The sequence below is a fragment of the Coregonus clupeaformis genome, chromosome 7 (genome assembly GCF_020615455.1).
Source record: "Coregonus clupeaformis isolate EN_2021a chromosome 7, ASM2061545v1, whole genome shotgun sequence".
NCBI lineage: Eukaryota > Metazoa > Chordata > Actinopteri > Salmoniformes > Salmonidae > Coregonus > Coregonus clupeaformis.
The window spans coordinates 39,177,185-39,249,273 of record NC_059198.1 but is presented as its reverse complement, the minus strand read 5'-3'; the positions used below and the strand labels follow the sequence as shown (position 1 = coordinate 39,249,273).

The 72,089-nt window shown below is 42.6% G+C and overlaps 2 protein-coding genes across 2 annotated transcripts; one reads left to right on the top strand and one right to left on the bottom strand.

The window, feature by feature from the left end:
- The first annotated feature begins 13,907 nt into the window (after positions 1 to 13,907).
- On the top strand, positions 13,908 to 29,290 carry LOC121569163 (thioredoxin domain-containing protein 5). The gene is made up of 10 exons (XM_041879846.2): positions 13,908 to 14,218; positions 15,388 to 15,540; positions 16,575 to 16,680; positions 16,982 to 17,078; positions 18,997 to 19,112; positions 19,430 to 19,516; positions 19,662 to 19,805; positions 25,501 to 25,583; positions 25,994 to 26,123; positions 27,356 to 29,290. Exons 1-10 carry the CDS (start codon positions 14,031 to 14,033, stop codon positions 27,476 to 27,478), a joined length of 1,227 nt encoding a protein of 408 aa, XP_041735780.1. The 5' UTR covers positions 13,908 to 14,030; the 3' UTR covers positions 27,479 to 29,290.
- Positions 29,291 to 30,145: 855 nt separating this feature from the next.
- LOC121569162 (bone morphogenetic protein 7-like) lies at positions 30,146 to 70,317 on the bottom strand. Its single transcript, XM_041879845.1, has 7 exons — positions 69,424 to 70,317; positions 44,682 to 44,874; positions 41,061 to 41,209; positions 40,434 to 40,628; positions 32,020 to 32,096; positions 30,959 to 31,069; positions 30,146 to 30,803 (listed from the first exon to the last, which is right to left on the bottom strand). Exons 1-7 carry the CDS (start codon positions 69,827 to 69,829, stop codon positions 30,654 to 30,656), a joined length of 1,281 nt encoding a protein of 426 aa, XP_041735779.1. The 5' UTR covers positions 69,830 to 70,317; the 3' UTR covers positions 30,146 to 30,653.
- Between the last annotated feature and the right edge of the window lie 1,772 nt (positions 70,318 to 72,089).

Below are 72,089 nucleotides of genomic sequence, written 5' to 3'. Positions count from 1 at the left end.
AGACCACGATACCCGTAGTCGTACAAAGATAACCCTGTCAATAAACGCAAGTGTGGCCTGAAAAGGAACAACCATTTTTAACAAGGGGCAAAAAAGTATCTAACTCCTGCTTAAACCTCCCCAGAGCAGGTAGTATCTGCGTGAACAACAATTCAGTACACCAATACATTCAATTGGGGCATGTAGGGATAAGCTGAATCTCTTTACCTTACTTTACCTCTAAACTCAGTGCCAGCTTGTTGTACGCTGAATTTACATCCTCCCTTGACAATGTTTCCCGTTTTGACGTTGTGAAATAAAGGAAATGATTTAATGAAATCTATCGGTAAACGATCATGGCAAAACCATTCCCCAACCCTTTTATCAGTTATTTATCACTCGTTGTTGGCATATTGATGATTTCAGGAAATAATTCAGCAAACAGAGATGTAATAGCTGGACACAATATAAAAGATGATTCAGGAGCCACGGTCCAGTCAGCCTTTCTCGTGGTGAGTGAAGTAGCAGGGACGGCAGGAAATCTCCATGATAACCTTCCCTCTCTCAGTTCCTCTCTGTGGTCAAATTCGATCACACGGATCATCGGTAGATGACAGAGTGCTGTATTGCTCTCATCTCCTCAACATGAACCTCTCCAAACGTAGGAGGGCTCTCTCTATTTCCCAGGCACACACTATACATTATACTGGGAATGGTTCCCAGTCAGCCTTTTCTTTTTAATCTTCTAAATCTCTTTTATGTATATATTTTCCTTTTAACATCAGGCCTTTTCATTTTGGTTATGAATTATAAGATAATATTCTGGTCAAGCTCAGGCCCTTGAATGGATTTTTTTCTACCCTTATATTGGAACAACCCCGTCCAGGTGCGCCATCGTTGAGCAGCCCTTTCCTTTCAACCGAAGGCTCTGGAATGAGATCGCTAAAGCACATCTAATATCCAATTTGAAACAAGCCCTGAAACCCAATAAATCAATCAATTGCGTTTTATAAGATTCAGGAAATTGAGTATTCCTGCTGCTACTTAGCCACCGTGTATCATGTTGAGTAAGAGACTGACAGCACAATGAGTGTGTGTGTGCGCTGTGTGTGTGTTTACAATGAGAGTGTGTGTGTGCATGTCTGTGTGTGGCACAGCTCCAGACAACAGAACCCTGTGTCTGAGTCAGTCTCCCATCCTCACTACTCTGGGGAGGCCCAGGCCAGGGCCAGTGTCTTGGCAGAGGAATGTAAGGGAGTGGGCTTTTCCAATAAAGGCAACTCTCTTTCAGGGCCCTGTGACGGCCTGCGTTTTAGTTTTGATCCTCTCCCTCTCTGAACCCAAGTGGGCCGCTTCATCTCAGGCTGATCCTCAGCCCCTAATGACTTTACCTTGAGGTACAGAGGCCTGGAGCTAAAAGCAGCATTACTCATGTCCTGCCTGGCCATGTTAAGTGCGCGACACGCTGCTATCATGTCATTCGGCCCTGCAGTCGTGGGACTTAACAGAGCGCTCTGGCTTCTGTCTCTGACCACCCGGCATCATAATGTCAGAACATTGTTGTTGTTGTTGTGGATTGGAGTCACTTTGGAATAGTTCGTCTTGACATTAACACAATTTAAGCAGGGGAAGAAGAACTTTCAGAACATTCAGCTTTTTGTATTTGTCATCCATTCTAACTATGTGTTAGCCTGCACTTTGTATGCCATAGCATTTTAAAAACACACAAAAAAGAATTACATCACTATATGTCATTTTAACCTGTCGAATTTCAGACCCTGGCAGCACTTGCCTTGTTTTCCAGGGTCGATTTGGTCTATAAATCTAAACTTACACTCAATATGATATACCCTGTTGTATTGTTTAGGTCTAACAAGCCTGTCAGCAGCAGTTGTGTGGGGCTTCAGCCTGCAGCAGGGCTGAGTCCTCTAGCAGGAGCAGAGAGAGGGAGGGGGAGAGACAGCTGACCCTGGACCACATCAAAGGAGCCAGTGAGTAGTAGCCATGAGCAGAGCCTCCCTCCCAGCACCTGTTCCTGCCCGGCCGGCCAAGTCAAACACATTATTCCACCAGCCACGCTGCTTAATGGCTTCTGTGGTGACCCCGCGAGTGGAGGGCCATCCAGGGCTGCCTGAACGCATGGTACACAGGTAAAGGACATACACAGTACACACATTCTTATAACACGTACACACAGAGACAAACTCACATACAGTACACAACACACTTACACTCTCACATATACTAACATGCATGGACACACGGTCACACGCATACACGCACCTGGTCTCAGCCTAAGAGGAAAGCCCTCGCTTTCCTATTCTGTTACGCAGTGCTCTAGGGAGGAGAGTGTGGTTATGCTTGGACTGGGATCAATATTGAGCAGAGAACAAATCATCCTAAGAAAAACGGTAAACATCTGTTTTGAGACTTGGCCACCTCTCGTTGGAAATGTCAGGCTTACTTCAACAAGGCTGGGCCCTTTTCTCCATGAGCGAGCAAATGACAACATCTGCAATTTCTTTTTAAAAGGAAAATAAAAACAAACCTTGACGCAATGTAGGGCTCGCTTAAATGTCTTGCAATATGTCTAAACAGAATCAAAGGGGGGCGATTTGGTCGTTTCCCTGGCTGGCAGGTGAACGTCAGTGGTCATCATGACATTTACAGCACTCTACCTATGAAATATTGGCTGTTGAAAGATTACCTGAAACAGGACCATGTAGGTAGAAGACATTGTGTCAGCAGCATGATTTGTACTCTGACAATGATATTTTGATAACCAGACCACATGCATTCAAATAAAAGTAGCTTCTTTTAAATAAAGTTGAAGACCTCCATGCCTCATGTATCTTACTAGTTGTATGGCCTCTGTCTAAAAGTGGACCTTATGACACAGGTGGACACTTACCCTGTTACCATGGGGTTACTGGTTGAAGCCCTGTCTTGACTTCTGTCTCAATGGCCACAATAACGTTGAATGTTTATCTCACCAAACAGCATATGCCCCCCCCAACAGGCCCATAGCCTAAGGCTGCGCTGTCCCCCCTGTTAGTGATGATCTGGATGAGTTGTCATGATGGCTGGCTCCCTGCTGCGGCACCTATGGGCAGCAGTGTGGTGATAAACTTTGCAGCTTGGCCCCTCTGCTCTCTCAATTTTAGCATCCAGCCACAGGGGAGCCTGAGACTGGCAACCACCAGAGTTCCTACAGGTCTGTGCTGTCCCTGATGCTCCTGATGGCTTTTCCAGGAGGAAGACGGAGCTTAACGTTTTGGGGGGGGACGACAGCGTCTGTGAAAGGCAGCCCCGGCAGAGGGTCCTGTCACCAGGGCTCAGATAGCGCCTCGTATGACTTGTTCAACAAGGAGCGGGGTCCATATTTCATAGGTAGACATGGCAAGGCAGCAAGTGAAAGCACATGGAATTAGCCAGGACAGCTTGTTCTGTGCTGTTCTGTTGCTTCCCCTCCACAGCTAACAGAGGTGGCCAAACCCTGTTACCACAGTTATAGCTGCAGAATGTTCCCACTTGGCACACACTGGTTGAATCAACGTTGTTTCCACGTCATTTCAATTAACTTACGTTGAACCAATGCGGGATAGACGTTGAATTGACGTCTGTGCCCAGTGGGTTGTGATCACGCCAGGTCATCAAGTTGTAGTTTTCACTATAAAAACTACAATTGCGTGATCATATAAGATGTAAAAGCAACAGTGGCTGTCCTGAGTTGTCTGTATGTAGATTATTCTATACTGTGATCCCTAACAACTGTCCTGTACACAACCTGCAGAGGGCCATGTCCACCGGGGGAGTCACTGACCCGGGAACCCGACCCAACTCCGAGGTTGGAAAACTGTGATAATTTCAACAGATACCTCAGGAGACCTGGGTTTGGATTAGCCATTGAGCAGTGGTAGAACATAAAAACACTGTGATACAATGGCCATCGCCATGGAGACCGACCTCAGCCGTGTGTGTCCATCCATCCCAGATTCCCAGATGAAAGGCTCGGCTGCATGAGATTTTTCCGTAACCGTTCTGTTGGTGTGGGAGGCCTTTTCCCATGGAAGGTGGCTGGTGTAACAGCTAGCCTGCGAATGACATCCGTTCCTCTCGATTGATTGCTTCCTGTATCCCCAAACGCCATGTGAAATAGGCGGATACGATCATTTCTTCATATTCCCAGAAAACATATGTAGGCCTACTATTGTATAACTTCCTCAGTGATTTGCTTTATGTTCAAGTAATCCTCAAGAAGCTGTGCTGCGGGTTAAAATATATAAAACCACTGCGGCGCTTAAGTATTGTACCTTACTAACCAATTCGTTCAATGTAGGCCTGGTGTGGATAGAAAATCGGAATTATTGCAATATAATCAGGAAACAACTGTAACCGTTGAAGATGATCCTGCCTTATTTCAGTGTTGTGTAAGGCTTAGCCCAGGAAAATAAATAATATGCTAGAAAAATGTTATTTCTTCCCAAAACCCAGTTACTGATTTTGATTTAATATGTCCTGCTGTCCTCGTTGTGCATGTTGAATCTGAAACTTTCTAAATATAGACTGGAACTTGAGAGTGAAACTCTAAAATGCAATCCACAGCTGTGAAGTAAGATGATCTATTGGGTTACATAATGGGATTTTAAGCACTTACAAATTCGTAACATATCATACGAATTGCAAAATTGCAGGACGTACTGTAACGTATCATGTGAAATGGATGACGTACACAATTGTGCACAATCTTCGTAGGGCCGTTTTTGCTCGTGAGCGCTACTTTCAAAACTACTGCCTGAAATTATACAAAACGCTGCTGCATCACTTTAACCTGGTTGTTTTAATCAAGATATAATTTCTAAAGTATGGTTTAGCAATTGTGGATGGTGGGAACATATCACAAAACAGCTAAAACATTTTAGTAGACGCTCTTATTCAGAGCGACTTACATGAGCAATTAGGGTTAAGTGCCTTGCTCAAGGGCACATCGACAGATTTTTCACCTAGTCGGCTCTGGGATTAGAACCAGCGACCTTTCAGTTACTGGCACAACGCTTAACCACTAAGCTACCTGCCATCCTAAAAGAGATGCAGATTATTCTACTTTCTTTCAACTACACTTAACAAAAATATAAAAAGTCAAGGGGTCTGAATGCTTTCCAAATGCACTGTATACTGAACAAAAATACAAACACAACATGTAAAGTGTTGGTCCCATGTTTCATGAGCTGAAATAAAAGATCCCAGAAATGTTCCATATGCACAAAAAGCATAAGCACATTTCAAAAAATTTTGGGGCACAAATTTGTTTAAATTCCTGTTAGTGAGTATTTCTCCTTTGCCAAGATAATCCATCCACCTGACAGGTGTGGTATATCAAGAAGCTGACTAAACAGCATGATCATTACACAGGTGCACCTTGTGCTGGGGACAATAAAATGCCACTTTAAAATGTGCAATTTTGTCACACAACACAGCCACAGATGTCTCAAGTTTTGAGGGAGCTTGCAATTGGCATGCTGACTGCAGGAATGTCCACCAGAGCTGTTGCCAGAGAATTTAATCTTAATTTCTTTACCATAAGCTGCCTCCAACGTCGTGTATGGCGTTGTGTGGGCGAGCGGTGTGTTGATGTCAAAGTTGTGAACAGAGTGCCCCATGGTGGCGGTGGGGTTACAGTGAGGTAAAAAAGTATTTGATCCCCTGCTGATTTTGTATGTTTGCCCACTGACAAAAAATGATCAGTCTATAATTTTAATGGTAGGTTTATTTGAACAGAGAAAGACAGAATAACAACAAAAAAATCCAGAAAAACGCATGTCAAAAATGTTATAAATTGATTTGCATTTTAATGAGGGAAATAAGTATTTGACCCCCTCTCAATCAGAAAGATTTCTGGCTCCCAGGTGTCTTTTATACAGGTAACGAGCTGAGATTAGGAGCACACTCTTAAAGGGAGTGCTCCTAATCTCAGCTTGTTACCTGTATAAAAGACACCTGTCTACAGAAGCAATCAATCAATCAATCGATTCCAAACTTTCCACTATGGCCAAGACCAAAGAGCTCTCCAAGGATGTCAGGGACAAGATTGTAGACCTACACAAGGCTGGAATGGGCTACAAGACCATCGCCAAGCAGCTTGGTGAGAAGGTGACAACGGTTGGTGCGATTATTCGCAAATGGAAGAAACACAAAATAACTGTCAATCTCCCTCGGCCTCGGGCTCCATGCAAGATCTCACCTCGTGGAGTTGCAATGATCATAAAAACGGTGAGGAATCAGCCCAGAACTACACGGGAGGATCTTGTCAATGATCTCAAGGCAGCTGGGACCATAGTCACCAAGAAAACAATTGGTAACACACTACGCCGTGAAGGACTGAAATCCTGCAGCGCCGCAAGGTCCCCCTGCTCAAGAAAGCACATATACTGTACATGCCCGTCTGAAGTTTGCCAATGAACATCTGAATGATTCAGAGGAGAACTGAGTGAAAGTGTTGTGGTCAGATGAGATCAAAATTGAGCTCTTTGGCATCAACTCAACTCGCCGTGTTTGGAGGAGGAGGAATGCTGCCTATTACCCCAAGAACAACATCCCCACCTTCAAACATGGAGGTGGAAACATTATGCTTTGGGGGTGTTTTTCTGCTAAGGGGACAGGACAATTTCACCGCATTACATTTACATTTTAGTAATTTAGCAGACGCTCTTATCCAGAGCGACTTACAGTTAGTGAGTGCATACATTATTTTTTAATATATATATTTTTCATACTGGCCCCCTGTGGGAATCGAACCCACAACCCTGGCGTTGCAAATGCCATGCTCTACCAACTGAGATACATCCCTGCCGGCCATTCCCTCCCCTACCCTGGACGACGCTGGGCCAATTGTGCGCCGCCCCATGGGTCTCCCGGTCGTGGCCGGCTACGACAGAGCCTAGATTCGAACCAGGTTCTCTAGTGGCACAGCTAGCACTGCAACTTCACCGCATCAAAGGGACGATGGACATGGCCATGTACCATCAAATCTTGGGTGAGAACCTCCTTCCCTCAGCCAGGGCATTGAAAATGGGTTGTGGGTGGGTATTCCAGCATGACAATGACCCAAAACACACGGCCAAGGCAACTAAGGAGTGGCTCAAGAAGAAGCACATTAAGGTCCTGGAGTGGCCTAGCCCGTCTCCAGACCTTAATCCCATAGAAAATCTGTGGAGGGAGCTGAAGGTTCGAGTTGCCAAACGTCAGCCTCGAAACCTTAATGACTTGGAGAAGATCTGCAAAGAGGAGTGGGACAAAATCCCTCCTGAGATGTGTGCAAACCTGGTGGCCAACTACAAGAAACATCTGACCTCTGTGATTGCCAACAAGGGTTTTGCCACCAAGTACTAAGTCATGTTTTGCAGAGGGGTCAAATACTTATTTCCCTCATTAAAATGCAAATCAATTTATAACATTTTTGACATGCGTTTTTTTGGATTGTTTTGTTGTTATTCTGTCTCTCACTGTTCAAATAAACCTACCATTAAAATTATAGACTGATCATTTCTTTGTCTGTGGGCAAACGTACAAAATCAGCAGGGGATCAAATACTTTTTTCCCTCACTGTTTGGTATGGGCAGACATAAACTATGGACAACAAACACAAATGCATTTTATCGATGTGTCGTGCTGCATGAGGCATATGGTGGTCACACCAGATACTGACTGGTTGTCTGATCCAGGCCCCTACCTTTTTTAAAATGTGTCTATCTGTGACCGACAGATGCATATCTGTATTCCCAGTCATATGAAATCCATAGATTAGGGCCTAATGTTAGTGAGCATTTCTCCTTTGCCAAGATAATCCATCCACCTGACAGGTGTGGCATATCAAGAAGCTGATTAAACAGCATGATCATTACACAGGTGCACCTTGTGCTGGGGACGATAAAAGGCCATAAAAGGCCAGAATTTTATGTTAATGTCTCTACCATAAGCCGCCTCCAACGTCGTTTTAGAGAATTTTGCAGTACGTCCAACCGGCCTCACAACCGCAGACCACGTGTAACCACGCCAGCCCAGGACCTCCACATCCGGCTTCTTCACCTGCAGGATCGTCTGAAACCAGCCACCCGGACAGCTGATGAAACTGAGGAGTATTTCTGTCTGTAATAAAGCCCTTTTGTGGGGAAAAACTCATTCTGATTGGCTGGGGCTGGTTCCCCAGTTGGTGGGCCTGGTTCTCAAGTGGGTCGGCCTATGTCCTCCCAGGACCACCCATGGCTGCGCCCCTGCCCAGTCATGTGAAATCCATAGATTAGGGTCTAATTTATTTATTTTAATTGACTGATTTCCTTAAATGAACTGTAACTCAGTAAAATATTTGAAATTGTTGCATTTATATTTTTGTTCAGTATAGAATAAGCATTTCATACTCTATAGAGACAGACAGTTGAGTAGGCCTTTTTTGTTTGACTTATATTCTTCAACCTTGGTAGACAGAAATCTGACTGTGCCATTAATTTGGTCCTCAATCTCCTCCTCTCTTTCAGTCTCCCATTCTCTCGCCCTACAACCTGCCGACTCCTGCACTCTCGAGCACTAACTTCAGGCAATTAAGAAAATAAACAGTACTTCCTAGGGTCCCTGTGGACCATTAATCTACTTTTCCAGATTACAGCACATATAGTTGGCCTGGCAAGCTGCCGACTGTCAACAATGGGTAACCAGTAGACACTGGAACTATGTGGCCTCCGTTGTGAGAGGCATGCTTAAATGTGTCAGCTACAATTTAGTCACATTTACTATCAGTATGGCATGTTGAGATTAAGCTGTTGGGATTAGTTGTGAAATGTGGATACTGGCGACCATGGTAACAACAGAACACCCATGGTAGATTTGGCGCTAGATGTTATTTATCGTGTGGAAGTCAAAGAAAATATCTCATATATATTATTTTTCGCCTCCTGTTAGCTGTAAAGGCAGAGGTTTCAGTGAGCAGGGAGGGATTGGAGTTTGATAGGATGTTGAGAGCTCTGAGCTGGTATGAACACCAGACCTCTTCTGATAACAAAAACTCAAATAAACACTTCTGTGTGTAACATTTCAAAGAATACTGAAACCTGCCAAATAATGATATGTAAGCACAATGGACAAGATTAGGGGTAGAATTCAATCAAACATGTCATGACTTGAGACTTGATGGTGTGTGTGTGTGGGTGTCACTCAGCCCTGTCATTTTGTTAGATCTTGCTGAGATTCGTCATGGTATTTGCAGGTTTAAAGTATGGTTATTAAACTGGCAGTTAATTTTCACCAAACACTGTGATGATAAGTGTTACATTTTCTTCTTACATTTACATTCTCTGCACCTCAACAAATTTGATCACCACCAAGCATTTAATGAAGCTGTTCTCTCTGAACGAAGGGGGGGGGGGGTGCTTGGGTTTGAGGGCAGAGGTTGAAGTTCAACTCTAGTCAACCTTGAGGCCAAAGTGGCATTATTTATCTCTGTGGGGAGAGTCTGTTACATTGCTACCCCATAAACGGACCCAGTCCCAGTGGAATGGTGGAATGTTAATGGTCGCCCTGAGAATGGCAGGTCACAGTCAATCCCTTGACACAGGTCACCTCCAACCAGTGACCCCCAGTTTAACCAAACCCAGAACACTTTCTAAACACCTCATCCAGTAACATGTCTGAAAGCAGACCCTGGCACTGTTAGAAATATGTTTTCACACTTTAGACCAGTGGTTCCTAAACATTTTTGGAGCTGTGATCCATCTAAAGCTTAAGGACTTTTCTTGTGACCCTCCTCCAAGAAAACAAGACCAATGTTTCTGACCAGGAACGAGTCGGAATCCACTACCAAAAAGTTATTAGCCATGGTGAACCACCAGTGGATATACAGCACACCAGCGCCTTAATAAAGAGGCAAATATAAAACATGACAAAATACAGTATCTGTAACCCGGTTACAGTAGCCAACTCTTATCATTGTCATGCTATACGACATGGCTAAAGCACAAACAGCACTGGACTGCTAGGCTAGAGTATGTGCATCTGTTGTCTAGGTAAGAAACCAACCCAGGAGCCTGCACTGCTGCACTGTGAGTTGATGAAGTCTTTCTGTGACAGGGTGGAAATAGTTTGTCCAGCCAAAGACTTGTCAGTCCTGGGAGGCAGCGTACTAAATACCTTGGGAATGGAGCTCAGATTTATAGCTCTGTAACCATTGCAGAGCACTACAGCCCCCAAGGGAGGGACCATATAGCTTAAGCAATAAATTGGATTAATTAATAGGTCTAAATGTTCTCACTCTGAGGCATCCTTTCCAGTGGTGATGAAGAGGTAGGCAACCTTTACTCATATCTGACCATCGGTTTGGGAGACCAACGGACTATTACTCATCATAACCGAGTATGATCCAACACCTCAGTCTTAGATGTTTTATTTTGTGGAAAGCGAGCCGTAATGGTATATTCTCTCTGCCACAAGTCCCTTTCCACAACATTAAGAATATTGTTCTTTTTTCACTGATTTCTTCAAGGATTTATGAAACTTGTGCACCAAGGGGCCAAGCTTGTTCCAGGAGCAGGACAGAGCTAGGTATGAGGGAAAGTTGTGGTGGCTGCCAAGGAGTTGCAGTTGACCGGAACATGCCAAAGACAATTTGAAAGTGACTAATTTGGTTTTTCTAAGGACCTGTTGGAGGTGACATATGTGTCCTCTAAACTAGGCTACTGACAGCTGTCATACTGAGGTTTCTACAAATTTAATGGTACCACTTTGGATATTGTTTGCAGGGTTATTTGAAAACTATTGCACTGTATTTCATGAGCAAAAACAATCGTTCCCACAAACAGAGTCAACTTCAAAGAGCTCTCACAATGGAAAACTATACAAAACAATCAATCTTATGGACATCCCTTTGTCTGAAAGACCTCATCTGTAATTTTGCAGGATCAAATGTAATTCCTAACATTCTGAAGTTGGGTGAAAGAGAGAACTTTGCAAGAACAACCGCTGTTTGTTACAAGTGACCTTGTTTAACAAACCAATGCATCTCTAGTTTGTCACAAATAAATGACCAATGTGACTAGGGAAGCAAATGTGGTCCATTTCCTCAAAATGGTATTCCATTGTTCTATATATTGAAATGGCTCAGGAGAGGAAGGTTTCTCATATCATTTCCTGTTCTCATGTATAAATAATCCTCCTCAGAATGATTTTCGCTTGCTTCCCATGACCGTATGAATAAATATAGCATGGCACAGACAGTGTAAAACAGTACCTGGGACAATTCTGTGAAATATTGGAATACTTTGGAGTTCGGATTCAATGCTTTGACAAATTACATCTTATCATTTACACTAAGTGTACAAAACATTAGGAACACCTGCTCTTTCCATGACAGACTGACCAGGTGAATCCAGGTGAAAGCTATAGTCCCTTATTGATGTCACCTGTTAAATCCACTTCAATCAGTGTAGATGAAGGAGAGAAAACAGTTTAAAGAAGGATTGTTAAGCCTTGAGACATGGATTGTGTATGTGTGCCATTCAGATGGTGAATGGGCAAGACAAAATATTTAAGTGCCTTTGAACGGGGTATTGTAGTAGTTGCCAGGTGCACCGGTTTGTGTCAAGAACTGCAACGCTGCTGGGTTTTTCACGCCCAACAGTTTCCCGTGTGTATCAAGAATGGTCCACCACCCAAAGGACATCCAACCAACTTGACAACTATGGGAAGCATTGGAGACAACATGGGCCAGCATCCCTGTGGAATGCTTTCGGCACCTTGTAGAATCCATGCCCCGACGAAGTGAGGGTGTTCCTAGGTCAAAAGGGGGTGCAACTCAATATTAGGAAGGTGTTCCTAATGTTTTGTGCACTGTGTATAGTCTTATAGGCAACTTGTACTAAATACGTATTGATTTACATGTCTTCACTACAGTATAATTTTTTTTATTTTTAGATCATCTTATTAAAGCCCATCTGGACTGATGGTTGAAATACAGTGCCTTCAGAAAGTATTCACACCCTTGACTTTTTCCACATTTTGTTGTGTTACAGCCTGAGATTTTGTGTCACTGGCCTACAGACAATAACCCATAATGTCAAAGTGGAATAATGTTTTTATACATTTTTACAAATTAATTAAAAATGAAAAGCTAAAATGTATTGAGTCAATAAGTATTCAACCCCTTTGTTAAAACAAGCCTAAATAAGTTCAGGAGTAAAAATGTGCTTAACAAGTCACATAATAAGTTTCATGGACTCACTCTGTTTGCAATAATAGTGTTTAACATGATTTGTTAATTACTAACTAATCTCTGTACCCCACACATACAATTATCTGTAAGGTCCCTCAGTCGAGCAACGAATTTCAAACACAAAGACCAGGGAGGTTTTCCAATGCCTTGCAAAGAAGGGCACCTACTGGTAGTTGGGTAAAAATAAAAGTAACAGCCATTGAATATCCCTTTGAGAATGGGGAAGTTATTAATTACACTTTGGATGGTGTATCAATACACCCAGTCATTACAAAGATACAGGCGTCCTTCTTAATCTTAGTTGTCGGAGAGGATTGAAACCTTGAGGCCAATGGTGACTTTAAAACAGTTAACTAATTTAACGGCTGTGATAGAGAAAATTGAGGATGGATCAACATAATTGTAATTACTCCACAATACTAACCTAAATGACAGAGTGAAAAGAAAGAAGCCTGTACAGAATAAAACATATTCCAAAACATGCATCCTGTTTGCAATAAGGCACTAAAGTAAAACTGCAAAAAATGTATGTCCTGAATACAAAGCGTTAAGTTTGGGGCAAATCCAACACAACACATCACTGAGTACCCCTCTTCATATTTTCAAGCATGGTGGTGGCTGCATCATGTTATGGTTATGCTTGTCATTGGAAAGGACTAGGGAGTTTTTTAGGATAAAAATCAACAGAATAGAGCTAAGCACAGGCAAAATCCTAGAGGAAAACCTGGTTCAGTCTGCTTTCCAACAGACACTGGGAGACAAATTCACCTTTCAGCAGGACAATAACCTAAAACACAAGGCCAAATGTACACTGGACTTGCTTACCAAGATGAGATTGAATGTTCCTGAGTGGCCTAGTTACCGTTTTGACTTAAATCAGCATAAAAATCTATGGCAAGACTTGAAAATGGCTGTCTAGCAATGATCAACAAACAACTTGACAGAGCTTGAATAATTGTTTTTATAATAATGTGAAAATATTGTACAATGCAGGTATGCAAAGCTCTTAAAAACGTACCCAGAAAGACTCAGCTATAATCGCTGCTAAATGAGTATCTAACATGTATTGACTCAGGGGTGTGACTACTTATGTAAATGAGATATTTCTGTATTTCATTTTCAATACATTTGCAAAAATTTCTAAAAACATATTTTAACTTTGTCATTATGGGGTATTGTGTGTAGATGGGTGAGAGAAAAAAACAATATTTAATATATTTTGAATTCAGGTTGTAACAACAAAATGTGGAATAAATCAATACTTTCTGAAGGCACTGTAGCTCACGGTAAAGCATGATGATGCAATGCACAGACTCTTGATTATTCAATATGACAATATCTGTGCTTACTCAAATAAACCATTTAAAATAATGTGTATACCTAGGCCTATCTAGAACATTACAATATATGGATACTAAATACACATCATGCATTGCCTCCTAGTAACTAGGCTGGCTGACAGAAAGACCTGAATGAATGAATGACGCAAATGAATGTAATGTAACCAACACTGAAAAGTTTTGCAAACTTTGATATTTTACACTAGCCGCCCTACTTGTGAAACCATCTGGATTGAAACTTGTTAGAGCTTGTACAGGAGTGTTTGAAGTGCACCATTTTCGTGATGCCACAGATCTCTATCTAATCTGCATTGCATCTCCACCTGTAAAACGGCAGCAACCATTGTTCAGAGCGTCTCCCTATGCATTGGCCCTATCCAGATTCTACATTCCTGAAAAATCAGCACTAGGGCTAGGGGCTGTCCTAGTATTCACAGACGCCGGTGGCAGACGGGATCATGGCCTCCTCAGCACTGAATTGCACACCTTTTATGTTGTGTTTTATTTATTGTGCGTTACTTTTTGGTAATATATTTTGCGATGCTGATTCAGAAGAAGATGAACATGCCAAGCATACGTATACGGTGGATATGTTCAACGATGCTGTCCCCACCGCTCCCCACTTTGTCATGTTCTTCGCCCCTTGGTAAGCAAACGTTTATTCACGTTTTAACCTGAATGAATGGATTAGCTAGTTAGTAGCTAGCAATTTGTAAAGTTATTGACAACGTTACCATATTTCCTTACCAAAATTAGCTAGCTGTTTCATTTTCAAGTTGTCATGACATGATGGGCAAGCTGCTAACTTTAATTACTGCTAACTTTGATTACTGCTACTAGCAAACGTTACCTAGTTAACTGCAGCTAACTAGCGTAGCTTTTTGACGGCTAACGTTAGCTGACTACTGATCTAACTAATAAGCTGTCTAGTCAGCCAACTTGTCTTTTTAGTTACACGTGATATGATATGGCTGTTGTATATAAAATGTTAATTCATCCTTGCATTTGATGCAAAGTCCATTTAATCTGGCTAACGCGTTGTCTATTACTCCAATACTCGAGCGTTAGGTAGCATGTTATGGCTGCTACATTTTGGGATACCGTTATTTAAACTAGCGAACTTTTTGAAGTCACGTTTCAACTTGAACTGTCCCGTACTTTAACATGTTAGTTGACAAAGTCGCTACATGCACACCGCAGTGTTTTTTCAAGGTGTTAATTTTGCTGCTTAAATGTTTCTACTGTACAGCAGCTTGCTTGCTAACATTACAATACAGTACAGTGGAGGAATAGATCATTTCAGGATTCGCTCCTGCTGTGACCGTTTACGTGGCACTGATTAACGTAACCTCGTAGACATGCACGCACAAAAGCTGTGCCTAAAAATGTCCAATGTTTTTTTTGCCCAGTGAATAATCTACTTGATGTAGTTAGGCCTAAATGGGATTTAACATATGTTGGTGTCTTTGCTGACATTTAGGCTTATAGAAAAACATGTAGCGCTTCATCATGGAAGTAAAATATCAGTCTTTTCTCCTCAGAGATATTTCCTCAAAAGGATTTCTGGTCGCCTCCCTATGTTTTCTTGATACTCATGTGAAGTGTCACACCTCCCCATATACAGTTACAAGCATAGCCGCGGAAAGTAGGGGTGCTGAGGGGGCTGCAGCAACCCTAAAAAATCTAAATAAAACCAATAATAATAATCAAAAAAATATTAATAAAAGTAGTGCACTCAGCCTTTACTAGTCCGATATATAGCCGTCTGTAGCGCTGGCAAAAAAACAACAATTCTCTGCTGCATTGTCTTTTCAGGTGTGGTCACTGCCAGAGGCTACAAGGGACATGGAACGAGATGGCGGACAAATACAACAGCATGGAGTCGCCGCCGGCCTACGTTGTAAAGGTTGACTGCACTCAGGACGTCAAGTTCTGCTCCAACGTCCACGGCATCAGTGGCTACCCTACGTAAGTACAGTGGCGTATTCATTAGAGCTGAACAACAATTTTGCAGTTTTAAAGCTAATTTCCTGCAATTCTATGCATTTTGCCAATGCTATTGCTGTGTTCCTCTGCTCAAACATTATAACAAAATCAATGTTCACGTGCCCTCAATTCCATTTTTTTTCTTTTTTTTCTCAATACTCCCTGACTGTCTAGTTTTTATTTTATTGTTAGTTTTCAAAGATGATATTATTTAAACAAATATTAATATAGTTCAATATCTTTTCTGCATGCTTTCTATCTGGTATTGGTCGTTTAAGTTGACACAAACTGTTTTTCCATCGTGAAAATTACCACTTAGCTGGCCTGCCTAATCATTTTCTATACAGAAAATACCCTGTAATTAGCTTGATTTTGGCAATGAAGCCATTTATCTACTTCTCCAGAGTTGGATGAACAGTTTGCATGCTAACTGTTCCTGTAGACTTCCAGTCATTATGCTAACACTAGTTAGCATTGGCTTGTGAAACTACCTCTAACTTCCCCCATACTGGACGCGGAGACATACAAATGGTATCTACAATGGACCCCCTGCAGTACCTCGGACCCCAATTTGAAAAACTCTGCATTGTGCAATAGAACAGTTTCTTCTTGGTTTTCTTATTGGATAAGTTGAGAGTACCTCACCGTTTCGAGGCACATTTTGCTACAGGGATAAACCATGAAGAGCAGTGAGCTTCAATGTAGATTGATTACTTATTGACAGATAGCAGTGAACATTGACATGCATTTTGTTGAATTTTTAACCACTGGTTTTGCAGTGTATGCTCTTTAAAGGAGGAACCTGGACCCTAGCATGCTTATAAACTACTTGGTCGAAAAAAAACGACTGTCACAAAGAAAGTATTAACATTTTATTAGCCATGAACATGATGTAAATGTGTTGCAAAGGAGTTGACCAATTTGGTGTATTTTGAGTGTGTCGGTACTGCAGAGGAGTATGGCCAAGCCCTAGTCATTGAGTCGTATGATCTCATTGATCCCTGTGTTGTCTGTAGGCTAAAGCTGTTCAAGCCCGAGCAGGAGGCGATGAAGTACCAAGGCCCCAGGGACCTGCAGTCTATGGAGACCTGGATGCTCAACACTTTGCAGGAGGAGCCTGTGGTAAGGAGAAAGGGGAGGGGAGGGGGGTTCATGCATCCCATCATCTCATCTGAAATGGCTTCTCATTTCCTTCATCTGCGCTGATGTAAAGGCCTTGGATAGGTGAAAGCAAATGAACAGGGCCACCCATATGTAAAATGTATGCATGCATGACTAGGACGCTTTGGATAAAAACGTCTGCTAAATGGCATATTTTTTAAATATTATTATTATATATATTGAATTGGAAACCTTTTGAGACTAATGTTATGTGATGGTAGTCTTTATTTGACCTGTGTCATGATGTTCTGTGGTTCTGTAGGAGCCAGAGACTGAGCTGGAGCCTCCCAAAGCCCCAGAGCCCAAACAGGGCCTGTATGACCTCACCGCCAGCAACTTCAAGGCCCACGTCTCTAAAGGTAACGTGGGGAGGACTGGGATCAATCAGTACCACACGTGGCAACGGTCTCTTTATAGCCTGGTCCCAGAACTGTCTCTGCTCTCTTGTCAACTTGCAGTTGTCATGCACGATAGGAGTTGGCAAGAGGGCACACACAGACCTGGGACCAGGCTTGTCTCTTTATACCAGAATACAACCCAATGTTTTATGCAAGTTGCATACGTAACGTTTCTACAACGTTGAACATAATTTAGGCGCCGTTATTCCCTTGAAACCATGATGCAATCCACTCTACATTTATCTAATGCAAACCGCATGTTTCCGATCGCTGGACAAGCAGAACAAAAATAAATGGTCACTATAATTGCCCTGATGAAATTGCAGCTCTTAAAGGGATACTTTTGGGATTTTGGCAATGAGGCCCTTTATCTATACTGAACCAAAATATAAACGCAACAATTTCAAAGATTTTATTGAGTTACAGTTCATATAAAGAAATCAGTCAATTACAATAAATAAATTAGACACCAATTTATGGATTTCACATGACTGGGCAGGGGCGCAGCCATGGGTGGTCCTGGGAGGACATAGGCCCACCCACTTGAGAACCAGGCCCAGCCAATCAGAATGAGTTTTTCCCCACAAAAGGGCTTTATTACAGACAGAAATACTCCTCAGTTTCATCAGCTGTCCAGGTGGCTGGTTTCAGACAATCCTGCAGGTGAAGAAGCCGGATGTGGAGGTCCTGGGCTGGCGTGGTTACACGTGGTCCTCTGTTGTGAGGCTGGTTGTACGTACTGCCAAATTCTCTAAAACGACGTTGGCGGCGACTTATGGTAGAGAAATGAACCTTACATTCTCAGGCAACAGCTCTGGTGGACATTAATGCAGTCAGCATGCCAATTGCATGCTCCCTCAAAACTTGAAACATCTGTGGCACAACGCCTTTTATCTCATTTTATCGTCCCCAGCACAAGGTGCACCTGTGTAATGATCATGCTGTTTAATCAGCTTCTTGATATGCCACACCTGTCAGGTGGATGGATTATCTTGGCAAAGGAGAAATGCTCACTAACAGGGTTGTAAACTAATTTGTGCACAACATTTGAGAGAAATAAGCTTTTTGTGCATATGGAACATTTCTTATTTCAGCTAATGAAACATGGGACCAACACTTTACATGTTGCGTTTATTTTTGTTCAGTATACTTCCCCAGAGTCAGATGAACTCAAGGATACCATTTTTATGTATCAGTATGAAGAAAGGTAGAGGTAGTTTCCCGAGCCAATGTTACTAGCGTTAGCACAATGACTGGAAGTCTATGGGTATCTGCTTGCATGCTAGCAGATACCCATAGACTTCCAGTCATTGCACTAACGCTAGTTAGAAATTACTCCAGCGCTAATGAACAACTTCCTTCAAACCGAACGCAGAGACATAAAAATGGTATCCACGAGTTCATCTGACTCTGGGGCCTCATTGTCACAATCCCCAAAGTATCCCTTTAAGCCTGGTTTTAGTGTTTTGGTTGAGAAGAAAAATAAATGATTTCTGTTTTGGATAAAAAATACAGGATATGACAAGGTCATTTGTAAGAGGAATGTTTATGGGTCTCACCTTTTAAATCTTGGCAAGATGAACTGTGACGAAATTGCGTAATCGGTAGCATTTAACCTCTGTGAGCTCAGTTTATTTTAGTCTCCAGGCCAGCAATTTTATAGTTGATGTAATTTCTCATGTTATTCCATCAACTCATAACCCATCCTTAAGCTAAGACGCTCTTACCCTCTAACTTAAGGTAATACATACCTCTGTAAAATGCTTTATAATTACGGTTCTTTCAGATTGCAGCTATTATTACTGTACATTTATGTATATATGATGTTTTCCAGAATGAAGTACAATCTCCTTTTCTCCTTTCTGTCTCCTCTCTACAGGGTCCCACTTTGTCAAGTTCTTTGCCCCCTGGTGCGGTCACTGCAAGGCCATGGTCCCCACCTGGGAGCAGCTGGCCACCAGTTTCGAGCACTCGGACAACATCAAGATCGGCAAGGTTGGTGACAAGTTCCAACTCTGCCTGAGCAACAGCAGGGGACCGGAGTCACTGTTATCTATGTAACAAGACCAGGACACGGATCTTCTGACGAGTCATTTTGTTTGTACAATGAGATAATACAACCCACTGAACAAATGTTATTTATGGCTGTGGCCTGATGTTTGTATTGAATTGCATGTTGATATTTCCAAGTTCAAAGCACAACTAGCTATCTTTACCAACTACAGGAGTTAAATGTGAAGTATGACAAACTAGGTATGAGCTGGATATGCTGAATGAATTCTGATTTAAACTGGTGTTGTGTGATTGGCCAGGTGGACTGTACCCAGCACTACGAGGTGTGCTCTGAGAATGCTGTGCGTGGCTACCCCACCCTACTCTTCTTCAAGGACGGAGAGAAGGTACATAGTGTGGTTGGATAGCACACTGAAGAAGACCTTGTGTCATTGTGTTCAGTAACGCATTTAAGCATTTAAGGAGCTATGGCTTCGCCATTAAAACAGTCAGTTTGTTAACCCTTTCCATTGCTGCTGTTTGTCTGTCCAGGCGGACCAGTACAGAGGCAAGCGGGACCTGGACTCTCTGAAGGACTTTGTGGACAACCAGGTCCAGGCTGCTACTAAGGAGGATGACGAGCACCCGCATGCTAACGAGATCCCAGTACCCAGCGCCGAACCCGCCAAAGAGGAGGTGTGTGTGTGTGACTTTCTTTCAGGCACCGTGGGGCCAAGAGCATGGGTCTTCCAGACTTTAAATACACCACATGCTATTTTAAAACTCTGAGCTTTGGTCAATGTTTTCTAACGAAAAAAAGAAGTTGAGCTCTGTTGTGGTAAGATGCTAACGGCGATATCTCATTTTGGGGGCGGGGCACCCTGTTGCATGTGTGGGCAACAAGTTTTTACAACATACAGTACCAGTCAAAAGTTTGGACACACCTACTCATTCCAGGGTTTTTCTTTATTTTTACTATTTTCTATATTGTAGAATAATAGTGAAGACATCAAAACTATGAAATAACACACATGGAATCATGTAGTCACCAAAAAAGTGTTAAACAAATCAAAATATATTTTATATTTGAGATTCTTCAAAGTAGCCACCCTTTGCCTTGATGACAGCTTTGCACACTCTTGGCATTCTCTCAACCAGCTTCATGAGGTAGTCACCTCGAATGCATTTCAATTAACAGGTGTACCTTGTTAAAAGTTAATATGTGGAATTTCTTTCCTTCTTAATGCGTTTGAGCCAATCAGTTGTGTTGTGACAAGGTAGGGGGGGGGGTATACAGAAGATAGCCCTATTTGGTAAAAGACCAAGTCCATATTATGTCAAGAACAGCTCAAAGAGAAACGACAGTCCATCATTACTTTAAGACATGAAGGTCAGTCAAGCCGGAAAGTTTATTCAAGTGCAGTCGCAAAAACCTTCAAGCGCTATGATGAAACTGGCTCTCGTGAGGACCGCCACAGGAAAGGAAGACCCAGAGTTACCTCTGCTGCAGAGGATACGTTCATTAGAGTTACCAGCCTCAGAAATTGCAGCCCAAATAAATGCTTCAGAGTTCAAGTAACCGACACATCTCAACATCAACTGTTCAGAGGAGACTGTGTGAATCAGGCTTTCATGGTCGAATTGCTGCAAAGAAACCACTACTAAAGGACACCAATAAGATATTTATTTTTATTTTTTAGGGGGTAGGTCAGCTTTAACATTGCAGATAGATTGTAACTTCCATCACTGTAATTGTCTGCATCACTTCCAATCCCCCATATTTTCTTCCGCAAAAAATTATATATATATATATATCCTTTTTTTAAAATGTATTTTCCTTTATTACTTTCCAACCCCACCACCCCTCCCCTAATTGGAGTGAACAACAAAGCTTAGGTGTCTACTTCAAGCTTATACATACTATATACATTTTATGGACACAGTCAATAATAATTATATTTTGTTTGTTTTTACTCCTGAACTTCCTCTACCCTCAACCTCTCTGATCATTTTCATGACGTCCATCCGGTTTGCCTCTACATGCCATATCCCCAAACTGAGCTCTTTTTCACAAAAGTTCTCAACCTACATACTTACTATGGACACAGTATGTTTTACATGAGTTATTTTGTTGTTATTAGTCCCAACCTTCAGCTCCATTCAACCCCTCCCATCTATCTCTTAACACCATCCATATTGGATTTCTACTTGCCATATATTTCTCAACTGTACTGTGATGTTGCACAAAAGTTCTGAACCCTTCTATTCTCATTGTTTCTACAGATTGTAAATTGAAAATAAACATTTTTGCTAAAAGTATTATATTATTGATCGATTGACAGACTTTTCAGATCACCCAGTAGTGCTATCTGCAGGGTTAGCTCCAGGTAAATATTGCAATCCTTCAGCCATTCGTGGACCTGTGACCAAAAACAAGCTACATTTACATTTACATCATTTAGCAGACGCTCTTATCCAGAGTGACTTACAAATGGACAGTACCAAAACAAATTATCTAATGATTCTGTCTCTTCGCAGCAAAATCTGCAGAGCTGGGAAGATTGTATCCCCCATATAAATAAAATTATATTGGTTGCAATAATTTTTTATAATAATTTAAATTGAAAAATTCTTACGTTTTGAATCCGGCGTCGTTTTGCGTGTCAGTTCATAAACCATTTGCCATGGAATCGGTACGTCAAAAATCTCTTCCCAACTATTTTGCCATCTATATGGGACAGCTGTCAATCCTTTGGTATACTTTTTTATTTATCACAATTTTCTTTAACCAATTATGGTCTTTAATGCAGAGCCGACAGACAAGTTCCTTACTTTTCCCTCCTTCCACTTTCCTCTTCCATTTTTGCGGTAATGCTACAATTATTTGGTTGTAATTTTGGGTAGAGCAGACATTTTTGTTAGCTGCATATGCGACATAACTCCACCAGTTCTACCTATGATATAATTTACGAAGATCATACTTTTTTTTTTTTTCTCCAAAAAATGTTTTTTTTATCAATTAGTATATTTGAGTTTAACCACAATATTTTTGCATTATTTGTTCTGTCATTTCTGGAGGATTAAATTGAAATTGCAACCAACTTTCTATGGCTTGTTTTAGAAATAGTGATGTTTGGGAGATGATTTCCTTTTCAAATAACTGAAAGTGAGAAGTTGTAATCTGAATAAAGGGGAAAAGGCCATTCTTGAACATGGGGTGAGACAATCTTACTAATTTGCTAGAGAACCAGTTCAGATTTAAGTATAACTTTTGTATGACCGAAGCTTTTAATGATAGGTCTAATGCTTTCATATTTAATAATTTCTGTCCTCCGAATTATATAAATAGGCCCGTTTAATTTTGTCTGGCTTGCCGTTCCAAATAAAATGGAATATTGTTTTCTCATATACAACAAATAGTAAACTGGGATAATACTAAAGAGTTAATCAGGGTGATTTGTCCGCAAATAGACAGGTATTTACCTTTCCATGGTAGCAAGATCTTATCTATTTTTGCTAACCTTCTGTTAAAATTGATTGGAGTGAGAATGTATTTCTTTTGGGATATATATTCTGAGTATAGAGACTTGCTTGGGTCAAGAAACACGAGCAATGGATATTAGACCGGTGGAAATCTGTCCTTTGGTCTGAAGAGTCCAAATTTGAGATATTTGGTTCCAACCGCCGTGTCTTTGTGAGATGCAGAGTAGGTTAACGGATGATCTCTGCATGTGTGGTTCCCACCGTGAAGCATGGAGGAGGAGGTGTTTTGGTGTGGGGGTGCTTTGCTGGTGACACTGTCTGATTTATTTAGAATTCAAGGCACACTTAACCAGCATGGCTACCACAGCATTCTGCAGCGATACGCCATCCCATCTAGTTTGCGCTTAGTGGGACTATAATTTGTTTTTCAACAGGACAATGACCCAACACATCTCCAGGCTGTGTAAGGGCTATTTGACCAATAAGGAGAGTGATGGAGTGCTGTATCAGATGACCTGGCCTCCACAATCACCCGACCTCAACCCAATTGAGATGGTTCGGGATGAGTTGGACCACAGAGTGAAGGAAAAGCAGCCAACAAGTGCTCAGCATATGTGGGAACTCCTTCAAGACTGTTGGAAAAGCATTCCAGGTGAAGCTGGTTGAGAGAATGCCAAGAGTGTGCAAAGCCTGTCATCAAGGCAAAGGGTGGCTACTTTGAAAAATCTAAAATAAAATATATTTTGATTTGTTTAACACTTTTTTGGTTACTACATGATTCCATATGTGTTATTTCATAGTTTTGATGTCTTCACTATTATTCTACAATGTAGAAAATAGGAAAAAATTAAGAAAAACCCTTGAATGAGTAGGTGTGTCAACTTTTGACTGGTACTGTACCTCTCCAGATACTTAATGAGTGAATAAGCTCTTGGGCAGATGGTTTAGCAGTGAGATTACCATCTAGCCTGCTCAGGGCTACGCTGTGGAATACAGTCTACTGCAGTGTACAGCAGGCATAGGCCTCTGCTGCACAACGGTCAACTAGACCTAGCAATTATGGGCAGGCTAGCTATTTCCTCCCGCCCATGCCAAGGCATCTCGGATAGAGTGTTCAGTGTGAACAGTGACATCACTTGAGGCTTAACCTTGAACAAAGACATGGGACAAGTCTTTTAAGGAGCGATCCAAAGCTAATTCTAATCCGTCTCGGATGTTCGGTGTAGGAACTTAGGCTACTGGTCTTGTGGACATGCAGTGCCTTCAGAAAGTGTTCATACCCCTTGACTTATTCCACATTTAGTTGTGTTACAGCCTGAATTCAAAATGGATTAAATATATGTATTTCTCTAACCCATCTACACACAATACCCCATAATACCAAAGTGAAAACATGTTTTTAGATATTTTTGCAAATTTAGTGAAAATAACAAATACATCTCATTTACATAAGTACTCACACCCCTGAGTTAATACATGTTAGAATTATCTTTGGCAGCGATTACAGCTGAGTGTCTTTCTGGGTAAGTCTCTAAGAGCTTTGCACACCTGGATTGTACAATATTTGCACATTATTTTTACAATTCTTCAGGTTCTGTCAAGTTGATTATAGCTAGACAGCCATTTTCAAGTCTTTCCATAGATTTTTAATCCGATTTAAGTCTAAACTGGAACTAGGCCACTCAGAAACATTCAATGTCGTCTTGGTAAGCAAGTCCAGTGTATATTTGGCCTTGTGTTTTAGGTTCTTGTCCTGCTGAAAGGTGAATTTGTCTCCCAGTGTCTGTTGGAAAGCAGACTAAATCAGGTTTTCCTCTAGGATTTTGCCTGTGCTTAGCCCTATTCCATTTCTTCTTACCCTAAAAAACTCCCTAGTCCTTTCTGATGACAAGCATACCCATAACATGATGCAGCCACCACCATGCTTGAAAATATGAAGAGGGGTACTCAGTGATGTGTTGGATTTGCCCCCAAACATAACACACTGTATTAATTTCTTTGCCACATTTGTAGCAGTTTTACTGTAGTGCCTTATTGCAAACAGGATGCATGTTTTGTAATATTTTTGTTCTGTACAGGCTTCCTTCTTTTCACTGTGTCATTTAGGTTAGTATTGTGGAGTAACTACAATTTAGTTTTCTCCTATCACAGCCATTAAACTCTGTAACTGTTTAAACTCTGTAACTGGTAAAGTCACCATTGGCCTCATGGTGAAATCCCTGAGCGGTTTCCTTCCTCTCCGGCAACTGAGTTAGGAAGGACGTGTGTGTCTTTTCTATTGACTGGGTGTATTGATACATCATCCAAAGTGTAATTAATAATTCACCATGCTCAAAGGGATATTCAATGTCAGCTTGTTTTATTTTGACCAATATACCGATAGGTGCCCATCTTTGCATTGGAAAACCTCCCTGGTCTTTGTGGTTGAATCTGTGTTTGAAATTCACTGCTTGACTGAGGGACCTTACAGATAATTGTATGGGGTACAGAGACGAGGTAGTCATTAAAACATCATGTTAAACACTATTATTGCACACAGTGAGTCCATGCAACTTATAATGTGACTTGTTAAGCAAATCTTTAGTCCTGAAATTATTTAAATTAGCTATACTGTAACAAAGGGGTTGAATACTTATTGACCTAAGACATTTCAGCTTTTCATTTTTTATTCATTTGTTTAAAAAAAAAATATATATATATATGAAAACGTCATTCCACTTTGACATTATGGGTTATTGTGTGTAGGCCAGTGAAACAAAATCTAAATTGAATCCATTTTAAATTCAGGCTGTAACACAACAAAATGTGGAAAAGGTTGAGGGGTGTGAATTCTTTCTGAAGGCACTGTATTAACCTATACATGACCAGGAATGATCCCATCCGAAATCATCTCTGTTTTTTCCTGCAGTCTGGCGTTGTTACACTCACAGAGAGCAACTTTGACGAGACAGTGGCCAAGGGGCTGACGTTCATCAAGTTCTACACTCCATGGTAAGTGCTCTTATATACAGTACTAACGCTCTTTCTATTTATCTCACACGTATGACCTTGGACATTTGTGAGTCAGTGTCATTTGAGTCAGTGGTACTTTTAAGAAGTTGAGGAGGCTAGTGCATTTCCCCTCAGGTAATGGAGCGGCACACTTGCAGACAGAAGTTCCATCTCAATACTCTACTAAAGTGGCCTCAGCGCCCTAATCTGCCCTGATCTAGGCTAGGTGAAAGGAATATAATGGATGCCTGTTTTGTCACAGCAGTGCACATGACTAAAAGTACACTAGATTCAAGTACCACTCGACTATTGAGATGCAGTCGCAGAGAAAGAACACCTCTGTCGTCCACTGACTGGATAACCTGCGTAATTATAACTGACTTGTCCCTCCCCGCCCACCCCCCCTCCAGGTGTGGCCACTGTAAGAATCTGGCCCCTACATGGGAGGACCTGTCCAAGAAGGAGTTCCCTGGCCTGACTGACGTGAAGATTGGCAAAGTGGACTGCACAGTGGAGAGGACGATCTGCAACAGGTTTTCAGTAGGTGTTCTACACTGAGTGTACAGAAATTGAGTTGCACCCTCTCTTGCCCTCAGAACAGCCTCAATTCGTCGGGGCATGGACTCTACAAGGTGTCGAAAGCGTTCCACAGGGATGCTGACCCATGTTGACTCCAATGCTTCACATAGTTGTGTGAAGTTGGCTGGATGTCATTTGGGTGGTGGACCATTCTTGATACACAGGTGAAACTGTTGAGCAGTTATTAACACTCAAACTGGTGCTCCTGGCACCTACTTAAATATTTTACTACCGTACCCCGTTCAAAGGCACTTAAATATTTTGTCTTGCCCATTCACCCTCTGAATGGCACAAATACACAATCCATGTCTCAATTGTCTCAAGGCTTAAAAATCCTTCTTTAACCTGTCTCCTCCCCTTCATCTACACTGATTTAAAATGGATTTAACAGGTGACATCAATAAGGGATCATAGCTTTCACCTGGTCAGTCTATTTCATGGAAATGTTTTGTACACTCAGTATAAATTGTAAATTGACTGTCAGTAGCTAAGATATGGCTCAGAAAGAGCACTACTGTAGTCTGCGGTATAATTAGCAAGACCTTGATTGTGTAACTTCACATTTGGTTCATAAACCCACACAAGCAGGTGAGACCCAGGGCCACAGGAAGTATAAACGGTGAGTTAGCTGAGGTTGTGTACTGTGGTTCAAAAAGCCATAAAACTATACAGCCACCTCATCGTGGGATTGGATGATCAGTGGTGCTACGCTACCAGGAATAGTGGATCTCAAGACTCCCTCATGGCCCTTTTTAAGACAGACCATGTTATAACCATCACAACCTTTATTAGTGGGATGCTCTCTGGAATTTTCCCTGACTCACCGTCTCAAGGCCATGGACCAGTAGTCTCTTCAGCTGCAGCCTCTCTGGCTCTTAGAAGCTCACTGTTAGAATTTATTAAATTAGTGTTATGACTCGCACTGCTAAACAATCTAGACGATTCATGCATAGTTTATAGTAAGAGAAAAACCGTGCAACCATTATTTCCTTCAGTGTTGGCCGATCTGAAGGAAAGGTGGAAGTGATATGGTGAAGGCATTGCAGGGTTAGGTGAAGTCAAGACCATATTGCTCATACCTATCCATTCCCTTCAGATCAGCAAACACTGAAGAGGTCGGGGCTAGCTAGGGGTTATTACCTTGCTGACTTGTTATCCATGGACGATGCCTATTTCCCCTTTCTCTTCCACAGGTACGTGGGTACCCCACCCTGCTGCTGTTCAGAGCTGGTGCTCAAGGTGAGGAGCATCACGGAGGGCGGGACTTGGAGAGCCTGCACAGTTTTGTGATGAAGCAGGCCCGAGACGAGCTGTAGCATTGTCCAATCAACATCCCCCGTTACTTCTCTTCTCCCCCCAACACAGAATGGTCCTCTCCCACAACGGCCAGCTCTTATCTCTCTCCATCTCCAATCGTTTTTCTTTCAGAAAGGAGTAGCGTCAACACACTGCTTTTTAACCCCCTCTGTAATGTCTCATGCCTTGTGAGCGAGGCCAGTCTGATTCTATAATAATCCAATAGTTTGTGTGAAATGTGAATGTGTTTTGTTTGGGCTGCTCCTCTGGAGAGCATTGGCTGGCTCTGCAAACCATTTTTTGCCAACGGTACTTAAATCGGCCAAACCTTAAAATGCATACCTTTTTATAGTCATCTCTACACTTGACAACTCAAGCAGAGTCGTCTTAAATAGTGCCTGCTGGTTGTATCAAAAACCGTTGGATTAAGCTGACTAAGTTTGTCTGAAATTTTATAGATGTAAATTTGTTAATGTTAATTTGGTGATTTAAGAAAATCGTGTTGACGAACAATCATGAGCCATTGATATGTTACTGTAGCACAGGGGTCAAAGCCGCGTGACCTCTCATGACATTGACGGTACTTTTTATCCATGCCAGTGACGGCCTAACTAACTTAACTCTCAGGGACACCCAGTTGGAGTTCTCGGCCTACGCCATACTGCTATCTCTTATCGGGTATATTTGTCTCCCCTTATTTTTCTGACGAATTCCCCCAACTGCTTTTTGGCTATGATTGGAAATGCTGCATGAAACTACTTTAATGTTTCATGTCAAACTGCCCTTTGTCTGTGTCAGTGAGTGGTCTTCCGTGACATTGCATATGTACTACAAAAACTCTGAATGTATTTTTTGTTTTCCATTTTAGTGTTGTAAGAGGCTTCAGTTCAGTCCCACGGTCCAATGTCAGGCACCTCGGGACTGTTTTTCCGTTCTCACTGTTTTATGAACAATGATTGTGATCGTCTGTTTGGCGCACTCAAGTCATGCTTTATGCATGGAATGTGCTAGTTTGTCATTAAAGGAAACCATGTTTTCATATTTGTCATTAGTCCATGTTTGAAACATCCCTCAGAAATGGTTTGTGAGGGATTGTGTCCAACATGGATGAATGAAAAATGGTTTTGGGGTCAAATGCTTCTTTACGGGTAGTTCATTAAAATGGAACATTCAGAACTTTGCAGATAGGAATGTTGTATAGAACAAACACATCCTTATCTTGTGTCTGCTGTAAATGCAATAGATTTCCCAAAGCGGATTAATATTCTGTTCCATTGACTAAGCCCCATATCAAACATCCAGTGAAGCACAAGAATGCAACAACAGTGATAAGGTCACTTTACTTTGGGGTTGTTGTTTGGTTACCTCAGATGCTTGGAGATCAAAAAACGGAATACCCTAAATATATTATCCACTCATATAATGATCACTCATGACTTGTTTAGTCTATAAATTACGATTACAAAGTTGATTTTCTTTTCTTTCCATATATAGAATATTATATCAACCCATAATGTTAGTGATTCTGAGTTTTATTGAAGTGTGTGCTATTCTGGGGTGGTTGAGGTAAATGAAGTGGTCTGAGAATGTGTGTGTGCATGGAGTTGCTGTGTGAGGCAGTTTTTACATTCAATGCTCAATTAAGGGAAACAAATGCATTCAGAGGCTAACCACTTATTGTCAGTAAAAATCTTTATGGATAGTACATGGTCTAGGCAGACTCCAGTGAAGGAAAGCAGTATTTTGTTATTGTGAGTGGGTTGTACACTGCCCCCCCCAAAAAAGGCAAGTTGTAACATGAGATTTTGTAATAAAATGTCTTTCCAAAAATAGTATTTTTCATTTGTTCACGTTTCTTTCTCTGTAATATGGCATGTGACTTTAAGAGGTGCAATAAATAAGCTGAAAATGTACACGTATTTACACACAAGTCTAAATATGACCACAAGAAATGTAAACAGCAGCTTACTGGAGGTATATTTTGTGATTTCTGATTGGTTAGGCACAAAGGTATCTTTTTTTCAGCTAGCAGGATTGGGCTCAATTAAAAGGCAGTCGATTCAGGAAGTGATTACAGATTGCGCAATAGAAATGTAAAGGTAATTTTCAAATGAAATGACATGCAGCGTTTACCGTGAATGCAGGAACCTTGCCTTTAAATTTCAATCACACCAACGCTGAACTTCCGCAATACGGATTGACTAGAGCCCCGATCCGTAAATGCGTCGACAGTTGCAATTACTTTGAAATGAACAAAATCTAAACATCAATGACAAACCCAAGCTAATTTCAGAAAACTGGTCCAAAACATTTGATCAGCTGATTTGACCAACAAATAGCTTTTTCCACTTTTATTCTCTCCAGGTTTTTGGGGATAATATGTTAACTCAGTGAGTGGAATAACATGGAAATTGCTGTTTGCGGGATGTCTAAGGAATGAGGTGAATGTCATCTTCTTTAGCGCAGTCCATCAGTTAAGCCGCAACCTGCTACCTGTTGAACCAGCTTGGTGAACACCCAGCATGAGCCTGGCAAATATTGACCCAATGAAGATATTTTGAGGAGTTCACAACTAAAATAGTATGTGGTTGTTTCCGTTCGGCCCATATTATATTTTTGGAAGCCTGGTGAATATGGCTGAAGAACTTCTGAGTACAATACATAAAGAGGAATAGGAAATATCTGGATCTCTTTACATTAACTGTAATGTATTGTGGCATAGATTTCATGAATATTTCAGCAGATTGTTCATGTTAAAATCAGGCTTTGGTTAGTCACACAATATACATCTCTATTAAAAATGGTGTAGTTAGGCTAATGCTTTTCCCCTGCGGTCCTATAAAAGGATTTCTACATGTTTTGTGTCATTTGACTACATCTGACGTCATGTAACAGTTGAGATAACATTGAGTCAATTCCCCGATGCCATCGAGTTGTTTTGCTGTAATGAGCCATTAGCTGTCTGAGAACTTGAACACCACTTAGTTTTGAGAGGAGGGGAGGGGGGGGAAGCAGCACGTTGGTCTGGTCTATTATCAGTTCCGCCCTCGCCCTGAGTACGGGAGAGGAGAGGGTAGTACACACACACAACACCCACTCACAAACAGGCAGGCCCAGGATGTCGTGTGCACACAGTCTCCGCTGTGACCTTTGACATGAGCAGGTGACCATGATGACGCGGCAGTTTGGCGGTTGTCAGTGGCAGCCACAGGCCCTCACCACCATGTTCTTGTACTTCTTCAGGATGACGTTGGAGTTGTCATCGAAGTAGAGCACGGAGATGGCGTGCAGCTTGGTGGGTGCGCAGCAGGGCTTGGGTACGTTCTCCGGGTTCATGAGGTGGACCTGGGAGACAACAACAAGAGGTCAGAGGTCACTTATTCCCCTTGAAGCACAGCTTGAAGGGTCAATGTCACTTTCCTAAAATTAGGATTCAGCTCTTTATTAGCACTTAGCTCAGTTTATTAGCAACGTATTAGCTCAATTCTTGGAGTGCTCACCAGTGTCTGCACAATGGCATGGTTGGTGGCATTCATATGGGCGTTGAGGGGGAAGGAGCACTCTCCGTCACAGTAGTTGGCTGCGTAGCCCTCAGGTGCAATGATCCAGTCCTGATACAATCACAAGAGGGATACATTTAATATGGCTAACCATCTGGACACAACACATCATAATGGTCTAAAATGTGTTCTGAAGGCTCTGGAAATGGAATCCTGTGGCAATAAGGTACTGTGTGTTTTAATGGTTACTATATACAGTTCAGTGAAACAGTGCCAGTTCAGCCGCAGCAATGTCAGAGGGCATGTATACTCGCACAAGGTCTAAAGCACTTTGGACTGTAGCGCACTACTTCACTCCCTCACAGCCTTCAGTCTCAACTGGGTCTCCTAGGACGGATCAGGGCAGAAATGTACAGGTGCCTGTGGAATCACTCAGGGAGCAGGCTGGTTGCGTGTGTGTGTGTGTATAGGCCTATGTACAGTATGTGTGTGTGTGTTGGCACTTTCCCTCTAGATGTCAGTGCTGTCTTAACAGGGGGTTGATTGTTTTGCAGGACGTAGGTGGCTGCATGTTTTCCCCTCCATTAACTGTTCGCGGCCCCTGTTACCCAACACGCCCAGTGACCTGACAGAGTTCACAGGCCACTTAAGCTCTTACCAAATGCCCATAAATACTTATTTAAATGGTTATTAAAGCGGTACAAAAGCCTGTTTGTTGGTTTGCTTTCACCTACCAAATGTCTTCATTAGGGTTGCAAAAAATCTGGTAACTTTCCCAAAATTCCCAGGTTTTCAGGAAATCATTATTGGAGGATTCCTGATTTCCTGTTTATTCCCTCCTGATGATTCCTTCTTTGCAGGTTTTCTGGAAAAACCAGGGAATTTTGGGAAAGTTACCGTATTTTTGCAACCCGTGTCTTCATTGACCTTCTCTTTGACATGTGATGTTTGCCTCATGTCTGTATTGTATTGAAAACTCTTTACTCTGATCAAATGGGACATTATGGGTACTGTAGTCCACCAGTGTGTCACTGCAATTACTGGGGGGGGTTGATCCTTACCTGCCAGCCCAGCTCCCGGAAGCTGACGTAGAGCTCATGTCTCCTACAGGCCGTCTTCTGGTCACTGCTGTTGTATTCTAAATGGGAAGAAAGAACTAGCAAGATAAGTCAGGGTTGAATCATAATCATATGCCTCCGCTGTCATATATCATATTGGGTAGTATGACACGTTTATATGGGTGTTACACCAGTTCACAGTAACATAATGTGTTCATTTGTGTAATGTATTATTTTACGTGGCTCACATTCACTTGGAAGATAAATGAATTTGAAAGCGTGCCAAATTGAATTGGTCGGCTTTTGGATGCATTGGGTCGGATGCCAATGACAAGCATGTTTATAACTGCCCTCCTCTCTCCGCAGTTTGTTTTACTCATCTCCCTGTCGTCCCACCCAGCCGCAGAGTCACAGTGTTAGCGACTCAGCGGGTGTCAACCACAGGTATGGTGTTTCAGAGGGGAAGGTCATTGCTGGCACCGGCCGGCGTTCTGATGTCAAAACGGGTGACTCAGACTTTCCACTGACGACGTTGAGTCCACCTGCTGATTTTTTGTTGTTGCGTTCGTTTCCCCCCGTCTACTAAACAGAGAGAGCGTGAGGAGAGCTATCATATCAGCACAGACTGGCATTACTTCCTGCTGTAGGACCTCCATTAAAGCCAACAGTGGGCAAACCATGCCAGGCTATATGGCATGCAGTCTGGGGCCCAGGTGGGCATCGGGGGTGGCAGAGAGAACCATCTCTTTGTTTGTGTGTGTGTGTGTGTCAAAGTAATGGGGGACAGGGACGAGTCACTCACAGACCCCCTCCTGCCCTGTCTGTTCCCCCCTGGAGACCAGGACCCAGTCATTACACCAGTTTATTTAGTTAGCTAGGTGTGGAGTGTTGAGTTGAACTAACTCACTGCCCTTACTGTACCGTCCTATGACCAAGTGGCTCCACTCTCCAATTTATCAATGCAAGCGAGCGATCTACACAGTGCAGGCTCTTACCAGGCCGTCAAAATGAACGCTTTTATTTGTTTTGTTTTCAGCGGACCCACTCAGCCGTCGTTATTAGAGAGCCATAATCTGGATTCATAACCATAATGACATTATGATGTAATTACTAATTAGATTGAATTCACATAAACAGAACAAGCCCAGACACGTGTGCCTGCTCCCAATGACGACACAAGGCGAGCAAAGAGAGAGAGAGAGAGAGTTGCCCTGAAACACGGCAATTAAAAATAGCCGCCACTCGCTTCCCATTGGAACTGGAAAGACTTCAACATAAGTGCAGCAGTCCCCTGACTGGGGGGTTAACTCAAGCCGAGGCGGAAAATAGAAAAGGTGGCATCTGGTCACAAGGGCAGGGTTGAGAGGTCATCCCGGCTGTTACCGTCGGAGACACTCAGGTGTTTCCTGTGTTCTTTCCTGTGTGTTCTCTGGGTGTCAGCTGATGGTTTGTGTCGATATGGGGGCGATAGAGGAGGGGTGTAGCTACAGTATCTGTCCTAACGCAGGACAGGGCTGCCATAGCCTCTGGGTCAACCTGCCTGCCTAGCCTGTTAGCCCCCGGGACGGTCTGGGTTCCCCTCGGCTGTGCCTCTGCAAGGTAAATATTTACAGAGATAAATCCGCCTCTCACTGAGGCCCTGGAGCCGGTCTCGAGAGGGTACTTAACCCCTGTCCCCTGGGGCTAGTGTTCCTCTCACATGGCGAGGTGTGACCTGCCTGCCTCCACAGACACAGGCCCCGATGGCCCTGCTTTACGGCCCAGAAATTCAGCTCCCAGCCAAATCACAGGGTGGGGACCGTGTCACTGAAACTCCCTCCCTGCCCTGGGCAGCTGCTTTAACAAGCACCCTGGTACAGTTTGACATGTAGCAGGACAATGTCTGAAAGGGCTAAGGGGACCAGAGGACTGGGGTGACCAGGTGGAAAAGTTCTGAAGGTTGAATACACACACACACTAAAGTAAATAAATACACCATGCTCTGAGACATACTTTCTGTAAGTGTATACGTGCATGAAAGCACACACACAGATACATTCTAACAGACAGGAATACACACATACACCTTGTTTCAGTTGCATCTCTCTGTCTTTATAACCATCAGTATTTACAGTCAAGGGGCTGTTAAACAGAAATAAAGCTGATATTTACTGTGGACTTTCATTGAGTGAGTGTAAAGGCCAGATTATTGGCACCCATAAACCACCTCTCTCCTTCCTGCCTGTAAAATGTAATGCCACCACAGCTACTGCTGATCCCAAGGGGCTTTCATACACTTCTAACCTGAAAAACCTGGCCTCCTTATTACCATAGACTACAGTTCAAAAGGGCCTTAAAACAGTTGGGCTAAAGGTGCTGAACTGCACACAGTAATTCCATGGTTTATTCCTGAACCCCCCCCCCAAAAAAAACTGAAGCCATTTTAAAACACTGCCCCTTTTTACAGTAGCAATTACACAAGCCGCTGTGCCTGTCGAGAGGCGGTGATGGAACGCTGGGCTAATAGGCCGCGGCATTCCCAAAATAACAGGGTTTTCCTAACAAGAGAGAGAGAGAGAGAATGGGCTAGCTTCTTCAAACTCCCATGAAGACTTAAAAGAGAATGTGACTGTTGTCTGTCTGTGTCCATGTAGTTTTTTTTCTCCCTCCCTCCCTCACTCCCTCTTCTACTGAAGTTTATCTTTCTTCCTGTCTTTCATCAGGGAGGTTATTAAACCCTCTGCAGAGCTCGCCAATGTCTAATTACACCAACAGTAAACAAAGGGAGACTGGAGGAGGAGAGGCAGAGATGAAAACACACAGCTGGACAGCGCCGTGTTATTAGAATTCTTTAAGCAATACTGTTAACTTGGTCAGTCTTTTAGCGAGCGGCTAATGACTGGCCTGGGTAATGACAGGTCTGGGACAGGTCGTTAAAGGGCCAAGCCCGGCTTCCATTACCGCCCCAAACCCCAAATTACCTTTAAAGGTGTCATACTGTTCTTTAAAGGTGTAGTACTGTTCTTTAAAGGTGTAGTACAGTTCTTTAAAGGTGTCGTACTGTCCTTTAAAGGTGTCGTACTGTTCTTTTTCTCTCTCGTTTCCAAGCGTACAGTTACAGTACAAACTTCCCCTCTCAAAGGAACTCAGTATGTATGTTACACTTAGGTGTGATTTTGTTTGTCGGATAGGGTTTTCTTCTGCTGAGTGGCGCAGCGGTCTAAGGCACTGCATCTCAGTGCTTGAGGCGTCACTACAGACCCCCTGGATCGATTCCAGGCTGTATCACAACCGGCCGAGATTGGGAGTCCCATAGGGCGGCGCACAATTGGCCCAGCGTCGTCCGGGTTTGGCCGGTGTAGGCCGTCATTGTAAATAAGAATTTGTTCTTAACTGACTTGCCTAGTTAAATAAAGGTAAAATAAAATAAAAAATAAAATTGTAGGCTTATTGTTTAGCATATAGGACACCTATATGATGAGCCCATGGTTATTTGCCAATATTCATACTAGCATACCACTTAGAATGAAGCAATGTATTGGGTATGTATTTTAAGTGGTATGCTAGTGTGGATGTTGGAACAGAGCCCATGACTTGGCTGTGGCTGTGTGTTGTCTTCTTAAGCATTATGCATACTATTATTCTGGTGTGTAGCTACATTGATTTGTTTATATGAATTGTAAACTGTAAAGACGGGGCGATGGTGGTCCCATCAGATGCTAAACAATGAGGCACTGTCCCTATTTGTTTCTCCCTCAGAGCAGCACAGAAGAAGGATGCTCCCTTTATCCATCTATCCTTCTTCTCTTCCTCAGAGCCTGTGAAGTGAGTGAGTGATGCGGTATTGGAACCACATGCCTTGCAAGTCCGCCTGATCATCGCCACTTGCTGTCACAAGGGCCTCGCAACTTCCTGCGCAGGATCTAAATATTTACGCTCCAGACATCCCAAGTGGCGAGGCCGAGGGATTGATGTTTTGGGTTACATAAAGTCCTATCCTTCAGGACACGTTGGTTCAACAGATTGTCCTCATTAGCTTGAGCACCAGCACACTGGTCTGGGTCTGGGAGCCTGCTCTGTTCTGTTCTCCCCTGTCCTGCTCTGTTCTGTTCTGAGGGGTTTTATCTGATCGACACTGCACTACTGAGAAGAGAATGGCCATAATGTCACGTCTAGAACTCTAGACTCTACAGCAAAGCAGATATGGCAGATTCTGTACAGAATGATTGGTGTGATGAACCACTGAGATGGAACCACAAACGAATAACTTCAGACTCCTGGTTAAATAAAGATGAACTATGATGTGTTCCAGAAACGGGAAAAAAAACAGTAGAGCTCCGATTAACATAATCCAACAACACCTCTAGCCTTTGGATGGTATCGCCATCAAAACAGATGACGTGAAACTGAGGAAGTGAGGGAAATCACTTGAGCTGCTATTGTAACGTCGACGGTTACGAAGCTGAGTAGCTGACCCCGTGGCCCTAGCCATAAGGGCTTAATATTAGCCCGGGCCTCATCCGTCAAATTAGTGCTGGGATCAGGCCGATATTAGCCACAAAGCCCTCTGAATCACAGCTCTTCCTGCTGTAAAAGCACTGGGATCCCCCCTCACAGGGACAGCTTTATGTTCAGCAAAGGCTAACGTTATGCTAGTGTTATGACGGAGCCAGGGGATGATGGCTGACGGGTAGCCGGATTAGAGCCTAATTTAATTTGCCTGCATACCTGTTCATAACATCAGCCGCTATGTATGAAGCGGGGGCAGAGGGCAGGTACTGTAAAGTGCACTCTCGAATGATGAGTTCATGCATCTAGGGGTAGTTTCCCTCTCTCTGTCTCTTTATTTGTTTTAGATGTCCCCATCAATGACAGCACACCTCACCATATTACACAAATCCGGTGCTTCGAGAGCTTCCCTGCTCGGCTTGCAGATGTTTGAATATTGTCTTGTGCTTTGTGTGAGTGTGAAGTGTGATGTTGTGGGGTAGTTGTACGGTGCAGTTGGGTTTGATTCAAATCAAATTGTTTTGGTCGCATACACAGTTAGCGGATGTTATTGCAGATGTAGCAAAATACTTGTGATCAAAGCTCCAGCAGTGCAGTAATATTCAACAATTCACAACAATACACACATATCTAAAAGTAAAATAAATATCTAAATATTAGGATGAGCAATGTTGGAGTCTGGAGTACAAATATATACAGTGCATTCGGAAAGTATTCAGACCCCTTGACCTTTTCCAAATTCTGTTACGTTACAGCCTTATTCTAAAATTGATTAAATTGTTTTTTTCCTCATCAATCTACATTTACATTGACATTTTAGTCATTTAGCAGACGCTCTTATCCAGAGCAACTTACATTTAGTGAGTGCATACATTTTTCATACTGGCCCCCCGTGGGAATCGAACCCACAACCCTGGTGTTGCAAGCGCCATGCTCTACCAACTGAGCTACAGGAGGCCTATCTACACACAATACCCCATATTGACAAAGCAAAAACTGGTTTTTAGAAATTTTCTCAAATGTATTAATAAAAAACTTAAATATCACATTTACATACACTACCGTTCAAAAGTTTGGGGTCACTTTGAAATGTCCTTGTTTTCAAAAGAAAATGATTTTTTTTGTCCATTAAAATAACAGAAATACAGTGTAGACATTGTTAATGTTGTAAATGACTATTGTAGCTGAAAATGGCTGATTTTTAATGGAATATCTACATAGGCGAACAGAGGCCCATTATCAGCAACCATCAGTCCTGTGTTCCAATGGCACGTTGTGTTTGCTAATCCAAGTTTATCATTTTAAAAGGCTAATTGATCATTAGAAAACCCTTTTGCAATTATGTTAGCACAGCTGAAAACTGTTGTGCTGATTAAAGAAGCAATAAAACTGGCCTTCTTGAAACTAGTTGAGTATCTGGAGCATCAGCAATTGTGGGTTCGATTACAGGTTCAAAATGGCCAGAAACAAATAACCTTCTTCTTTCTATTCTGGTTAGAGCCAGTTTGCGCAGTTCTGTGAAGGGAGTAGTACACCGCGTTTTATGAGATCTTCAGTTTCTTGGCAATTACTCGCATGGAATAGCCATAATTTCTCAGAACAAGAATAGACTGACGAGTTTCAGAAGAGAGTTTTTTGTTTCTGGCCATTTTAAGCCTGTAATCGAACCCACAATTGCTGATGCTCCAGATACTCAACTAGTCTCAAGGCGGCCAGTTTTATTGCTTCTTTAATCAGCACAACAGTTTTCAGCTGTGCTAACATAATTGCAAAAGGGTTTTCTAATGATCAATTAGCCTTTTAAAATGTAAACTTGGATTAGCAAACACAACGTGCCATTGGAACACAGGACTGATGGTTGCTGATAATGGGCCTCTGTACGCCTATGTAGATATTCCATTATAAATCAGCCGTTTCCAGCTACAATAGCCATTTACAACATTAACAATGTCTACACTGTATTTCTGATCAATTTGATGTTATTTTAATGGACAAAAAAATTGCTTTTCTTTTGAAAAAAGAAAGTATTCAGACCCTTTACTCAGTACTTTGTCGAAGCACCTTTGGCAGCGATTACAGCATTGAGTCTTCTTGGGTATGACGCTACAAGCTTGGCACACCTGTATTTGGGCAGTTTCTCAGATTATTCTCTGCAGATCCTCTCAAGCTTTGTCAGTTTGGATGGGGAGCGTCTCTCCAGAGATGTTCGCTCCGGCTGGGCCACTCAAGGACATTCAGAGACTTGTCCCGAACCCACCCCTGCGTTGTCTAGGTTGTGTGCTTAGGGTCTTTGTCCTGTTGGAAGGTGAACCTTCGACCCAGTCTGAGGTCCTGAGCGCTCTGGAGCAGGTTCTCATCAAGGATCTCTCTGTACTTTGCTCCGTTCGTCTTTCCCTCGATCCTGATTAGTTTCCTAGTCCCTGCCACTGAAAAACATCCCCACAGCATGATGCTGCCACCATCATGCTTCACCGTAGGGATGGTGTCAGGTTTCCTCCAGACGTGACGCTTCGCATTCAGGCCAAATAGTTCAATTTTTGTTTCATCAGACCAGAGAATCTTGTTTCTCATCGTCTGAGAGTCCTTCAGGTGCATTTTGGCAAACTCCAAGCGGGCTGTCATGTGCCTTTTACTGAGGAGTGGCTTCCATCTGGCTACTCTACCATAAAGGCCTGATTGGTGGAGGGCTACAGAGATGGTTGTCCTTCTGGAAAGTTCTCCCATCTCCACAGAGGAACTCTGGAGCTCTGTCAGAGTGACCATCGGGTTCTTGGTCACCTCCTTGACCAACGCCCTTCTCCCCCGATTGCTCAGTTTGGCTGGGCGGCCAGCTCTAGGAAGATTCTTGGTGGTTCCAAACTTCTTCCATTTAAGAATGATGGAGGCCACTGTGTTCTTGGGGACCTTCAATGCTGCAGAAATGTTTTGGTACCCTTCCCCAGATCTGTTCCTCGACACAATCCTGTCTCAGAGCTCTACGGACAATTCCTTCAACCTCATGGCTTGGTTTTTGCTCTGACATGCACTGTCAACTGTGGGAACTTATATAGACAGGTGTGTGCCTTTCCAAATCATATCCAATCAATTGAATTTACCACAGGTGGACTCCAATCAAGTTGTAGAAACATCTCAAGGATGATCAATGGAAACAGGATGCACCTGAGCTCAATTTCGAGTCTCATAGCAAAGGGTCTGAATACTGGTTAAATGCGGTGGTTCACGCTTTCAGTTTTGCGCGAATGCTGCCATCTATCCACGGTTTTTGGTTTGGGCAGGTTTCAGTCACCGTGTCAGCGTATACGTCAATGTTATTCTCAGAGGCAACCCGGAACATATCCCTGTCCGCGTGATCAAAACAATCTTGAAGCATGGATTCCTATTGGTCAGACCAGCGTTGAATAGACCTTAGCACGGGTGTGTCCTGTTTGAGTTTCTGCCTATAGGAAGGGAGGAGCAGAATGGAGTCGTTATCTAATTTGCCGAAGGGGGGGGGGAGGGCCTTTTATCCATCCCGAAAGGGACATTAACAATGGTGGAGAGTTTTTGAAGCACGAGTACTACGGGCAATGTGTTGATAGAATTTCGGTAGCATTTTCCTCAAATTTGCTTTGTTAAAGTCCCCAGCTACAATATTGATTGATTTTCTAACAGTGAATAATATGTACAAATCCAAAGCAACTTTCCACGTACTGAATTGAGCAAACAAGTAAAACAAAGCAAAACCCAATCCTCACACTGTTATACACTATTCACACTACTGAGCTGTAATGAACTAGCATGGTTACGGATCCACCATAATTGCTGGAACCACGCTGGAAACGACAATGTAAAAAAAAGATATCCAAGCCAGCACAGTACGGTTTGTGTCGGCACTCGGCACGATAGAATGAAAAGGGTTTAACTGGGTGTTAGTCAGACTATGGACCCACCTGCTGGGCTTGGGCCCCTGGAGCCTCCTTCCTGGGGCTGGGTGGGGCGGTTGCGGTTCTTGTTGCGCTTGTTGGTGGAGCGGGCGGTGCGGATGTGCACCTCGCTGACTTTGAAGAAGGCCACCATGAAGGGCTGCTTCTCCAGCGCTCCGTCACGCCCAACTAGCCCCGCCTCCTTGGAGCTAATGCTCCGCCCTATTTTCCAGAGGGGCCAGCCGTCAATCACTTGGACACACTGAATGGGCTACAGTTTACTGAGCATAGCATACCTGGAAGAGTATCATACACCCTACTGATATATTCGTGAAAAATGTCTGTATTTTTCCTTTGATGGATGTCGAGTGTCCATTAAGTGGTCTAAAAAAGCCACACTATTATTGCCCACTATTGTTAACATTTCAAGATGAAAATTCTAAAGTTAGTTAGCATGTTTCCAATGCTAGCTGTTAGCATTTGTTTCTAATGTTAGCGTTAGCATATGTTTCTAATGTTATCCATTAGCATGTTTCCAATGTTAGCTGTTAGCATGTTTCCAGTGTTAGCTGTTAGCATGTTTCCAATGTTAGCTGTTTTCATGTTTCCAATGTTAGCTGTTATCATATGTTTCTAATTTAGCATGGTGCTCACCGCTGCTGGTCTCCACTCTGATCTGGAGGCCCATGTTGTTGTGGGGACTCATCACCCACAGGTTACTGGTGGCTGTGATGTCAAACTCCAGCCAGCCCTCCTCGGCTGCCCACAGCCTGCTAGACTCCAGCAGGAACAGGTCTGCTTCCCTGGGGGCACAGGTCACAACAAGCAGCCATGACTGAGGGGCAGCTAGCAGGTTTCCCATCTTTAGAGAAGTATACAAATGTACATCAAAGACCGGTACACTAACATAACAGATACTGTAGCATGTCAGTATGACTTTCACGTGTTCTTACAGCTTACATTCAGGGATTTTGGCACTATACACTAAGAACATGCTCCCTAGCTAATTCCTATTCTGTAAACATGAGTAAGATGTCTTCTGACCTCAATGGGACTTCCTGGTTAAATAAAATATGTCAAATACATTTTTGGTATGGTTGTGATTGCCAATTTCTGCACATCAAGAGTCTATGGGACACTTGACTTGACTTTGTAATAATATATTATATTATATTATCCAAAGCAACTTACAGTAGTGCGTGTATACATTTTCGTACGAGTGGCCCCAGCAGGAATCAAACCCATGATCATGAAGTTGCAAGCACCATGTTCTACCAACTCAGCCACACAGGACAATTTTTTTACATTGTGTAACATTTCTCTACTTCGTAACATCACCCCACCACCACCACTCCCCTGCCCTGCCCCACTGTAGCTAGGTCTCAGGTGCAAAAGACAACAACAACCCAATGAAAGAGAGAGAGAAGGAGAGAAAAGAGGTCTGTCACATCCCCATTACTGTAAAGAGAGTGCAAGGCTGCCGGGCCCTCCCAAGGCCACACATCAAAGCCCCACAAACTCCCAGGTGTTCCCGGAATGCCCCTGCAGTCATGCATCGGCAGCCCCTTGTTATTGCTCATTAATGAGAGTGTTTCTGAGGGCTTCCATATGAGGCCGTTCCCAATGCCCCCCTCGAGGTAGTTCACACGTTTGGCACAGCGTGGGTCCGGTGGGTCGGTGCTGACTCATTTTGATCGAGGCAGCCATTTTAAAGCCCGTGGACTGGCAGGGGGTCCATCTGGGAGCCACAGGGGGATGTGGCACTAAAGCTCTACTGTAAAGCCTCTTATTGACTGCTTAAATGAACTGGAATAATAAGGTCATATGTCAACGTTTTGTGTTTTTTGGTTCCACTAAATCTCCTTTACTGGCCCTGTCAAATTAATGCAGTTAAAAATGCACCATATCGGGCTGTTGTTTAGACGGCTTGTCCTGTTCTAACGTACATTCAGTTTTAGACTGGTGACAAGACTTGGAAACAAAATAATTACGTCACAGTTCTCAAGAACACCATGCTAAATATGTACTGATTTATTGGGTGTTGTTGAGAGAGAATGTGGACCTATGTAGTAATGTTATTTAGTAAGGAAATAAACACATACCAGTGCATATTAACCTGCCATTTTTTGCACTGACTAAGGCCACATTCTTTGCAATCAACACATTATCTGCAAGACCTTGCATTCCTTGCGTACTGCCAAACAAACCACCCCAATCAAGTGAATACTGTAGTATAATTCTACAGCTTATCATTATTGCTGAGGGTCACAACAGAAGCCTCTTAACTGGAAACAAGGGAGGAGTGGAAAACCCCAGAGTTTGAAGACCGCCTGCTGACTTCAGATTTCAGAGGCAAGTTTTGCATGACTTTAAGAACAACTACCAGAGACATTACTGTCGCAAATTAATCCTTATGCAAGGATTTATATTTTTTTCCTATCTTGTGGCTTTTATGAAACTTCAGCCCTACTTGTGCGCTTATTAAAGATTAGGAGCTATAATCAAAGCAATTACAACTTCCAAGACTTGAACAACTTGCAAATTAATCTGTTTGTCAGCAAATGTGTTTTGCCAAGTATTTAGGATTTGCAAGCACAAAGCAAGTTTCTCGGAGAGCCCACGAACCAAACTATATAATTTGCTTCAAAGTAAAACCTTGTCCTACAATAATTGGAGATATATGGCCCCTTTAATCTCCAAATATCAAAACGATTAAATAAAAAGGCTTTGCCTGTGGGCAGCAGAGCACAAACCGTCTATTGTAAAGATAAAGGAATGTGGCAAACAAGTACCTCATGATAGACATAGAAACGCTTTGAGAAAAAGAAGAATCCAGCAAAAATGTAAAAAAGAACAACTGTCTTTACAACTTTAATTGAATTGAGGACTTGTAGACAACCATAAACGTACACGGCAAATGTAATAATCCAACTGCATCACTACACATGAGGAGGAAAACAGAGAAGAGACGCCCATTTTACAAAGCCATGGGACAAACATTTTGGGACATATTATGCAACTCTTTGTGGCTTTTGAAAAGTGCCTCAATGAACAACTGCATAATCTTACATCGTCTCCCATTGGTCAATGTTTAAAAAATATATATACCCTCCAGCTATCTCATTGGCCGTTGTCTCTGCGTGGGACGTCTCTCCCAGCAGCCACAATGTAAATGTTTGGCCTGTGTTGGCCTTGCTACTCTTTTTAGGACTCTACTAAAGACAAGCTATTTCAGTAAGGTGTTGTGGTCATGCCTCATTCTACAGAAAATACATGCCAGAAAACCAGATCTGGAAGTCTGTCTTCCACAGCGACAGAGAGAGGAGCCTTGGCTAAATTCACCAACATTTACATTTTAGTCATTTAGCAGACGCTCTTATCCAGAGCGACTTACAGTTAGTGAATACATATATATATATTTTTTTCATACTGGTCCCCCGGGGGAATTGAACCCACAACCCTGGCGTTGCAAACGCCATGCTCTATCAACTGAGCTACATCCCTGCCGGCCATTCCCTCCCCTACCCTGGACAACGCTGGGCCAATTGTGCGCTGCCCATGAGTCTCCCAGTCGCGGACGGCTGCGACAGAGCCTGGATTCGAACCAGGATCTCTAGTGGCACAGCTAGCACTGCGATGCAGTGCCTTAGACCACTGCGCCACTCAGGAGACACCAACACCCTATCAATCCCCAGGCCAGGAGAGGATGCTGCCTACGCTACACTAACGTGTAATCAATGGCTGGAGATGTGCATGTAGCTAAGCCCTCCCTTTGCATACAGTATACTTTTCCCCTCATCTGGACAAGCTCAGGATTGACTAAGAGGACGGCGTAGCAGGAGGTTGAGAATGGGATGGTCTCATCATATCTCAGTGTTCACTTAGTCTTAGGGTCAGGTATTATAATGTATTGTTCATGTCATCCCAGTGTCAGACAGCTCATTGGGAGCATAACCAAATGGGGACTAGAGAGAGGATTCCATAGAGGTCCGTCCGTGTTTTATGGAGGATTTTGCCTCAGCAGCCCTTTCGAATACTATACTTCTATACCTCAAATGTATGTGATAACATTTCATCGCTGCAGCACTTTCAACCAGTACAACTGACAACAAGCTAGCCCTGATATAAAGTAAACCCATGTATATAACAATAGCAAGCACCAAGCTATTTGACTGTGAAAAGGGCATGATGATATGATCATATTTTCACCAGATTTACATATTCTAAAGACTGGACTGTGAGTGAATGCAGGGTGTATCGGTGTGTCTGTGTTACCTGTTGGGGTGCTCCTGTACCACTTGGTAGACGTTGAGCAGGAGGGTCTCGTTGCGGAAGGTCCGGCTCACACACTCCTTGTAGAGGCGGAACTCGGAAGCGGTGACGGCCTCTCCCTCAGGGATCTGGGACAGGTTGAACTTGAACTCCTTGTGGTGCAGTCTGTGTGGCGACATCTCTCTATCGGCCTCCACTATCAAACACACACAGGGCAGAGACACAGGTTAGAGCCATACACACATACTGTAAATCAGATCATTGGTACAACATAATTGGTTAGACCTGGCTGAGACATGCAACAGTCAAACCTAGGAATTCAAATTAACAGGAGAGATAGCTGAACGCAGGACGAATTTTGATGTATCTTGTATCCCTCCGCACCCATTAGTTTACAATGTAAAATTAATCTTAACAGTCTTCATTTACATAGAAGCATAGTATTGGGTTTCATATTGCAAAGTCTGCGTATGTAAACATTTCTAACTTTATTTGAGTTGTCTAAATAATTGAGGCCAAACACAAAATAATTATGTACTGATGGAAAAGCTGACCAACTATACAGTTCCAGTTTTCTAGATTTTATAAATATTCCCCTGACTTGATGGGGATTTACTCTGTGAATGGCCGTGGGATGTTAACATGTAACTCAGCTAGCATAACAAACAGGGCTTGACTTGAAGAGGCCACACAGGGATAGTAAAAACGGTTTTTAATAGTAAAAAAGGACTTCCGCCTGTTATACTGTACATGCAGTTAGTTACTTAGGCGTTCAATGTATTTCTATGCAGTTGAGTGGTCAATGGCTATATCTCATTCACAGACACAGCACTGAGGTACACCATAAAAGGGTTTCAAAGCATCACATGTGATTTATGCATATGGACTAATAGGGCTGTGGCTTACAGCTTCCTTAAATAAATTCCCTGTTATTGTCTGAAGTGAAAACCCATGATTTCAGGGCTGTAAACTCAGTCTGTGTTCCAACGACCACTTCAGAGGCTACAAATGACAAAAATCAACTATTGCCTCCCAACAGTCTTTCAACTGCAACATGCGTTGCAATAATAATGCGTTCCCCAGGGAATTGGTTCCCATTTCGCTCTGGGACTTCCCCACAGTTCAATAGCACACAGAGAGAGAGAGAGGGATAGAGATAGAGCAAGAAGCAAGAAGCACAGTGATCCCCCCTGCACACTGATGGCATTCCTGCCACTAACCATGCTCAGTCTCACACAGACACACACACACACAATGACCACACACACACACACACACAATCACCATCACCCCTGTAGTTCCCAGGACTGGCTCCACTGCCTGTGTGTTTCCCGCCACATAAGTACAAGTCCAGTCGGGATGGAGTGTCCTGTCCCGCTCTCTCGTTCTGATTGGATTTCCATGCAGCGTTCCCTTGTGACGTGCAGACACACAGCCCACACTTCCGCCGCGCCAGCCCTCCCCAACAAATCTGAGGAGTAAATTAAATGGTACAGCAGGGACGTGGAGCGAGGGGGAGGGCCAAGCGAGGTACTATAAGGAGGTTCAGTACTACATTATGGAGGCTACACAAAGAGACTTCCCTGTGGGACAGTAGCTTTTCTCCTAGAGACATTAGGGAGTCACTTCCCCCATCTCCCCTCTTCAAACAGGGGTCAAGGGTCCCTCTTGGCATATGTGTTTCCAATTAGGGAGGAGAGACACTTTGGAGGGTCTCACAGGGAATAGGGGACAGTACGCTGTGGGACCCCTGTTCCCATCCAACCACTGAGGCTTCAATTGACTGACTAACCTTGGCCAGTCCGCCCCTGGTAAGACAGCAGTAAAGCTCAATGACGAGCAGCCCCCTGGAGACCCTGAGACACACACACACAGATACACACTGCTTTAGGGGTTTACCAGAGCTTACCCCCTTCGAGACTAACACACCCCTACACAATCGCCTTCAGAATCTACCGGAGCTCAACCCCTCACACACACACACACACACACACACAAACACACACACACACACTCGTCCCAGAGCACAACATGGAGGATGAGGGAGCGCGAGGACGTGGAGGAAGATGCGCCTCACTTCACCTCAGGTCTCATTTGCAGCCAGCCAGGACTCACAAGGCCAGGACCCCACTTAAGCCTTCCGCTGGCGCCTAGCCGAACTCAGCTAAGCGAACCGAAGGAGTGTGCTCGCATACTCCCTTAAAAGACCGTAGCTTGAAAAATGAGAAAAAAGCATAAATAGTACTGTTTGTCCATCTTGAGACGCCATAGCCACTTCTTCAAAATAGTCAGAATTAATTTAAGGTAACTCAAGAAATATGTAATTCATTGTGATGTTTTTGCCGTGGAGATCTTAGTAGCACAATTTTACGTCTAACTAAGATGTTTGGTTACATCTAACTAAGATGTTAAGGAAATCACGAATATCATGGATATATTGGAACTAGTGGATATATGGAGGCTTAAATATCCTGACCTAGTGAGATATACATGGCAGAGGCTCAATCAAGCTTGTTGTCTTGATTACTTTCTTATGTCATTCTCTCTGGCACCAAAATTTTATTGTTCATAGGGGACAGAATGTGGTCGGACCACGTGGGTGAGGATATTGGAAATTTAATCAAAGCCTATTGGATGATAACTTGTTTTTAACTAGGACAAAATAATCTATAACTGACTTTTTCTGACATAACATAGGTACAGTAAATCCCTTTATTGTATGGGACTTTAGAATATGCCTTTAGAGGCCATGCAATTCAGTTCTCATCTCTAAAATAAAAGCAATTTAGGTCAAGAGAGTCCATATTAACAAAGGAAATGGAAGGACTAACAGTACAGATAGATAGCAATAAAAACTTTACCATAGAGGCTCAGAAAAAGTTAGAGGAAAAACAAAAAGAAATGGAGGAACTTATTCAAGAAAGATTAAGTGTAATATATTATAAAAATAAAGCGAACTGGATGGAATATGGGGAAAAATGCACCAAATTATTTTTTTAACTTCAACATATACAGTGGGGAAAAAAAGTATTTAGTCAGCCACCAATTGTGCAAGTTCTCCCACTTAAAACGATGAGAGAGGCCTGTAATTTTCATCATAGGTACACGTCAACTATGACAGACAAATTGAGAAAAGAAATTCCAGAAAATCACATTGTAGGATTTTTAATGAATTTATTTGCAAATTATGGTGGAAAATAAGTATTTGGTCACCTACAAACAAGCAAGATTTCTGGCTCTCACAGACCTGTAACTTCTTCTTTAAGAGGCTCCTCTGTCCTCCACTTGTTACCTGTATTAATGGCACCTGTTTTAACTTGTTATCAGTATAAAATACACCTGTCCACAACCTCAAACAGTCACACGCCAAACTCCACTATGGCCAAGACCAAAGAGCTGTCAAAGGACACCAGAAACAAAATTGTAGACCTGCACCAGGCTGGGAAGACTGAATCTGCAATAGGTAAGCAGCTTGGTTTGAAGAAATCAACTGTGGGAGCAATTATTAGGAAATGGAAGACATACAAGACCATTGATAATCTCCCTCGATCTGGGGCTCCACGCAAGATCTCACCCCGTGGGGTCAAAATGATCACAAGAACGGTGAGCAAAAATCCCAGAACCACACGGGGGGACCTAGTGAATGACCTGCAGAGAGCTGGGACCAAAGTAACAAAGCCTACCATCAGTAACACACTACGCCGCCAGGGACTCAAATCCTGCAGTGCCAGACGTGTCCCCCTGCTTAAGCCAGTACATGTCTAGGCCCGTCTGAAGTTTGCTAGAGTGCATTTGGAAGATCCAGAAGAGGATTGGGAGAATGTCATATGGTCAGATGAAACCAAAATAGAACTTTTTGGTGAAAACTCAACTCGTCGTGTTTGGAGGACAAAGAATGCTGAGTTGCATCCAAAGAACACCATACCTACTGTGAAGCATGGGGGTGGAAACATCATGCTTTGGGGCTGTTTTTCTGCAAAGGGACCAGGACGACTGATCCGTGTAAAGGAAAGAATGAATGGGGCCATGTATCGTGAGATTTTGAGTGAAAACCTCATCAGCAAGGGCATTGAAGATGAAACGTGGCTGGGTCTTTCAGCATGACAATGATCCCAAACACACCGCCCGGGCAACGAAGGAGTGGCTTCGTAAGAAGCATTTCAAGGTCCTGGAGTGGCCTAGCCAGTCTCCAGATCTCAACCCCATAGAAAATCTTTGGAGGGAGTTGAATGTCTGTGTTGCCCAGCGACAGCCCCAAAACATCACTGCTCTTTGGGAGATCTGCATGGAGGAATGGGCCAAAATACCAGCAACAGTGTGTGAAAACCTTGTGAAGACTTACAGAAAACATTTGACCTGTGTCATTGCCAACAAAGGGTATATAACAAAGTATTGAGAAACTTTTGTTATTGACCAAATACTTATTTTCCACCATAATTTGCAAATAAATTCATTAAAAATCCTACAATGTGATTTTCTGGATTTTTTTTTCTCATTTTGTCTGTCATAGTTGACGTGTACCTATGATGAAAATTACAGGCCTCTCATCTTTTTAAGTGGGAGAACTTGCACAATTGGTGGCTGACTAAATACTTTTTTCCCCCACTGTAAATGCTACCAAAAATAATTTACTAAAACGTGTTACAAATGACGGAGTCACCCATGATTCACCAAACTATATTTTGAAATAGGAAGTAAAGTACTTTAAGAATATGTTTTCGTTTCAGGTCTCCTCCATCTCCACTAACCGAAGCTAATTGTATAGATTTTTTTTCTATTAATAATGTAAAATTAACAACTGTACAGAAAGACTCATGTGAAGGCCAAATTACAGAGGAGGAACTTGATGCAATTAAAGCCTTTAAGTCCAGGAAAACTACAGGGCTTGATGGCATACCAGTGGAGGTATACCAAACCTTTTTTGATATACTCAGAGGACCATTATTAGCATGTTTTAACCACTCCTATATAAATGGTAAATTATCAGACACTCAACAAGAAGGTCTGATTTAATTGTTACTGAAACAGGATCCAAGTGGTAAATATAAAGATCCAGTCCATTAAAAAAATTTGAGGCCTTTTGCACTTCAGTGTAAAAAATCCTAGCAAATAAAATCCTAGCATAATGCTTAACGCATAGAATAAAAAAGGTGTTGTCGGATATTTTTCATCCTAATCAGACAGGTTTTTTACATGGACGATACATGTGGTCCTCTGTAGCTCAATTGGTAGAGCATGGCACTTGTAACGCCAGGGTAGTGGGTTCGATCCCTGGGACCACCCATACGTAAAAATGTATGCACACATGACTGTAAGTCGCTTTGGATAAAAGCGTCTGCTAAATGGCATATTATTATTATTATATTATTGGAGATAATATAAGACAAGTACTGGAAACAATAGAACACTGAAAAATCTGGGAAACCAGGCCTGGTATTCATAGCTGACTTTGAAAAGGCCTTTGATAAATAACGACTGGAGTTTTAATATGCCTGGAATATTTCAATTTCGAAGAATCTCTTATAAAATGGGTTAAAGTTATGTATGGTAACCCTATGTGTAAAATAGTAAATAATGGCTACTTCTCAGAAAGTTTTAAACTGTCAAGAGGAGTAAAACAAGGTTGTCCACTATCGGCATCTCTATTTATTATTGCCATTGAAATGTTAGCTGTTAAAATCAGAGCCAACAATAATATTAAGGGGTTAGAAATCCAGGGCTTGAAAACAAAGGTGTCATTGTACGCTGATGATTCATGTTTTCTTTTAAATCCACAATTTGGATCCCTCCACAGCCTCATAGAGGATCTAGATACCTTTTCTAACATCTCTGGATTAAAACCAAATTATGATAAGTGTACTATATTCCGTATTGGATCACTAAAAAATACAACTTTTACATTACTGTGTAGTTCACCAATAAAATGGTCTGACGGGGATGTGGACATACTCAGTATACATATCCTGAAAGAAAGAAATGATCTCACTCCAATACATTTTCATAGAAAGTTAGCAAAAATTGCTACCATGAAAAGGAAAATACCTGTCTATTTATGGAAGAATCACCCTGATTAATTCAGTCATATCCTAGTTTACCTATTTGCTTATGGTCTTGCCTGCACTTAGAAACCTGTTTTTTTATTTTTATTATATGAGCCAAACATATTCCATTTTATTTGGAATGGCAAGCCAGACAAAATTAAAAAGTGCCTATTTATAAAATGTATATGAATTCGGAGGGCAGAAATGATTAAATATTAAAGCATTAGACCTTTGACTAAAAGCGTCAGTCATACAAAAGTTATACTTAAATCCGAACTGGTTCTCTAGCAAATTAGTAAGAATGTCTCACCCCATGTTCAAGAATGGCCTTTTCCCCTTTATTCTGATTACAACCTCTCACTTTCGGTTACTTGAAAACGAAATAATCTCCAAAATATAGTTATTTTTAAAACAAGCCATAGAAAGTTGGTTGCAATTTAAGTTTAATCCACCAGAAAAGACAGAACAAATAATACAACAAATATTGTGGTTAAACTCAAATATACTAATTGATAAAAAAAAACATTATAAAAATTAAAAATAAAAGTATAATCTTTGTAAATTATATCATAAATAGGACTAGTGGAGTTATGTCACACAAGCAGCTAACAAAAATATATGGAAATGTCTGCTCTACCCAAAATTACAACCAACTACTTGCAGCATTACCACAAAAATACAAAAATACAAAAAAAAAGCCCTGCATTAAAGACCAAAATTGGCTAAATTAAAATTGATAAATAAAAAAATATACCAGTTTAATTTAAGGACCAAAAAATTGACAGCTGTACCATATAGATTGCAAAATAGTTAGGAAGAGATTTTCGATGTACCAATTCCATGGCACATGGTTTATGAACTGATACGCAAAACCAACGCCGGATTCAAAACTTAGAATTTTTCAATTTAAATTATTATACAAAATTCTTGCTACCAATAGAATGTTATATATATGGAGGCTACAGCCTTCCCAGCTCTGCATATTTTGTTGAGAAGAGACAGAGTCCTTAGATCATTTATTTTGGTACTATCCATATGTAGCTTGTTTTTGGTCACTGGTCCAGGAATGCAACATTTACCTGGAGCTAACACTGCAGATAGCAATCCTGGGTGATTTGAAAAGTCATAGTCAATCGATCAATAATATAATAATAGTTTTAGCAAAAATGTTTATCTTTAATTTACAATCTGTAGAAACTATGAGAATAGAAAGGTTCAGAACTTTTGTGAAGCATCACAGCACAGTTGAAAAATATATGGCAAATAGAAATCCAATATGGGTGGTGTTAAGAGATAGATGGGAGGAGCTGAATGGAGCTGAAGGGTGGGACTAATAACAACAAGATAACAAATGTAAAATATACTGTGTCTGTAGAATGTATATAGGTTCAGAACTTTTGTGAAACAGCACAGTTAAAAATATATGGCAAATAGAAGTCAAACTGGATGGACATCAGAAATAGATGGGAGAGGTTGAGGGTAGAGGAAGGACAGGACTAAAAACAAACTAAATATAAACTAAAATAGACTGTGTCCGTAAAATGTATATAGTGTGTACAAGCTGGAAGTAGAAGCCTAAGTGTTGTTGTTCATTAGTTTACTCCAATTAGGGGAGGGGTGGTAGGGTTAGCGGAAAATAATAAAGGAAAATATATTTTTAAAAGATATGTATACACACTACAAGTCAAAAGTTTGGACACACCTACTCAATCAAGGGTTTTTCTTTATATGTACTATTTTTTACATTGTAGAATAATAGTGAAGACATCAAAACTATGAAATAACACATATGGAATCATAGAGTAAACAAAAAAGCTTTAAACAAATAAAAATATATTTTATATTTGAGATTCTTCAAATAGCCACCCTTTGCCTTGATGACAGTTTTGCACATTCTTGGCATTCTCTCAACCAGCTTCACCTGCAATGTTTTTCCAACAGTCTTGAAGGAGTTTCCACATATGCTGAGCACTTGTTGGCTGATTTTCCTTCACTCTGCCGTCCGACTCATCCCAAACCATCTCAATTGGGTTGAGGTCGGTGGATTGTGGAGGCCAGGACAACTGATGCAGCACTCCATCGATGTGTGAAGGACGATGTGTGATGGTGTGGGGGAGCTTTGCTGGTGACACTGTCTGTGATTTATTTAGAATTCAAGGTACACTTAACCAGCATGGCTACGACAACATTCTGCCGCAAAACGTCATCCCATCTTGTTTGCACTTAGTGGGACTATCATTTGTTTTTCAACAGGACAATGACCCAAACACACCTCCAGGCTGTGTAAGGGCTATTTGACCAAGAAGGAGAGTGATGGAGTACTGCATCAGATGACCTGGCCTCCACAATCCCCCGACCTCAACCCAATTGAGATGGTTTGGGATGAGTTGGACCGCAGAGTGAAGGAAAATCAGCCAACAAGTGCTCAGCATATGTGGGAACTCCTTCAAGATTGTCGGAAACGCATTCCAGGTGAAGCTGGTTGAGAGAATGCCAAGAGTGTGCAAAGCCTGTCATCAAGGCAAAGGGTGGCTACTTTGAAGAATCTAAAATATATTTTGATTTGTTTAACACTTTTTTGGTTACTACATGATTCCATATGTGTTATTTCATAGTTTTGATGTCTTCACTATTATTCTACAATGTAGAAAATAGTAAAAATAAAGAAAAACCCTGGAATGAGTAGGTGTCCAAACGTTTGACTGGTACTGTTTACAGTGAGGGAAAAAAGTATTTGATCCCCTGCTGATTTTGTACGTTTGCCCACAGACAAAGAAATTATCAGTCTATACTTTTAATGGTAGGTTTATTTGAACAGTGAGAGACAGAATAACAACAAAAAAATCCAGAAAAACGCATGTCAAAAATGTTATAAAATGATTTGCATTTTAATGAGGGAAATAAGTATTTGACCCCTCTGCAAAACATGACATAGTACTTGGTGGCAAAACCCTTGTTGGCAATCACAGAGGTCAGAAATTTCTTGTAGTTGGCCACCAGGTTCTCATCTCAGGAGGGATTTTGTCCCACTCCTCTTTGCAGATCTTCTCCAGGTCTTCTCCAAGGTTTCGAGCCTGACGTTTGGCAACTCAAACCTTCAGCTCCCTCCACAGATTTTCTATGGGATTAAGGTCTGGAGACTGGCTAGGCCACTCCAGGACCTTAATGTGCTTCTTCTTGAGCCACTCCTTTGTTGCCTTGGCCGTGTGTTTTGGGTCATTGTCATGCTGGAATACCCATCCACGACCCATTTTCAATGCCCTGGCTGAGGGAAGGAGGTTCTCACCCAAGATTTGACGGTATATGGCCCCGTCCATCGTCCCTTTGATGCGTTGAAGTTGTCCTGTCCCCTTAGCAGAAAAACACCCCCAAAGCATAATGTTTCCACCTCCATGTTTGACGGTGGGGATGGTGTTCTTGGGGTCATAGGCAGCATTCCTCCTCCTCCAAACACGGCGAGTTGAGTTGATGCCAAAGAGCTCAATTTTGGTCTCATCTGACCACAACAATTTCACCCAATTCTCCTCTGAATCATTCAGATGTTCATTGGCAAACTTCAGACTGGCCTGTATATGTGCTTTCTTGAGCAGGGGGACCTTGCGGGCGCTGCAGGATTTCAGTCCTTTACGGCGTAGTGTGTTACCAATTGTTTTCTTGGTGACTATGGTCCCAGCTGCCTTGAGATCATTGACAAGATCCTCCCGTGTAGTTCTGGGCTGATTCCTCACCGTTCTCATGATCATTGCAACTCCACGAGGTGAGATCTTGCATGGAGCCCCAGGACGAGGAAGATTGACAGTTCTTTTATGTTTCTTCCATTTGCGAATAATCGCACAAACTGTTGTCACCTTCTCACCAAGCTGCTTGGCAATGGTCTTGTAGCCCATTCCAGCCTTGTGTAGGTCTACAATCTTGTCCCTGACATCCTTGGAGAGCTTTTTGGTCTTGGCCATGGTGGAGAGTTTGGAATTTGATTGATTGATTGCTTCTGTGGACAGGTGTATTTTATACAGGTAACAAGCTGAGATTAGGAGCACTCCCTTTAAGAGTGTGCTCCTAATCTTAGCTCGTTACCTGTATAAAAGACACCTGGGAGCCAGAAATCTTTCTGATTGAGAGGGGGTCAAATAATGATTTCCCTCATTAAAATGCAAATCAATTTATAACATTTTTGGCATGCGTTTTTCTGGATTTTTTGGTTGTTATTCTCTCTCTCACTGTTCAAATAAACCTACCATTAAAATTATAGACTGATCATTTCTTTGTCAGTGGGCAAACGTATAAAATCAGCAGGGGATCAAATACTTTTTTCCCCTCACTGTATATATACAGTTGAAGTCGGAAGTTTACATACACCTCAGCCTAATACATTTAAACTCAGTTTTTCACAATTCTTGACATTTAATCCTAGTAAATATTCCCTGTTTTAGGTCAGTTAGGATCACCACTTTATTTTAAGAATGTGTAATGTCAGAATAATAGTAAAGATAATGATTTATTTCAGCTTTTATTTCTTTCATCACATTCCCAGTGGGTCAGGAGTTTACATACACTCAATTAGTATTTGGTAGCATTGCCTTTAAATTGTTTAACTTGGGTCAAACGTTTCGGGTAGCCTTCCAGAAGCTTCCCACAATAAATTGGGTGAATTTTGGCCCATTCCTCCTGACAGAGCTGGTGTAACTGAGTCAGGTTTGTAGGCCTCCTTGACGCACATGCTTTTTCAGTTCTGCCCACAAATGTTCTATAGGTTTGAGGTCAGGGCTTTGTGATGGCCACTCCAATACCTTGACTTTGTTGTCCTTAAGCCATTTTACCACAACTTTGGAATTATGCTTGGGGTCATTGTCCATTTGGAAGACCCATTTGCGACCAAGCTTTAACTTCCTGACTAATGTCTTGAGATGTTGCTTCAATATATCCACATAATTTTCCTTCCTCATGATGCCATCTATTTTGTGAAGTGCACCAGTCCCTCCTGCAGCAAACCACCCCCACAGCATGATGCTGCCACCCCTGTGCTTCACGGTTGGGATGGTATTCTTCGGCTTGCAAGCCCCCCTTTTTCCTCCAAACATAACGATAGTCATTATGGCCAAACAGTTCTATTTTTGTTTAACCAGACCAGAGGACATTTCACATGTCCCCATGTGCAGTTGCAAACCGTAGTCTGGCTTTTTTATGGCGGTTTTGGAGCAGTGGCTTCTTCCTTGCTGAGCGGCCTTTCAGGTTATGTCGATATAGGACTTGTTTTACTGTGGATATAGATACTTTTGTACCCGTTTCCTCCAGCATCTTCACAAGGTCCTTTGCTGTTGTTCTGGGATTGATTTGCACTTTTCCCCCCAAAGTATGTTCATCTCTAGGAGACAGAACGCGTCTCCTTCCTGAGCGGTATGACGGCTGCGTAGTCCCATGGTGTTTATACTTGCGTACTATTGTTTGTACAGTTGAACGTGGTACCTTCAGGCATTTGGAAATTACTCCCAAGGATGAACCAGACTTATTTTTCTGAGGTCTTGGCTGATTTCTTTTGATTTTCCCATGATGTCAAGCAAAGAGGCACTGAGTTTGAAGGTAGGCCTTGAAATACAACCACAGGTACACCTCCAATTGACTCAAATGATGTCAATTAGCCTACCAGAAGCTTCTAAAGCCATGACATCATTTTCTGGAATTTTCCAAGCTGTTTAAAGGCACAGTCAACTTAGTGTTTGTAAACTTCTGACCCACTGGAATTGTGATACAGTGAATTATAAGTGAAATAATCTGTCTGTAAACAATTGTTGGAAAGATGACTTGTGTCATGCACAAAGTAGATGTCCTAACCGACTTGCCAAAACTATAGTTAGTTAACAAGACATTTGTGGAGTGGTTGAAAAACAAGTTTTAATGACTCCAACCTAAGTGTATGTAAACTTCCGACTTCAACTGTATATAAATATATATATTTACAAAAACATATATATGGGGGATTGGAAATGATGCAGACAATTACATTGATGGAAGCTACAATCTATCTGCAATATTAAAGCTGATCTACCTGCCCCCCAAGAAAATATGTTTGGTGCAGTATTTCTCAAGTTATTTATTTTTGTTGCATGAAAACGATTAGTCTCTCGTTCAATGACAAACACTTCATTGAAGAATCTCTACTGTTGACCAATTACCAACGAAGGGGCGTAGACTTCGGCTACCGAACTTCGGCTTGCCTCGAGAAACAAAAATGTAACAAAATGTCGTCATAATATATGCACAAACTGATCTGAACTGTTTCGGATGGGAGGTATGTGGACGCCTTTACACACACCTGGAACCTACAGGACCCCAACGAGATGTTATTCACATCAGCAGCCCGAGTGTCGACGTGGCCTCTGACACCTCTTGTCATTGACTGCTTCATTATCTCCACTATCCCCATGCACGCCCACACACGCACGCACACACACACACACACTGCAGTGAGAATTGAGTAGCTCAGAGGTCCGTCTGAGGTTTACACAGCTCTTTCAAGTGGAGAGGTCAGGGTATTCCAAATGACTTTACAACTCTTACTTAGCACCCATGGGTTTAAGATGGAGGCTTGAAATGCAATTGATGGTCCGTTGAGCACTTCCATCTTGTTTAAACTGACCTGAGATCTAGAGGGGGAAGGCATGAAGGGGAAATTTGGATTTGTCGAGATTGAGTTGTTTCTTCTGAGAGTATTCCAGAAGATGTAGCATTAAGAGAGCATTAGCAACGTCTTGCTAACAGTAGGTGATGGAAATACAGTAACACGTATAGGGTCAATAGGGGAGAGTTAGGGTGGGTTGACCAGATGCAGACCTCCAGCACAGAGAGCGTGGTCACATGCTGTAGCACAACCACAGAATGTGGTCACAAAGCCAGTGCGAGTGTATGCACACACACACACCCCAACACAGACACACACCATCACACCCCAACACAGACACACACCATCACACAAATTACTGCTTTTACAAAGGGCTGTTGATAAAATTGCAGCTGACTATAAATGTCAATGATCCTGCTGCACTGGACACCTGAGGTCTTTAGTATCCACAGACAAACACACACCACCACACACGCACGCACGCACACACACACACACACACACACACACACACACACACACACACACACACACACACACACACAGTGGAAAAGTACACTGAGCAGCCCTAGAGCCAGTGGTGACCTGTGAAAGTATGCTGCAGACTTGAGAATGGAATGTCTCTGATGATTCACCCCAACCTGGTGGGCGATTCGACCGAGAGAGAAAGACACAGAAAGGGACAGAGAAGAAGAAGGGGGGGGTCTTGGAAAGGTATTATTGGTGCCTGTTCTCTCGTTTCCACCTGCGCAACATGTGGCTTCAGTGTCCTGGTGCTATTGTCATTAGCCCCCACACAGTATGGATGCTCTCTGGCCTCTGCAAAGCTAGTAGTAGGAAATGACTGAGGAAACTAAATGGGACATGCAACTCCAGTAGAGGGAGGAAGAGAAAGAGAAAGAAACTAAGAAAATAAAACAAAATGAGGAAGATTAACTTAAATTAATTGAGGTCTGTTTTTGAATGCAGGAAAAGTCTGGCACCCAGAAGTAAAGGTTAAGGAACCACAGAAAACAAGAAAAAGAGAGGGACAGAGGAGAGAGGAGAGAGTCTGCAGTGTTAAGAAGACCGCACTGGCGTTGAGGGAGAGGTGGGCGGGTGGCTCTGTGGTCAGTGGTCAACGGCGTCTCTCACTCTAAATGTTTTCCATCCAATCCCCTGGAGGGAGCCCAGCAGTCGCCTTCCATCTAATCCCTCTGGCCGCATCCAGTCCTTTCCCTCAACCACAAAGAAAAACAAATGCCATCTCCCCAACAGTACTGCTCCTCAGGGCACTGGTTAGCTAGTAGTTACACACTTCCACTACCCCCTCCCAAACCACGGGGGCGCTGTAGCAAAATATGGTGGTTTACACCCAATCTGAACAGCACCTGTGTGACCCAGATAGCAGGTCTCTGAAAGCTCAAAGCGGCTTTGGGGAGGTCTGTGTGTCAAAGCCAGTGAGTTTCTTTTGAGTAACGGTTTGACAACATGATGGTTAAGGGGAGAGCTATCCCATTAGTGTTCAGTCAGGGTTGCCCAAGTCGGCAGGGGAGAGGGGTTTTCTTGGGGTACCACCACTCTGATGGAGAATAAAGCGGTTTGGATCCATTTGGATAATGTTGTTTTAAAACCCAGTTTCTAATTATAGCTGCAAACTATATAGCCCACATCTCATGTTTTCGTAGAAGTAGAATGTTGATTACAAATCCATGACTTGGAGTGCTGAGAACATAGTTTGTCAAATTACGGCTGTGAATAAACTACACTTGACCTGAGGCATGTAATATACATTATTGTTAGCCACAATGGAAAACAACTTGGAACTTTACACAACCCAAAACAAGAGCTTGGGTTAGAATCCAGCCAACAGTTCAGACTGTAAATCTACTCAACAATCCACTTTGTCGTTAAGTCTCTCTAATTTGCCATTCATTCAGGAATGAGCTGCCATACCCACAATGCATAGCTGTGAACTAAAGCAAGATTTTTTTTAAAGCCACTTTGCAGTTTGCACAAGCTCTTCAATTAAATATGACTTATTTGCACCCAGTCAGACAGTCCAATGCCAAAAAAAAATTCTAAAGATGCCTCCGATGATTAAACCAATAGAAATGAAGGCATGTGAAGAATTAATATCGTGTTTATGTAATTATATTCTCTCTTGCCTCCCTCTCAGATTTGATGGCTCCTGGGGGGGGGGGGGTTTACACATCCCAATGCCTTCCCGCTCTCACTAATTGCTCCAGTGTTCATAATTAAAGGTATGTTCGACTCCTGTTTCTTGGGAAACTCTCTGTGCTTCATATGGTGGGCCCAATTCTTCTAGAACCGCAGCACATAACGAAACGAAGCCAAAGAAAAATACATTCTCAAAGTTTGAAAAAATAAGATCTGCTCTAGTCAAAACATAAAGGTTCCTGGGCTTCCATTCAACTTCAAACTCTATTTGTTAGTATTAGGAGCCCATGCAAAAACTCATCCCTTGGAAAAACATCCTTTCTTCTATAAAAGTTTAGACATTTCGCAGTATCCTCTCAGCAGCAGAGTTCGGAGTTGGTGGTTGTATCCATCTGCCTGAGGGGCTGCCTGTGGCGCTGTCTGAGGGGCCGCCACGCTCCACTTCCCCCAGGGCCTGTTTCCACATCCTGCTGGCCTGATGGGCTTTGTTGTAAGGCAGATGGGAGGCAGCTAGATGGGGTTCAGAGTGTGGGGTGAGAGTGAGGGTTTGGGGGGTCCCTGAACACTTGTCCCTGTCTCTGATCCTCTACTCTGACCGGAGCCTGCATCAAAGCCTGCCCGCCAGGAGACTCCGGCCCAGGCATGGGTCACTGGCGGGATTGGGGGTTTACGACGAAGCCACATATGCGCAAACACACACACAGTCACAGACCCCACACAGCTCAGCCCCAATTACAGAGAACACAAATGTGAACATGGATGGGCAGACCACTCCACCATGGTGAGGATATGAGGCAAGAAGACCATCCTTTGCAAAGAACGTCCTAGACCATCTGCACTAGAAGAAGCGCCTTCAAGCCAAGACTGGCCAGTTATTTGCCCATCAGCCCACCAGGTTACGTAATGACATCACTCAGGAAGGGATTCCACATTAGGACATCAGTCCGCATTAGAATCCTATTCGGACTGTAATCATAATCCTTTAAAAAGGAATACGGAGTCCAATCCAAACCCCTGACAGGCAGTGTCTAACATCTACTGTCTGGGCGTATTTTTCCAACGGCAAGTCCGTCAGCGGTGCATTCCACACGAATGCCCAGAATTTTTTTTTATCTGGACGCACATCTCAGGTTTTAAAGTCCCGGGGTACTCAGAAGGTATGGGTAATTTGTGATAATTGCAGCTTTGCGGGGGCTCTGCTAAAAGATGTCCGGGTGCTGCCTGCCTGCCCACGGCCTTGAATGTAACCAAAAGAGACTATCAAGAGACCCGATCGGCGGACGGCTGAATGGTAGCAGTCATCCCCCTCATACCTGTGTGTCATTGGGAGATTTCATTCCCATTTATTCCACAGCTCTCAGGACATAACTACACTGCTGAGAGGAAATTATTCTGTGTGTGTGTGTTCGTGTGTGTGTGTTTTTGTGTGTGTGTGTATGCTAAAGGCCTCAGGTGTCCACAGAGCAGGCTCATTGACATTAACGGTCAGCAGTGATTTTTTCAACAGGCCTTGTAAAAGCAGCCATTCTAATTTGCTTCCCAATGTGAGCCAATGACCTGTCAACAAATAGGGTAACATCTTTTTTTCTAATTGAGAAGGAAATTCCATAACAATCGGGGCAATGGGCTGGAAAATAAACACTCATATTCTTTTCCACTTTTTGACTTATTAACATTAATGAAAGCATCAAAAGTACAGCTGATATAACAGTGTTAGGACAGACTAATGGTAGTCTACTGCTCTGCATTAGCAGTCTCACAGAACGGGACCTTCTCATACCATCCTGCATGCGTCTCCTCCCTGACATCCCAGGACAGGGGCCGGAAAATCGCTGAATGCTTTCACTCACACACAAACAAGAAAATAAACCCAACCAAACGTTGGTAAACAAAGTGAGAGGGATATAAGGTTCTTGGCTGGTGGTTGTACACAAACGCGAAAGCGACAATACTGAAGTCAGCATCACTATTATCCAACATATTGCAATACATATTACAGACATGCATAGTGTACACATAGAAGTGTTTACATGGCTCTTATCCTGTCCTTAGAGTTCACTGTCCCTTGGTAGCCATAGGATACAGGGACAAACCATATGTGTGGGCCAGAGGGGTGTCCTAAACTGCCTTTCACTTAGCATAACGCATATCTGCTCTCTGAAGCTACGCCAAATACATTTCAGACTAATAATAATCGTCAGCTAAGAAGATACCATCAATGTCCGTCTTTATCTGAGAATCAATGGCCATCCGATTTGGAGATCTTAAAAAGCCTCATCTAATTTCTTCCACTACTGTAGGATTCTCTGTCCTTGATGTTTCGGTCAATTTCCTCTGAGATTTATAGGCTACTGACGACGAAGGCTACTTCTTTCCTATGGGCCAAACTACTGACCCTCTATAAAAAATGTCTCCCTTGCTACTTCTCAGTTTGGCTTCCATTAGTACAAACTAAATATAAACAGAGATGTACTCTGTTGTTTTTTTATGTACTTTATCTCTTTCCTCTCCCCCAAATCTATACACTTGTAATTTTCGCCAGTACTCTTTTTTTCATACTCTGCCAAGTCTGTGATTATTATTGTCAAGGTTCTCTTTTATTCGCCTTTCAGGCTTTGTGGAATGTCATTTGAGGGCTGGTCCCTAGGGAGTGTGTGTGTACACGTCTGCACACATGCGTGTGTGTGTACTGTATGTGTATGTGTGTGCGTACACATCTGTGTGTGTGTGAGGGGGCAGTGGGACCGGGTGGGGAGACCTGCTATAGTGATCTGGTGTCTGTTGTAGCAGGTGTGTGTCTGAGCGCTCGGCGGGCCTCTGCACTCAGATTTAGAGGAGGAAGCTTGTGTCAGACGGACGAGATGGATTTCTCCTGAGGGATCCGATAAATAAGGAAAAAATATATTTGAAAAAGGAAACGCAGCTGTTTCCAAAGAAGAAGTCAAAATATTGGTGGCTTGCATTCCACAGCCGCAAGTTAGAAGGCCAGAGTATCTCTCTCTCTACCCCTCCTTCCCCTCTCTCCCTGACTGGTATGAGGGTTGAGGCTCAATGCTATTCCCATTGGAAACTCTGAGTAGACCACAATGCCATTCAGTGGCTAAAAACAAGAGCACATGATCCGCTGATAAATCAGAGCAGCTCCATTGTTCCTGTGTTGTTTTTTATGTAAGATACACAATTTAAACGCAGCGACGTGGTCAGGGCCGGAGATCGGTACTAGGGCCTGAACAGAAAGGATAAGTACTACGATAAGTACCTGCACAGGTCTGTCAGTAAAAATGTCAGCACGGTAGTCAACATTCAACATTACAATAAAATATTCTATGGGGTTCTCAAGCAATTCACCAGCCATCTGGACATGTAATACCAAATGAAGGTGCTGTGGCCATTTAAAAAGGCTCTTTGGCTCAACACTCCCTATCTACTAATCGACAGAGCGAAACATGACACAGACATAACCATGGAGACCAACCGACAGGGTGGAATTCCTTTCCCTGCTTTGATACCGGCCATATGATTTAAAAACACACTCCAAAATGGAGGGTCCCCCAAAAAACACTTAAGTGCTCCCATAAATCAAAAGTTCCAACTTCCAGACCTGACAAGTCAGATGGAGACGGGACAACAGGCGAGCCCCGTCGAGAAACTCAGCTCACACGTTTTCTATTCTATTCATTAGCAGCCAGTATTTAGGATACATACCTCCCCAGCCTACAGGACAGGGGTGTGAACATTGAACAATACAGGGTGTTTTGGGTCTGAGGGCGGGTAAACAGTCTGAAAGCAGCCTAGACAGTGACCTGACTAGTGGAATGTGCCAGTGGGAGTGTGGCTATGATCTCCATCCCTCCCCTCAGCTCAGGGAGCTCCCATCTCGCTTTGTTTTCGTGCCTGTATCGTGTTTGGAAAGCCAGCCCCTCGGCTCGTCTGGCCCTCATATATTTGTCAGCGGTGGCCCGTTTGAAATAGAGGGGCTACTTGTGGAGGTTGGAGGGGTTGGAGTGTTCGGCGCACGCGGAGGCCCTCACTCTCCCTGGGTTGTTGTTTCAGGCACGTCCTCTTTAGAGGTCGGACCGGGCTGGGAACACTGAACACGGAGGGGTAGCAATGGTCAACCCTGTCCTATCTCCACCCGTGGACGTCTTCCATTGAGTGTGTGGGAATCCTGACCCCTCTCCTTCCTCTTGACCCTTCCAGGCCACAGAAACACTTAAATCACTCATGGCCTCAGTGGCCTGTCCCTCTCAGCTCTTTGTATCCATGTCTCTGTCTTCGTGCCACATCTGGGTATACCCTCCTTTGCCTTTTATTGGCTGGAGATAAATCCTGCTCTTTTCTGTATTGGACAGAACAAAGCTCCATGTTGGACTGTGACAGGCAGCCTGTCATTAGTTAGACATGACGTTTACACACATACAACTCTTCTTTAGTGGCCGTCTCTGTTGACCGTGCTTATTGTTTAGCACATTATATGAAGTCCTGATTATTCGGATAGCTGACTGGAATTGCATCTCACAGAGTAACCAATATCCACCATAACCTCCTATCATCCTAATGTCTATGTGTGATTTACAGAATAATACAAATGCAATTTCGATACCTCCCTGAATCAATTTGATATCAATGATATCAGTCGCATCTCTTCTGCTGTCCGCAGCATGTTAAGCTTGAAAAGCAATCAACAAAGGAGATTGATGAGAATATACCTAAGGTGTGTGTGCGTGTGTCTATGTCTGTGTGTAGGCGTACGTACCTGCGTCTACGGATGTGTTTGTACGTATCTGTACGCTACTGGCCAGGAGAGCGGGAGGGCATTCGTGTGTGTGTGTATTTTACAGCTGCTTCGCATCAACATATCAGCGCTGTGTTGATTCAGGAAGCGCTAACGCTACCTACGGCACCCAGGCATCCAGGACTCCTCAGCAGTGGAGGTAGGCCTTTACTAAGGAGCAGGAGAGGGGGCGCTCAGAGAGAGGGGCGATGCTGTTCTCACGCTCCTATCAATAGCCTGTGGCCCCCCACTCCGCTTTGCTTAGAGAGCAGGTGAAAAGGGAATTTATCACTTGTTACACCAAACGTGTATCGTATAGGATAATTAATCTAGAAAATAGTTAATTCAGCAAACTGGAAGCAATATTTCTATCACCAGGGTAGACTGTAGTACTCCTATCTGTATTACTGGCCTAGGGAATCCTCTGGTCCTACACACACACCAGGTTAATGATCTCCTCACTAAAGCCCTCTCTAAAAGAACCACCAGGGGGTCAGAAGGTCAGAGGTCAAAGCCGAAGCAGGCCGACTGTACTCCACTCTCTTCTTGGCCTCTGCCACCAGTGCAACAGTTGCAAGAATGAGCCGTAAGGGAGATTTGGGTCTGTCCTTGAGATATAGCAGAGCAAACATTCCTGCATGCCAGCACACGACGTGATAAATGGGAGAAGAGTGGCCCGTAATCAGATGTTCCGTCGCAGTAATCTGCGCTCCTTGACAGATCGTTAACTGCCGGAGTGTGCCGTGTCTCACGCTCTTATCTCCTCCCGCTCATGGCGCTCCCATCCCACGCTATCCCACCGGGAATAGGAATGTGTGAAGAATTTTCAGAGCGGGACTTTGAAAAAATGAAGTATGGAACATGGCATTCTTTTCACGTATAAAGACCAATCGTGACAGCCATCTTGTCAAGTTAGAGAGTAATGGCGTGAGAGGGAGTGATACCATCAGGTTTTTTTAAGAGTAGGGTGTGACAAACTTCTTCAAGTGTAAACGGAATGCCCTCTTAAAAAGTGTTATCTTTCGACCTTGGGGGTCATCTCATCTCTGTGTGTGGTTGTGTGTATGTATGTTTAAATTCAAAGTGTTCTCTGAGGCATTTCCTGCACATATGCCTACTGAAGGACAGAAAGTAGGCTTTTAGGGGCTGAACTTAAAGTTTTAAAACGAGGGGATGTAATTAACAAACCATAAACATTATTTTGGCTTTCATAAGTTTTACGTATATCAAACATATGATGCTTCCACTCTTAACATGGGACCAATAAAGTTCCAATGAAGTGCCCAAGATACACAAACGATTCCGCATATTGAGTTACCGCATTTAAAGAGCTTCCTTTTCCGCTGTTTGGACTATATTGGTTATGAGGCTCTTTGGCAAAACATACAGCCGCTTCATAGAAACAAACAGTTTGATAGAGGAAACGTCTCCTGAGTCTGGTTGTTATAGCTTTTCTAAGACAGTATGGAATTGAATTACAGAGTTAGGTGTTAAATCATAAATCCCATCTTTTCCTTTTTGACGTTTATTTATTTGTATCTCTTATTTTCCCTCAACTTCATGGCCTAGATACAGTATTTTATTCCACGACAGCATATCTCAAATTCTTCACTTCATTTACTCCTAAAACACTGAACACAAAGCAGGAATGACACAATGTTGCTTTTGTTTAGGGGGTCTACAGGAAGCCGTTTAGAGGCTTTCATGGGTATTGGCCAAAGCCGCCCTCGCATCAAACAATTAACTCTTTGATCGTTCCCAACTAATTATTTGATCATGCCGGAGCTTTGGGACAAGTTCTGGTGCAAAAAGAACACAGCTTACGTGAGATTGAGCTGCTCAGAAATGCACCCAGGCATCGTAAAACAGGAAACACACATTTTAAAAGGCTGGGATTGCGAGAGTAAGCTTGGTATTGTCTAGACCGGGTTAATCTCCTGAAACCCCCCCTAGAAAATCCTCCGTCTCCCAGGTCACCTTTCAAGTGTGGGAGGCAGGCTGGTGGTGCGCTAACGCCCGACGCGGGTGGCTATTGACTTAGCTAAGAGGGGCACTGACAGATCCTCCATTGCAGTGCAATGAGGTGTGGAGAGGAGGATGAACGTAGGCCGGGTTAGGGAAGGTGAGGACCGGCTCATCCGTGAATCATGAAAACCACGGAAGGAGGGCGGCTAAAAAAACAACAGCTGCCTGGTCCCGGCAGGTGGAAAATTAAGTTCCAAACAACTCCTACAAACAGTTATGGATTTTCCTGGATTTTGCTCTTATTTACTGGAAGTCCCCCTTTAGATGATCTCATAGACAAATATAGAGAGTTATGAGGAGAAACAGGAGATGGGAGTTTTTGGTTTCATCTCACGCCAAGCAAAGCTCGGGAAGACCTTCACCTGTCTGTGAGGCAAAGCGAATCCATCAGAAATAAGTGAAATTGACATGAGAACTACATTTGAAGTTCCCGTTCAAGCAGCACACAAACTAAACCAACTCATATAGGACATTACTGTACATTCATGAGTCTGGCGGAATACTATTTTGACACAGCTGGCATGTCCTACATGAAAAGCGAATTGACTATGTTTTTAGACAATGTTTTCTACTCTTCTGGTCAGAAAACCTTTGCTTTTCAAAGGAAAAATGACATCTGTGGTTTTTAGAATACAGTGTTTCACAGAACAGTTGAATCCCTCACTTTCCTAGAAGACGGAATGACAGCTCACTCCAAGGGAATGCCATTTCTCACAGGACTAAAGCTATTATCTTCAAACTCATCTTCAGGCTGACTAGAGCTGCCACTGACCGGCTGACCATGGCTACTACACAACGTTGCATTAAGACAAGTCTGGACTTGTGGTGCGACACGATAGGCTGTGACTCATACTGTACATAGTGTAATACTGTGTAACTGCACCACGCCAGCACCAGGGTAGGGTACCCACCAGGCAAACAGAGTGATGACGATGATCAACACACTATTTTAGGGAATGAGTGGGAAGGAAAGGAAGGAATGTTTCTATTAACCTAATTTAAGTGCTTTCCTCTTACTTGTGATGAGTCAATATGGGTCGTTGGCATGAGCGGTATTCTCAACGAGTGGATGACTAAACAAGACCTAAACATGAGTCATTGACGAGGAACAGAACGTCTGCTTCACACTGGCCACAAATCAGACAGACGCTGTAGCGCTGTAGTATTAAGGGATTCCTAAATCCATGAACCCCCATGGGAATACCCCAAATGAGGCCTCTATTAGTAGAGCTGGGTGTGCAGTGGATCAATTGAGACCTACAATGCAAAAGTAAAAGGTCAAACACCATATTCTCCAACACCGATCAGATCCGACGGTTGTCCCTATTCGATATACAGACTGATGGCAGACACGAAAGAAACGAGACCACCCTGACAGTAAGCGGCATCCCATAGTCTGTTTCTCTGCCATCCGTCAGGAAACAGTAAAATACAGAGGAAAGCGCATTAAAAGCTAATCCGATGACACACAGTAGTCATGCAATGCTTTATTCGCAAAGCAGATGGAGCACCTTGGCCTGTCTAGCATTAATTTGAATCACATTCGAAGAGGAAGCAATCTTCTCCAAGGCAGTAACTAAGTAGCAGGACTCTGTTCTATTGGGATGGCAACTTAATCCCTGGGTACTATAAATTTGAGGGAATCGTGAAGTGATGTATAGGAGATGATGAATTGAAGTGTATACGCAGATGTGCAACAGCAGCAAAAACCCAAACTAACAGGAATTCTAAACCACTCACCACACTCCAACAGTAGTCAATAGTCACTGAAGAAAAAAACACCCTGCAATATCTGGTTTTCATCACTATATGATGCAATTTCACCATTGAACACTCCAGAGGACGATTTTTTAAAAGGAAGCTTTTGCTGTGTAGTTTGTTACATGCTCTACTTTGAATTGCATCTCATGATAATCACTTGTGGAATTGTGTGGTTAGGTTTGAGTTTTAAAAAACGTTGATAAGTGCCAAATACTTTTTTTTTTTTTTTATCCCTCTTGGTTCGGACACTTCCGTAGTATTCGCAGGCTCAATAATGACAATATGCAAATAATGGCATCCATCAAGTTTAGCAGCGTTGACCGGAGTCTGGCAGCGCCTCTGTTTATCTTCACGCAGTTTGTTTAGATGAGCTCTGTAAACACTCGCGCGGCTAATGGAAGGAGAGACCGTGGGCTTTTATGTTGAACTGTTTATGATGAAAGTATCTCTATATAGTCCGGGGTCTAATTAAAGAAATCCAGCGAAGCAACACAGTTTACATATTAAACGGCAACTTGTATTTGGTCAATGCCAAGAATAGCCTTACACAAATACCAGCGTGCTGGTTGTTGTTTTTTGTAATTAGTTTGGTGTGGATAAGTTTTCAATTTTCCTCCCTCAGACATAAATCATGGAACCGATTGCACAACATTCTGAGGAGTCAGCATTTCGACTAAATTAACCAATTTATCCCTGTGCGTAAATTATCCTCGTGCATGAAGTCTATAGACAAACAAAGTTAGGAAGCCTCGCGGTTAAGAGCGTTGGGGCAGTAACCGAACGGTCGCTGGTTCGAATCTCCCGAGCCAACTAGGTGAAAAATCTGTCGGTGTGCCCTTGAGTAAGGCACTTAACCCTAATTGCTCCTGCAAGTCGCTCTGGATAAGAGCGTCTGCTAAATGACTAAAATGTAAATGTTACAATTAAGAGAACTTCTGACATTTCAACACAGGTTATTTTTTTTATCGGGTTAGCGTTTTTACCACTGAAGTGGACTGAGAAGACTTTGAAGGAGATAATTCCCTGTGGTTGGTGGGAGCAGGCGCAATGGTGCAGGCATCCACGGCGCAATACAGGCTCATTGGAATATTGTTGGCACGTGCTCGAACACCTGTGAACAACAATTCACACATCGGCTGCAAAGGATCACTGTCTCTATTTTTTTCAACCCCTGTAGAATTACCTTCACGATTCTGCTTTTTACGCACATGCGTAGGCTACGTCTCCAATTTGCGATCGGATTGAGATTCTTGATGTTAAGGACGGATAAACTATTACTTTATTTGCCTATTTTTTATCTCAACATTTAGCTAAATTACTATAGTGAATACATTACATTTATAACGATATAATAATTTAATAGTTTACCCAAATTGACGAAGCTCATCACCATGTCGGCGTCATTTAGGAAGGCATTCTCCTGATATGTTGCCAAAGGAGGACCTTGGGTGGTGTACATGGACTGGGACTGTTCCAACATGCCCTCCACTTCGTTTTTCTCCTCGCTTGATATCGTATTGTAAAGATCCAGCATGAAGAGCGGAGCGGAGTTGTACTTTCCATGTGACAGATGCGGTCTGGGTCTGTGTGGAAGTCCAAGGATGGAGAGGATCTCCTTCTGCATCTCTCTCTTTTCGTGAGTCCGCAACCGCCGGTGAATGAAACTCGGGTGCACCTCGTTGTTCCCATCGAATAAATAATTGCTACCTGCAATAAGGAACATGCAATAAGCGCTCCACCACAAACCCACAAAGGCAAACCAACAGCTTGTCATTGTATGTCCAGTTTGTAGAAAGCGTGTCCCTGAAGTGCGGTTTCAATAAATTTCAATTTTGTTTTCTCCAAATGAGCTCCTTGTTCTCACTGAAAGCTAAAGCAGCTAGGCCTACTTTGAAAGAAATCGAAAATCATTCACGCATTATGCAATATTATCCAACAAAAAATGTTCGTAAAATTGGTCTTCATAATTTCTGATTCTGAAAAGTCTCCAAGTCCACAGCTCGGCTTTCTGCGTCAAAGGCAGCATGTACAACAACTTCTGAACGCTTCGGTAAATCCAAGTCAGACCCAGTCAAATGTAAAAGTTATATGCCAGGTTTTATGGTAAAAATATAATAACTCTGAAAGAAACCATTTTACTTTAGTGTATGTATTTAACTCTTAAATACAATATTTTCCAAAGTTGCGTAGAAGACATAACCCCTTAACTTGAAGTTTCCCCAATTCCACAGGTTGAATGTGTGTCTGCAGTGTGTGTGTCTGAGTTCTGAGTAACGGGCATTAGCAGGTAGTAAAGCGCGTGTAGCCACTGTACCCGCCCAGTTAGTGAGCGCAGATGATAGGTGGGGCTGATGACATATTGATTTACATGTAGAAAGTGCCCATCAAAAGCTGTACATCTTTTCATACTCATGAGAAATAAAAAATACTTTAATTCATATTTATGACCATTTGTCAGCACGTATACAGCAGCAATAACCTCCGCACCAAATGTAAAACTTTCTCTGCCTAAAAATAGTGATATATACTATTCGAATAACCTAGACAGGCCATAACGGTCATATTTTTAAGTCGTTAAAAGGTTTGAGCCACTTCTTAAAGGTCCTCAAGGATTTTCTTTAGGGAAAACTACTCGAGTCCGTTTGGAAATAATATTATATTGGTTACGCACGACCCCTGACGATGAAATGAAAAACAGCAACATCTCTGACACGTTACAATATTACTATAAATAATCCTTATTATTATTATTATTATTATTATTATACCTTTATGCAAATTGTATCAAATTGTGATCCAATTTTGCCTAATGACTCCGTTACACACTTGTGTCAAGACATAGGGTTCAATACCACACATGATGCTCAAAATAACACTATTATATTCCAATACATTTGTGATGCACCAGACAAATATATATATATAAAAAAACTCCATTATTCATTTGCATTATGTAAATGAGCACCATGTCAACAAGCTTTACAAGAGACCCTTATGCAAATGACAAAACATGCAAGCTAGTTTTTACCCTGCCTTTGGAGAGGGCCTTTGGAGAGGGAACAGAAGAGAGCCCCCCTCCCTCCATGTTGTGTCTGTCTGTGTGCCCAGATCCCTCTGATAGGAAGGCAGGGTGTCCTTATCTCTCTGCTGCCTATCTTATCTGTTGGGAGTTTGAAGAGGGTAGCAGCATCAAAGCCACATCCCCTCCCCTCCCCCTTCCTCTTCCCCACCTCATCCACTGGCTGAGGTCCAGGCGAAAGAGAGGAAGGAGACTCCCCACGACTGCCTACAGGACTGGGGGGAAGAGATGAGACAGACAGACAGCACAGTGGGGAAAAGTAAAATAAGTCTGGCTGTTATATTAAAGGCTACCTGCTCTCTGTTTTAGGTCGTAGAGTTCACTCCATCACTCTCTTTAAACTCATCTGATTGAACTCGTCTGTTTGCAGCCTTGTAGAATGACCTTTTGGAAAAGTAAGAATTAAAAATAATGTATAAAATTCAATACAGAACCTTTGAACCATTTGTCAATAAAGAAAGAACTATGCATTCTTTGCTAGCAATTCAGTAAAACGGAGGATGACACAAAAAATATACTATATTGGACCAACAGTTGATTATCTTAATATTAGCTTTATTTACACATGATCATGTCTAATTTAGGCATGCCACTCTTACAGGCAAGTAAAATACATCATTGTAAATACATGCCATGATTAGTGTCTGGCTATTGACGAATATTCAACCTCAAACATCCACTTCGAGGGGTATAGAAATTGAATAGGAAATAAGAATGTGTGTGTGTGAGGAGCAGGTGATAGCTGAGTGTATTGGCCGTGGGTGAGGAGGCAGAAGGAAGCAGAGGGAGGGCACGCAGGCTAAACAGGGGCTGTGTGTCCTGTCATCATGGCGTCTAGACAGAGCCTCTCCTCACCCTAATTAACACACACACACACACACGATGGGTCACACTCACAACCTGAGGAGAGAGATTGGAGTCTCTCATACACACACAGGCTAGTCTCATTGCAACC

Bases quoted from the DNA above. Each gene is read 5' to 3' on its own strand.
- LOC121569163 (XM_041879846.2), top strand. From the start codon at position 14,031: ATGGCCTCCTCAGCACTGAATTGCACACCTTTTATGTTGTGTTTTATT. The intron at 16,681-16,981 runs GTAAGGAGAAAG...GTGGTTCTGTAG, and splicing joins CTTTGCAGGAGGAGCCTGTG to GAGCCAGAGACTGAGCTGGA. The intron at 19,113-19,429 runs GTTGGTGACAAG...GTGATTGGCCAG, and splicing joins ACAACATCAAGATCGGCAAG to GTGGACTGTACCCAGCACTA.
- LOC121569162 (XM_041879845.1), bottom strand. From the start codon at position 69,829: ATGACAAGCTGTTGGTTTGCCTTTGTGGGTTTGTGGTGGAGCGCTTAT. The intron at 44,875-69,423 runs GTAAACTATTAA...TGTGTTTGATAG, and splicing joins GATGAGCTTCGTCAATTTGG to TGGAGGCCGATAGAGAGATG. The intron at 31,070-32,019 runs GTAAGGATCAAC...TGATTGTATCAG, and splicing joins TCCGGGAGCTGGGCTGGCAG to GACTGGATCATTGCACCTGA.